Below are 68,640 nucleotides of genomic sequence, written 5' to 3'. Positions count from 1 at the left end.
TTATAATTCAAGTACTCCATGTTAGTAAAAAAAAGCATCTGTCATATTGTCGGATTAACATATCTTGTGTTTCCACATTAGATGTTTCTTTGTTATTTCTCTGAAAATAATATCTCATATTTATACGGTGAGATGTGAAATTGAGGTCTCCACTACAGGACCCATGATGAGCAACACTTTGGGCTGAAAGGAGTGGAGAGAAGAGACAAATTTGTATACTCACATGGGGGCAAGTTAATAAATAGTATTTTTTATAATTCTAATTACTTAGTGCATAACAGTACACTGTTTTCTTAGGTTTGTGTTATGAAAAATCAGTGTAACCAAACTATGGACAGGAGTTAAAGTACGAGGAAGGCCTGAAGTTATACCAAGTGTTTTCAATAAGGGTTAGTAAAATTTATCTGTAGGTGGTCTTAATGATTAGATAACTTTGTTGCCGATTTACCCTTTTCTTTTAATACCATGTTCCAGCTTCCTCCCTCGCTTTTAAGTTCAAATGTGTTTGTGTCTTCATCACCGGAAATGTGGTTTATCTTACTCAAGTCTACTTTGTGCGCATGTTTTAACATATATTATTTTTATGCTTCTAAGAAATGCAACATGGAAGAAATGGTGTGCTTCTCATTCGAGAAGATTCAAAATTACTAGGAGAAAAAAGGAGACATGGAACGTGCGCACTTGATTTCCTAAAACAATGAAACCAAGTGTTGATAGCATGGACTAAACAAGAACTAGGACTACACCTGGGGGATGGTTATCCGGGTTGTGGTAGATATGTCGAGTACACCAATCGTTGTGTTCCAGCAATTATTCAATATTTTCTTTGAACATTAATATTCAATATTACAAACAGACGGGCGCAGCAACGCGCGCCTTCCATGATCTAGTGTATCTAACAAGTGGGCGGATGCATAGTTCTAGGTTTAGATTCTTAAGCCAATTTATATGTTTCTACAAGTGGGCGGAGCCAAGTATAGATATATGGATACATGCACCATTGCCGTATCACATACGCCACCACCATTCCTCCTCACTCTAGTTTAGAATGGTGATTATGGGTTTCCCCATGGATGCAGCCAAAGGCTGCCACCGTTAATTCCCTACTGTAATGATCAAGGAAGGAAGGAGATAAGTGCCATCACTATGAACCTTCGCAAACCCACGTTCACACCAATAGTAATGAGCTTTCGTCCAAAAGAGGCATATGTTGGATGGACGACTTCACCCAACATTGAGAAGATCATTAACTTAAACATCCAAAGAGGATGTGAAATCCTATCATCGTTCAATGCATATATTTCTTGAGGTCAACTTTTTATATGGGTTAATTAGATATTTGTGGATCGATGTTGGACTTACCCATGCCTACTAAGCGAGGATTTGTTATAGATTTTTATAGAGTGACATCAGACTTGCCTACAGACCGATGATGAAAACATGATAACCAATAGTGCTATATCTTTCTCTTTTCCATTTGTACAACATAGATGGGCAGTTCTGAGTCAATTTTCTAAAAGATGTGCAAGGCTATTATCTCAAGTACCCACATTCAATATGATCTCCCGGTTCACTTGAAGAGGCTCTGAAGGTTTTAGATGAATCATCAGTGGCTCCTTCTTCTAAATATGAAGAACATGGAGTTGTTCATGTTTAGAAGAATCACGAGTCTCTCGTGAGTCTTAGGGATTTTTGAGGTTTTTTTTATGTTTGCAGGTAGAGTATGTCGAATACTGGCGTTAATATGAAAGTCTTACCGAAAGTTTACCGAATGGATTCAGAGTTGCTCATCTATGTTGTGCTTGAAGCTTGGCAATATATATCACTGTTGCATACCTTTTTGACCTACTAAAGGTGTTGTATCTTTCAATTCAAATTTGTTGATAAATAAGTTCAAACACTTAATTATGTGTGGAAAGGTGTATACGCGTTTTAGGTATAACATAGGTCCTCTATATTTCCTGAGTTCAATGTTTAAACTTTCAATTTTATAGATCTGTATATCATGAAAGCATGAAACTAGAGTGTGCAACTTTAATTGAGAGACAAGTTTCTGTTTGACATGTGTGTGCATGAAGTTCATTGACATCTGAACAGGTTTATGGTGTGAATATGGACCATGAACCCCGATGAGCACTTATGTACATCTCCTAATTCTTATTTCAACTGATTATAACTACCTTTTGTACGGACATCTTTACAATGGAAGACGCTGCAATTTACGGGGGCAAGGTTTGATTCATCTGTTATAAAGTACATATTGTGCAATTGCATAAAATTGCTAATAACATGAACTTCATGTATGTAGGTCCATGTAACAGGGTCTCAACCCACTCTTCTACTATTCGCTGATATATAAGGACTCGAATAAAGTAGTTTATGACATACACATTTAAGCATGAAGGAGGGCATAATATGGGTATTCATCTTCTTCAGGAATGTCAACTACCCAATTGTCCTTCACCTGGAATGGTACACCATCTATCGTGATGGCTTTTCAGTGTCAAATATTTGTACCTTGCTACTTGTATTGGTAGACAGATGTGATCAATGATCATTCTATAAATACACACAATGCTATATTACATTGACTTATATGAATTGTGTTGTGTGCCTACGTTCAAATACATATTCCGACCTTTGATATGAAATGCATGTATTAAATATTAAATTGTGGTAAAAAACTGATGCGTTGATCATTGAGCTTTGGTCATGGTTTGAGAAAACAAACCATATGCAATGGATGTGGACACTACAAACGACTGAAGAAAAGAAATTGCCTACGATGGTATGATTACCGCACACGATTTTCAAAAGATACGCCAGAGATAATGTAACAATCTCACACGTTACGAAAGAAAGAACTTGTGTGCGCCGACAACAAAAGCATCACACATGATTTTCTATCAAATAGCTGCCAGAGATATCCTAACAATCGCACACGTTTCCAGAAAGTCATCATGAGTGACCACAGAGACTATCACACACGACAGCGGTAGAAAGTATGTGCGGGTTTGGATGCCCCACCGCACATGATTACTCCTTCGTAAGCGATGGACCCCCCCCCCACACACACACACACACGCACAATCGCCAACCCACTCAAGCACACGGTTCAGAATACTTTGTGCGATTGGGGGTCCGAACTATCTCCTTAGCCCCATCGGGTACTATTGATAGGCAATGGCGAGGAATGGCTAGGATTCGAGATTTTTGGGTGGCGTAATGAACCTTAGACATAGTTGAGGGGGCTAATCTTGTGTATTATGCCTAATTTAGGCCAAGTAATAAATAGTAATTCGAGAGAAAAGGCCCTTTTATTGAATATATTTTAAAGGGGTATTTTTTATGAAAAAACATACAGTTTATTCATTGGAGATAACAGTTACATCATTTATTATAAGGGGTACAATTTCACTCAAAAGGCTCCTCAAACCAACCAAATTTCAATGAAATTCTAGCGAACGTATCAAATTCAAGAGCAATCTTATTAGCCTCTCTATTACAATGTTCCAAACAATTCATAGGAAAATCATAAGCAATAGAATAACATCCATAAAAAACTAATGCATGTGACCATTAAGTACATCAGATTTAAGTCTATGTGACCAAATAGTGAGATCCCCAACAATAATAGAGAATACCACGCGAGTGCTGGGGAATCGATTGCAATATATTGCAGTTATTTGATTGTCTGTAACATTCATAGTTGAATTAATACAATATGCACTAAAATTTAAAATAAATATTATATATTGTATTTGATTATTGTTTAGTCGGAAGATATTTTGAATATAAGTGGCATAATATAATTGAAAAATAATTCATGCATGTTGAGTGGACCTTTGATGAGGTGGCATGTGTGGTGAGGTGGGATGTGTGCATGTGATCAAGTAATAATGAAAAACTTTTTCTTATGCATGTTGTTGTGGCCTTTGATGAGGTGACATGGTGCGTGTTCAGATAATAGAGATAGTCGGGATGAACTATTTAGGTATAAAAGATATAAGATTCCGGTGGCGGTTTGAATGTCAATCTTGATACCTTGAAAATATTTTTTGTTAGGTATTATTTATGACACAAAATTTTAATATCATTCTATACTTTTATTTGTTTAATTTGCTATGTTTTGGGCTTGTTACCACATAGTTTTCAAGAAAAATATCCAAATGCCATGTACATAACCTGCCTACAAGGTGCACGTCTATATCTTGCAGGAGCTTCTATATCTCGCCTCACGCAAGAGAAGCTTGCGACTCTCTGAAGCACCTTTTTAGCCATCTCTCTAAAGCACCTAGTAGTCGCGCTACCGTATGGGCCGGCCCCGTACGCGGGAGGACAATGCCTCAGTTGTTCTTTCTTTTTCACATTTTTATTTCGTTTTTTGACTCCTTTTTTTAACTTTTGTTTACGCTTTCAAATATTCTAAACACATATATTACAAAAATATACTTCAGATAGTGTTGAAAAAATGTCAATCATGCAATTGTAAACAAATGTTAAATGTGTATAGAAAGATATTGACTACATATAGGAAAAATGTATACACAAGATATACAATGCGTGTGACAAAAGTTGATCATTTATTTAAAAAATGTTATCAAGATTTATAAAAGTTTAAACAAGTATTAGAAAAATGTTAATCCAGCAATCGAAAAATGTTAAATCTGTATAGAAAAAATGTTAAACTTGCATTAAAAATGTTAAATATTTATAGAAAAATGTTGACCATATATTAAAAAAGATTAAACTTGCATTGAAAATAGTTAAATGTGTATAGAAAAAATATTGACCATCTATTAGAAAATGTCAAACTTGTATTTGTAAAATGTTGACCAAGTATTAATTTTTTAAACTTGTATTCAAAAAATGTTATTCAAGAATTTGAAAAAAATTGTTGAATGTATATAGAAAAAATGTTCATGACATATTAAAAAATTGTTAATCTAGAATTTGAAACATGTTAATCAAGCATTTGAATTTTTCTAAATATGTATCAAAAAATGTATTAGATATATACCAAATATGTGAATAGAAAAACAATGAAACCCAAGAGAAAACAAAGAAAACCTATTTAAAATGAGAAACAAAACAAACAAAACCGAAGAAAACAGAATAAAAAAGAAGTACAAGAAAAGCCCAGTGAAACCCGAGAAAGTAACGAAGAAAAACGAGGAAAAAAATAAAAAATAAAGAAAAGAATCCCCAGAGGAAATAGAGAAAACCTAGTGAAAAAACAAAAAAAAACCTACGAAAAACAGAGAAAACCCGGCTCATTCAGCCTGAAGTGTGTCGCACCCTTAGACTGGATTGCCAGCCTGACACTGTCCGACTGGCTAGCAGCGCTACAAGATTCGAACCAACGACCGCCTATTCTATAGGAAGAGGTGAAACCACTGCACCACCGAGCCAGATCTGGTTTACTCGAACCTTTCCACTCTTTTATTCTTTCTTTTCCGTTTTCTCCTTTTTTTTCTTTTTCTTTTACTTCTTTTCTTATCTATATTTTTTCTTTTTCTTCTTCCTGGGTTAACGAATTGTCTTGCAAATACGTGAACTTTTTCTTCAAATCGATGAACTTATATTGAAATTCGATGAACTTTTTCAAATTCAATGAATTTTTTTCAACTTTTTGTGTAATGTTTTAAAAAATTCATGAACTTTTTTAAAGTTTTCTGATGAACTATTTTCAAAATTGATGAACTTTTTTTTTCGAATCCGCTGAACTCTTTTCAAAATCAATGAACTTTTTTCTAATTATGATGAACTTTTTTCACATTCGATGAACTTTTCTCAAATTCGATGAACTTTTTTTCAGATTCGATGAACTTTCTTCAAATTTTGATGAACTTTTAAAAAACCAATGAACTGTTTTCAAATTTGAAGTTTTTTTAAGTTTTAATATTTTTTAAGAAAAGTGCAAGCATTTAGCAAAAAAAAAGGGAAGAAAAAAGGCAAACAAAACCGTTACAGAATAAAAAAGACGGTTTTGGAAGCTTCTAGACCGGGGTCTTTGCGAGGTGGAGGAAGAATAAAATAGAACAAACGACTGTACAGAGCACAAGTTGGTCAATGGTGTAGTGGTTCGTGCACAAGTTGGTCAATGGCGTAGCTGTAGGTTCAGGTACCGAGTTCAAATCTTGCTCTTCGCGCATTTTTTGCTCTTTACACAGAAAGAGGACAAATGGGCCGGCCCGCTACACGCCCTGCGAGCGCCAGAATCATTAATCGGCACCGTGAGCGCGGACTAGGAGCTCCCATCCCCGCGAGCACCAGGTTTCTTCCACTACTTCCTACTGTCTCGCTGTAATTGAGATATTCGCGGCCAACCCTCTTTGACGCTTGCCGGCCCACTTTAAGCGTTAAAGCAGTGCCTGGCAAATATTTTTGTTATTTTATTTCACTGGTTTTACTGGTTTTCCGGTTTTTCCTTTTTTTTGGTTCTATTTTTTCTTTTTTTTCTACTCCTTTTATTTTAACTTTTCTTTCCTTTTATCCTTTTTCGTTTTCATTTTTATCCTTTGTTTTAGAGAATGTTTGAAATTCCAAATTTTGTGCATGATTTAAAAAAATGTTCATGGTTTATAGAAAAAGAGTTCTTTTAGAAAAATTTACAATTCAAAAATTGTTGAGAGAATATTACAAAAAAGGTTCAATGTATATTTAAAAATTGTTCATCATATCACAAAAATGTTCGATGTGTATTTCAATATTGTTCATCTTATATCACAAGAACATTCTATGTGTAGTTCAAAATGTTCGTCCTGTTATTACAGAAAACAATTAATGTATATGTAATGAAATGTTCAGCGTATACCACAAAATATTCAATGTGTATTAGAAAATTATTAAGCATATATCAAAAAAATGTTCAATGTGTATTTCAAAATTGTTCGTTGTATATTTATAAAAAAAATCAGTGGTCGAAATATTTTGATTTTTTCTGGATCTACCAACACATTGAGTTCATAAATATTTGGGGCCACCTACTATTCACGAACACCTAGCAGCTCAACTGATGAAGAACGCTGACAGCCAGGTTATGAGTTCGAATCCTCGTTAGAGATTTGTTTTTCTTTTATTTTTAGTAGCGGCTTCGCGATGACGCCCATTCAGAACGCCCTGCACGAAAGCTCGCCCTTTTGACGCTAGTTTGCGTCAGCTAGGGACTCTGTGTTTCACGTGAGATCGGTCGTAGCCTCGTGTCAACCTATGCCCAAGTGGGTCGGCCCAAACGCATGCTCCTTCGTTCCATAGTTAGTTATGTTCTTTTTTCTTTTTTGTTGCTTTCATATATATTTATTTAGATTTAAAAATAATCAAAATGTACATATTACAAACACTATGATTAAAATGTTCACTATGAAAATGCAGTGTAAAATTGTGTATATGCAATTTTTAAAGAATTGTTTTACTATTCAAAAGGACGTGCATCCATTAAAACAATGTTCGCACATTTTCAATTTTATTATTCTTTTAAACAAATGTTCAACACACATTTAAAAATCCAGTGTCAAAGGTTGTTTATGTATTTTTTTAAGTCACACCATTAAGGAATATTCATGACCTTAAAAAATGTCACATTTTAAAAATTATTTCGTACATATTTTAAATAAAATTCTTTAAAATTTAAAATTTATTAACTTGTGTAAAAATGGGCATATGTTTTTTTCATGTCATTAAAAAATGTTGCCGTATTTAGAAATATGTTTTGTCGCATTTTAAAAATATTTTCATGATAATGTAAAAACAAATCCATACAAATTTAAAAAGGTATTCAATATGATAATGCAAAAACTCTAATTTAAAATGTTTGACGTACAACAAGTATTCTGTTAAATATTTAAGATTTATTTAGAAAATGTTCAGCTTATATCTAAAGAATATTCGACCTATCTATAAGAAAAATGTTCAATGTTTATAAACGAAGTTAACTTGTATTTGAAAAACGAAAAAAAGGAAGAAAGAAATCCGGTTATAAAAAGCAAAAGAAAAACCAATAAAAATATATAATTCAAGTTAGTTTTCTATATTATATTATATTCAACATGATTATTATTCAACATGATTATATATAATTAAATTTAGTTTTTATATTATATTCAACATGATTATTATTTAGTTTTTTAAATATTATATTCAACTCGTGAGAGCAAAAGGAGAAAAGAAAAGAAATCAACGGCACTTTTGGGGACAAGTGTTCTCCAACAAGTTGTCATGAAACAACACTAAGAAAAGGTTTTTATTTATTTATGCAACTAGTTGTGTCCCACTACTCAGTTTTGCCATTAGAAATTACAACTTCTCAAAAATGCCATCATTCCATGAGATGTTTGCTAAAAAATGCCATTAGATATCTAAAAATGCCATCGTTCCATTAGATGTATGCTAAAAATGCCATTAGAATCATTATTGTTAGGTCAAACCCGTTGACCATGTTATATGACAAAAATATCACAACACCCACATGTCAGCTCTCTCTATACCACAATTATAAGTGTGGGCCCTACTTGTCAGAGTAAGCAAGAAAATTTTTTTAGAGAAAAATAAGGGTGTTGTTGGGATCAAGTGGGACCTGCACTTTATTGTAGTGAGATAGAGGAAGAGCTGAGATGTTGATCCATAGGTATTTTAGACATTATAACATGGAAAATGAGAATTGAGATGACAGTAATGGTGTCCAATGGCATTTTTGAGCATGCGTCTAACGAAGCAATGCCATTTTTGAGTAGTTGAAATTTCTAGTGACAAAACTGAGTAGTGGGACATAACCAGTGGCAAAAATGATAAAACCCAAAGAAAAGATGCAATTGTACCTTTTGACAACTTAAAGCAGGCAATTTCATTTCGCCGGGAAGGCAAATGTACGAAGCATGCAGCACACGCAAAGCTTCTATCACACCAAACATGAAACACAACATGATCGTCACCAACTCGAGACACACGAACAATCACGCGTACGCAGCCGGCACGAGCCGCGGCGTGACGACGGCCTTGAGCAGGACGGCCTTGGGCAGTGCCAGCCCGAAGGTCTCGGCCATATCCACCTTTTCCTCGCCGTCCGGCAACCGCCACTCGAACGCGTGCACCAGCGTTCCCAGGAAGTACTGCACAAACACCATTCCGGCCAGCTTCCCAGCGCATATCCTCCTGCCGGCGCCGAACGGGATCAGCTCGAAGTTGTTCCCCATCGGGTCAATCTTGGCCGCCGGCCCGGACAGGGACCGCTCTGGCCGGAACTCCAGGGGGTCCTCCCACGCCGCCGGGTCGCGGCCGATGGCCCAGATGTTGATGAGGAGCCGCGTGTTGGCGGGGACGTGGTGGCCGTCCACCTCGCACTCCTTGAAGGAGAAGTGCGGCAGGCTGAGCGGTGTGGAGGGGTGCAGGCGCATCGCCTCCTTGCATATGGCCTGCAGGTAGGGGAGGTTGGCGATCTCGGATTCCTCGAGGCGGCGGTGAAGGCCGATGACACGGTCCATCTCCTCCTGGGCGCGCCCCATGATAGACGGGTTGTTGATCATCTCCGCCATTGCCCACTCCACGATGATCGATGATGTGTCCGTGCCGGCCGTGAACATGTCCTGCATGCATGCATACACGGGTTTACAATTCCAAGTTCTACTATGTTTTTGCTGCATTTTTCTACAATCTACGTGTGCATGCTTATATGCGTTCGAGAGTGGATTATCCATCATACCCAATGTATGCGTCCACCTTTTCTTTCAATTGTTGAGATTCGTGCCTCAAAATACATGCACATTATTTTCTCTTTCTGTATTATGTATAACCACCTCACATATCGTGCCTCCTTTTCCATGCCTAGTGGGAGGTGACTATGTCATGTAGCAGTTACGAAATGCTTGAGAACACTGTCCTACCCACTGCCTGCCACCACTAGCCCACCACTCTCAGACTCACTTCATCTCTGTCTCACAAATGTCATCACTCTTCTTTTTAGGAAACGATATAAATGGCTAATAATGTTTTGAAGCAGTGGTTGTGTTGTGTGCATCACAATGATTCAGGGGCTGGGAGTTATCCTCGGTCCCTAAACAAAAATATGTTTTGAAGCATAAGTTTGATTGATATTCTGTTTGAACAGTTGTGTTTATTCTAGAGGAGATATTTAGAAAAAGATTAATATTGAATATATTATTGGAATGATTTTTCTTACAACAAAAATACAATTCGTCTTTTGACTATTATTTTATTTAATGCTCTCAAGGTTCACTCTCTTCGGGGGTTTACCACAATGTTTCACTGTTTTTAAATGCACTTTGAACTTGCATCATGCAAATTAGTTTGAGTGTACCATAATATTTCCTTTTGTGTCAGTATGTGCTACCAAACCAACTCAATGTGAATACGCTAGTGAGGGTACAAATCTCCAACTCAATGAATTGCTGATGCAAGCACGAGATATCCTGTGTACGGTACTCCTATGTGTGCATTTCTCCTATGTGTTCTGGGATGAATCACTAGAATGGCAAAGTAGTAATTACTTACGAAAAAGCATGCACTAGAATGGCAAAGTTTTTTTTTCTGGAATACGCACGAGTGTGCGTATCATTCATTAATAGAAGGAAGGGAGGAGAATCCCAATGTCCACAAAGTTACATTTGCGGTGCGTCCACATGTCGGATGAACCGCCGACGACGTCTAATGCATATAAGTGACTACTCCCTAATAGCCCACCTCGACAAGTCTGCAAAGAATCCATCAAGATCGCCTTTGAGCAGCCCTGCATCTCGCCATACTCGTCCTCGGTGTTGATCCGCTCGATGACTGTTGTTGTTGATGGTGCGGCCCCTTCGAAAACGATGCTATTGCGATGTTTCCACAGCTCCCAGAGCGCCAGCAAGGTAATGGCGCGGGTGGTCCTCTTGTGAACTTGCACTTGCTCCTGTCACATGCACCAGTCCTGCAGGGACTCATTGGCCGTGGCCACCACGCCCTGTCTGCCGGTCGCGGATACAACCCACAGCCATATCTGACGAGCAAAAGCGCAAGTTACCAGGAGGTGGTCGATGGTCTCTTCATGTTGGTCGCAAAACGGGCATGCTGCCTGGTGTGGTAGGCCACGCCGGGCAAGTCTATCTGACGTCCAGCAACGGTTCTGGATCGCTAGCCAGTTGAAGAATCGGCACTGCAAAGGGGCTCTTGACTTCCACGTGAAGGCTGCAGTTGGAGAAACCTCCAGACCTGCAAATTTGGCCGCATACGCCGAGCGGACCGAGAAGGTGCCATCTTTCTCCCATGACCAGAGGATGGTGTCGTCCAAGGCAGGGACAAGCTGAACTTCTGCCACAGTTGGCCATAGGGCCATGAACTGATGTATCTCGTTGGCAGTGAGGTTCGGGCCAACGTCGAGCGCCCATGAGTCATGCAGCAGCGCTTCTGCAACCGTCCGTGTTTTCTTGACCCGCGTCGCCACCTTGTCATATATGAGGGGTGCAAGCTCGCAGGCTCGGAACCCATGGATCCATCTATCCTCCCAAAATAGAGTAGTCTGACCGTTCCCTACTTGAGCTCTTGCTGCCGCATTGTAGATTGCCCGGGAGTCAGCCGGGACTGAAATTTTGAACTCGGCCCAAGATTTGGACCTGTCAGTTCTTTGCAGCCATGGCCATCGCGCTTGTAATGCCAAGTTCAGCCATCGAAGGTCCGGAATGCCTAAGCCGCCTGCCCACTTCGGTCTGCATACCTTGTTCCAGGCGACCGCACAATTTCCACTGTTTGCCTCCGAGGTGCTACACCATAGAAATCCACGACAAATTTTGATTAGGGCCTTGACGGTTTTCGCCGGGATATCCATAGCCAACATTGCATGGATGGGTATTGCACATAGAACCGACATGACGAGAATGAGTCGACCACTCTTTGGCAGCAAGGCCGCTCTCCAGTTGGGTAGGCACCCAGCAAGTTGGTCCACCAGCCCCTGTAATTGCGCGGCTGTTTGTTTTCGCAGTGTCAACGGCAGTCCGAGGTACTTGCACGGGAAGGATGAGCTCGCGCATCTGAGAGAGGAGCAAACCAGTTCAACGTCCTCTTGGCAGCACCTGATTGGGACTGCAGCGCTCTTCAACATGTTTACAAAGAGTCCCGAGGAATGGCCAAAAGCTTGTAGGATTGTGTTGCACACGCTGATCTCCGTTGCATTGGGTCGGAAGAAAACCATAACATCATCCGCGAACATGGACACCCTTTGGTGCATGCCGGTGCGAGCAAGGGGCGCGAGCAGTCCCCTTTGTGTGGCCAGGTTGAAAAGCTTTTGCTACGGCTCCATGCACAAGATGAAGATCATTGGGGATAGCGGGCATCCTTGCCGCATGCCTTGGTAGTTGAGAATAGGCTTTCCAGGTATGCCGTTGACCATGATTCTTGTCGAGGAGGTGGCAAATAGACCACATATCCATGATATCCACCGCGGGCCGAACCCCATCTGCCTGAGCACCTCGAGAAGGAAAGGCCATTTTACCGAATCGAAGGCCTTCGAAATGTCGAGCTTAAGCATTATCATGGGCTCTTTTAGTGCGTGTAGACGTCGCGCAGTGTGTTGCACCAACATGAAGTTGTCGTGTAGTGATCGCCCACGAATGAAAGCGCTCTGGTGATGGCCCACTAGCATGGGCAGGTCGCCCGTCAGTCGTGTTGCAAGCAATTTGCCAAAGATCTTGATTGCCCCGTGGATTAGGCTCAACGGCCGAAAATCCTTGATGTCCACAGCGCCATCTTTCTTAGGGAGCAGCGACACAATCGCTTTGTTAATCACTGCAAGGCCCCGCATGTCTCCTTGGAAGAACTGGTCCAGCGCGCGCATGAAATCCCGCTTGATGATCGACCAACAGGAAACGAAGAATCTGCCAGTGAATCCATCAGGCCTTGGAGCTTTGTCCAGCGGCATTGATTTGATTGTCTTTTCCACTTCCTCGGCCGAGAAGGGCGTCTCCAGGTGTGAAAGGTCATGTGAGGGCAGCTCAAGAATATCCAGGTTCAGAGAATGCTGCCTTCAGATGGGGTTGCAAGTAGCGCTGTGTAGTAGTTGTCGACAGCTTCGGCAATGCTCTCGTGTCCAGTGAAAATTTCTTCGTCCTTCTGAATGATGTTGATCATGTTTTTTCTTTGCCGGCGCCTTGCATGCCTATGGAAGAATTCAGTGTTTGCATCGCCTTCCCGCAAGTGGAGAAGTCTGGACCGTTGTCGAGCGATCGTCCGCTCGAGAGAGCTCAGGCCTAGAAGCTTTTTCTTGAGAAGTTTCCGCAGGCCAAATTCCGGATCTGAGAGAGTTCGTGACTCCGCTGCCATATCTAGTCTGAGGATGACCTCCATTGCAAGTGCAATCTGAATCCGCACATTGCCGATCCAGCGGTCGCCCCAGCTTTGCAATGCTTTGGCAGTGGCCCTCAGTTTCGCGTCTAAAGCCACAAATGGGTTTCCCTCTGACGGTATGGAAAGCCACGCCGTTTCCGCTGTTTCATGAAAGCCCTCCGCTTTAGGCCAGAAGGCCTCGAACTTGAATCTACGGCCCATCACAAAATCCGCGTCCAAATCAAGTAGCAGTGGGCAGTGATCGGATACCGCCGATCCGAGCGCCGTAAGAAGGCAAGCCGGGTAAAGGTCCTCCCAGGAGTTTGTGATGAACACGTGATCGATCTTCTCCATGGTTGGGCGCTGATGCTCATTTGTCCACGTGTAGCGCCTGTTGGGGAACGTAGCAGAAATTTAAAATTTTCCTACGTGTCACCAAGATCAATCTAAGAGATGCTAGCAACGAGAGGGGAGGAGTGCATCTACATACCCTTGTAGATCGCGAGCGAAAGCGTTTAAGAGAACGGGGTTGATGGAGTCGTACTCGTCGTGATCCAAATCACCGATGATCCTAGCGCCGAACGGACGGCACCTCCGCGTTCAACACACGTACGGAGCGGGGACGTCTCCTCCTTCTTGATCCAGCAAGAGGGGAGGAGAAATTGATGGAGATCCAGCAGCACGACGGCGTGGTGGTGGAAGTAGTAGGATCCCGGCAGGGCTTCGCCAAGCGCAAGCGGGGAGGAAGAGGTGTCACGGGAGGGAGGGAGGCGCCAGGGCTTGGGGTGCTGCTCCCATGCGCCTCCCCACTATATATAGGGGTGGAGGGGGCTGGTTTCTTGCCCTCCAAGTCCATTGGGGCGTTGGCAAAGGTGGGGGAAAGAAATCCCATCATTTCCCTTCCCCACCGATTGTTATCCCCCTTTTTTAGGGATCTTGATCTTATCCCTTCGGGATATGATCTTATTCCTTCTAAGGTGGGATCTTGGTGCGCCTTGACCAGGGGTGTGGGGCCTTGACCCCACTACCCACGTTCATGTGGGCCCCCCATGCAGGTGGGCCCCACTTCAGAACCTTCTAGAACCTTCCCGGTACAATACCGAAAAATCCCGAACATTTTCCGGTGGCCAAAATAGGACTTCCCATATATAAATCTTTACCTCCGGACCATTCCGGAACTCCTCGTGACGTCCGGGATCTCATCCGGGACTCCGAACGACTTTCGGATTTCCGCATACTAATATCTCTACAACCCTAGCGTCACCGAACCTTAAGTGTGTAGACCCTACGGGTTCGGGAGACATGCAGACATGACTGAGACGACTCTCCGGTCAATAACCAACAGCGGGATCTGGATACCCATGTTGGCTCCCACATGTTCCATGATGATCTCATCGGATGAACCACGAGTCGAGGATTCAATCAATCCCGTATACAATTCCCTTTGTCAATCGGTACGTTACTTGCCCGAGATTCGATCGTCGGTATCCCAATACCTTGTTCAATCTCATTACCGGCAAGTCACTTTACTCGTACCGTAACGCATGATCCCGTGGCTAACTCCTTAGTCACATTGAGCTCATTATGATGATGCATTACCGAGTGGGCCCAGAGATACCTCTCCGTCATACGGAGTGACAAATCCCAGTCTCGATTCGTGCCAACCCAACAGACACTTTCGGAGATACCCTGTAGTGCACCTTTATAGCCACCCAGTTACGTTGTGACGTTTGGTACACCCAAAGCATTCCTACGGTATCCGGGAGTTGCACAATCTCATGGTCTAAGGAAATGATACTTGACATTAGAAAAGCTCTAGCAAACGAACTACACGATCTTGTGCTATGCTTAGGATTGGGTCTTGTCCATCACATCATTCTCCTAATGATGTGATCCCGTTATCAATGACATCCAATGTCCATGGTCAGGAAACCATAACCATCTATTGATCAACGAGCTAGTCAACTAGAGGCTTACTAGGGACATGTTGTGGTCTATGTATTCACACATGTATTACGGTTTCCAGTTAATACAGTTATAGCATGAACAACAGACAATTATCATGAACAAGGAAATACAATAATAACCATTTTATTATTGCCTCTAGGGCATATTTCCAAGAGTCTCCCACTTGCACTAGAGTCAATAATCTAGTTCACGTCATCATGTGATTAACACTCAAAGTTCACATCGCCATGTGACTAATACCCAAGAGTTTACTAGAGTCAATAATCTAGTTCACATCACCATGTGATTAACACTCAATGAGTTCTAGGGTTTGATCATGTTATGCTTACGAGAGAGGTTTTAGTCAACAGGTCTGCAACATTCAGATCCGTGTGTGATTTACAAATCTCTATGTCATCTTGTAGATGCAGCTACCACGCGCTACTTGGAGCTATTCGAAATAACTGCTCTACTATACGAATCCGGTTCACTACTCAGAGTCATCCGGATTAGTGTCAAAGTTTGCATCGACGTAACCCTTTACGATGAACCCCCTTTCCACCTCCATAATCGAGAAAATTCCTTAGTCCACTAGATACTAAGGATAAGTTCGACCGCTGTCATGTGATCCGTTCCTGGATCACTATTGTACCCCTTGACTAACTCATGGCAAGGCACACTTTAGGTGCGGTACACAGCATAGCATATTGTAGAGCCTACGTCTAAAGCATAGGGGACGACCTTCGTCCTTTCTCTTTCTTCTGCCGTGGTCAGGTCTTGAGTCTTACTCAATACTCACACCTTGTAACACAGCCAAGAACTCCTTCTTTGCTGATCTATTTTGAACTCCTTCAAAATCTTGTCACGGTATGTATTCATTTGAAAGTACTATCACTACAGGAATCAGCTATTTTGCCGTCTGCCACGGCGGACAGCAAAGGCACGAACGGCGGACGGCAAAGACCTTTGCCGTCAGCCGCAGACGGCAAAAGGCTCCGGCAAAGTAGGCTACGGTAAAGAGCTACTTTGCCGTGTGCTTCCTGGCGGCTGACGGCAAAGGCCCTTTGCCGTCCGCCGTGGACGGCAAAGAGAGCGGACGGCAATAATTGCGCTGTCAGTCCGTTAAGTGGCTAACGGCGGGCCTTTGCCGTCCGCCGCTGACGGCAAACTATCTAATGTCTTTGTCGTCCACCGTATGATGTCATCTACACGTCACTACACGGCAGGCCTTTGCCGTCCGCCGCTGACGGCAAAGAGCCTGAAGCCTTTGCCGTCTGCCACTGTAGGCAAATTGACCAAATGGGTCAGCTCCCAGGAAGCACAGCTGGATGCCACGTGGCTTCTTTGCCGTCCGCGGCAGACGGCAAAGAGCCCGTTGCCGTCGGTGGCAGACGGCAAAGAGCCTTTATATTGGCTGTTTTTTCTGTTTTTTATTAAATCCAACAATTTTCATCACAAATATATATGACAATATAGATATATTTCACAAGGCCATTACAGAGCAAACATATAAGATATCCAACACATAACTTCATAGTTCAACGATACATGCATAGTTCCATCCAACTACCAAGTTCCATCATACATAGCAAGTTCAACATAGAGGCATCCAACCATATATATTACAATAGTTTCATCCAACGATACATGCATAGTTCAACGATACAAAAGAAACAGAGAAAGGGATAAGGAGCACTCCATCTATGCAAGCTTTCGTCAAGTGAATGAAATCTGCAAAATGAAAAATAAGAAAGTTAGAAATAGGTGACTAGAATAAGAAGACTAGAACAAGAAGAGTAGAACAAGAAGAAGACTAGAACAAGAAGAATAGAACAAGAAGACTAGAACAAGAAGAGTAGAACAAGCTTCGTTTATGAGCTAACTTACGTGAAATGGATCATATATGAGCTAACTAAGTTGAAATGGGTCGTTTATGAGCTAGCTAAGGTGAAATGGATCATTTATGAGCTAACTTAGTTGAAATGGGTCGTTTATGAGCTAACTAAGGTCAAATGGATCGTTTTTGAGGTAACTAAGGTGAAATGGATCGTTTTTTAGCTCACTTAGGTGAAATGGATCATTTATGAGCTAACTTAGTTGAAATGGATCGTTTTTGAGCTAACTTAGGTGAAATGGATCATTTATGAGCTAATTTAGTTGAAATGGATCTTTTTGAGCTAACTTAGGTGAAATGGATCATTTAAGAGCTAATTTAGGTGAAATGGATCGTTTATGAGCTAAATTAGTTGAAATGGATCGTTTATGAGATAACCTAGGTAAGATGTGTCCTTTTGGAGTTAACCTAGGTGAAATGGGTCATTTTAAAGCTAACGTAGGTAAAATGGATCATTTAGGAGCTAATCTAGGTAAAATGGGTCATTTTTTGAGCTAACTTGGATGAACTGGATCATTTATAAGCTAACCTAGGTAAAATGGGTCATTTTAGAGCTAACTTAGGTAAAATGGATCGTTTATGAGCTAACTAAGCTAATTATGCAATTTTTGACATAAGTAAGCTAAGTACAGATCGTTTTAGAGCTAACTTAGGTAAAATGGATGGTTTTGGAGGTCAGTAAGCTTATTAAGTCATTTTGGAGGAGAAGAAGCTAAGTCTAGGTCATTATGGTAAGCATTGGAGGAAATAAAGCTAAGTCTAGGTCTTTATGCATGTGTTAAGCAAAACACTAGATAAACTTACCAAGATCCAGGAGGTGTAGGAGCGGGCTGGCTCGTGTCGGTAGCTGGAGAAGGATCGTGCGATGCTTATCTGGAGTTACGCTGCACCAAAGATCATTTCCAATGTCTTGTTAGCATGATGCCACTCAAATGTTAAGACTAGCAAGTAATGTCCATTCAAATTAAACTCACCGTGGTCCCAGGAGCAATCACTAGCATCGGCGGAGCGGTCTGACCGGTCTTCTCGCACACAGACTGCACATTTGGTTTTGACGACTCAGTCATACTAGTTAGTAATGAGACAAACACTACATCAATGTTTTGGCTAATCTGCAGAACAAACTTACCACAAGGAGCTCGTACATGGCCCTTGCCTGCATGTCATTCTGTGCCCTCTCCTCCTCCATCATCTTTGTCGGCCTCTCCTCCAACTCCCGCTGCCTCTCCGCCGCCTCCGCCAGAAGTTTCTCCGTTCTATCTCTCTCACTCTGTATAGCAGCCTGCAACACCACTCACATGACCATTTGTAATCATTGATGGAAGTGCACACAATGTAATGGAGAAAGAAAACTGAGTACGTATCACTAACCTTGATGGCGAGTTGCACTGGCCGTTCACGAGGCCTTATCTCAGGAGCGGAGCTCGACTGGCGCGCCTTGATCTCCGGGAGAGTGCTAGGACAACGGATAAGTCCATCTCCAATGGCTATGGAGCCATGGGACCTCCCGCCACCAGATATCATCACCAGCTCTGGATCAATGGGACCCTGGCTCGGGTTAAAGTCCTCCCCTTTCCTCGCCTTCCCCTCATCTCTATATCTCACGAGCTTGTTGTGGGAGGAGATGTTGGTGAAGTTGTTTGCATCATCAAGGTCAGACTGAGAGAAAGCCTTGACTTTCTTCAAAGAGGCAGTGTGGGCCATGGCATACAGGTCGTACACCTCTGGCACCTTATCCACCTTATTGTGGCGTGCCTGAAAGAGAGAAACAATGTAAATTAGTAATTAAAGGGCTCAAGCTAGCATGATGAATGAATTGCATGAATCATGAAGCAAACCACATACCCAGTTGCTCCTCGGGCTGATCCGGCCAGGTACCCCATCCGGACGTGTGCTCCTCCGAGGTCTCATGGGCCGAACTCTTGTGGGCCGAAGGCCAGTCGACCCGAGCCTCGTGGGCCCAAGACCCGTGGACCGGAGGCTCGTGGACCGGAGTCCGTGTAGCCTCCTCCTCGGACGAGTCCACCCTAGCAGTCACGTGCTCGGGTGAAACAGCTGGGGGTGGCGGCGAGGAAGGCGCCGTAGCAGTCACCCTACCTCCTCTCCCGCGACCACGTGCCCCACCTCCTCTCTTCCTACCTCGTCCCCTGCTGGGCACCGCGGTCGACGAAGAAGGGCCCGGCGGTGTGGCCATACTGTCCAGCAACGCTCGGCGGAGAGGTGCGTCTGGAATGGAAGACCTCAGACCACGCGCCGACGAAGAAGGGGCCTTGGCGCGCTCCCGACCAGCGCCCACCATCTTTCAACACCTGCCATGACAAACAGTAAACGAAATTAGTACAACATAAAAAAAAGACCGACATGAATAATAATATGTGTATCACTTAAGTGTATCATCATCAAGTACAACATAAAAAAATTTAATACCTGACACTACTAATAATCTCGATCAGTATCATCAATAAATGCATAATCATCATCATCACTATAATCAATGACGGGCTCATAGGGTTCAGTGGCATCAACATGTGGAAGGCCACCTTGACGTAATCGGTCAAGCAATGACAGGTCATCCGCAGCAGTAACCTCTTCTTGTTCCGTCTCTTCTTGTTCCTCCTCTGGGGTGATGTCGGATTCACTGTCGCTGTCTACTTCAATGTTTTGGGGTGAAGTATAGCGGTTCTTGAAACGCTTTTTGGAAAGACGTGTCTCTTGGAAGAATTCTCCTTCATATGTGTCTGGGTTAATGTGAGGTTCATAATCCTCTTCCTTTGGGGGAGATAGTCTAGCACGTGGCGGCACTTCATAAACGACATCCCAACCTTTCAGATTTGGATTAGTTTGGCAGGCCCACGGTAGATAGAATACTTGGGTCGCCTGTTGAGCCGTAATATAGACATCAGGAACATCTAAATGGGTGCTTTGGTTGATTTCAACTAGCCCTATATGTTCATGAGTCATTCTAGTCTCCTTCAGCTGAAACACATAACATTTGAAGACTACGACATTCGGTCGGCCATAGATACTTTTTGCCATAGGTACGAAAGCGATACCCGTTGATATCGTATTTGTCAAATGAACGGACCTTATAGTCAAAACCATTAGCGACTTGTCTCAATTCGGCATCCATAGACTCTGAATTAGCCTACAAGTTTAATATGAAAGGATTGTTGCATACGCACAAATTAGCGAATGAAACCGGGATAGCCGCCTACAAATTAGCCTACAAGTCTAATAGAAATTACCGTTTGTTTGAACCAAGAGATGAAACCGGGATAGCCGCCTCCTTGCTTTGCGAGAAGCTCATACTCTTCGACAGAATCCTTTTGGATCACCGCTCCATACGAGAATAAGGCGACGTATCGACTGTATGAAATATCCAGGAATAAGAGCAGTTCAAAGGAAATAGAAGTTGCGAAACTATGTACCGAGAACTTACTCGATGTACGGCCGCACTTCTATCAGGTTGTTGAAGATATACAACGAAATGGTCCGCCATTGTTCGTTATCCAAAGATACTGGATTTGAAACACTGGCTGGTGCGAGATTCCCTTTGAATAGGCTGAGGTTGGATCCACCCTTTTTAGGGTCGTCAGCATTGTACCGAGGCTTCGGATTATGCAAATGACGATTTTTGGCTTCGTAGTGTGCTGTCACGAAGTTTGCCGCCTCCTCAGTGATGAATGCCTCAGCCATCGATGCTTCAATTCTACGTTTATTTTTACATTTTTGTCGAAGCGTCTTCTGCATCCTCTCAGTTGGGTAGCACCAACAATTTTGCACGGGCCCCCCCAATCTTGCCTCGGTCGGGAGATGCAAAATCAAATGTTGCATTGGATTAAAGAAGCCCGGTGGAAAGATCTTCTCTAACTTGCAGATCAACTCTGGCGCCAACTCTTCCATTTCTTCTAGCACGCCAGGCGATAGTTCTTTCGCACAAAGAACACGGAAGAAATAGCTGAGTTCTGCCAGTACTAGCCATTCATCCTCAGGGATGAAGCCACGCAACACCACCGGCATTACCCGCTCAATCCATATGTGCCAATCATGACTCTTGAGACCAAATATCTTCAATTTATCAAGACTGGCTCCCCTCTGTAGATTCGCTGCATACCCATCGGGGAACATCAACTGCATTTTCACCCACAAGATAATTTCCCTCATAGCTGGCCTTCCAAGATTGAACCATGCCTTTGGCTTCGTCCAGTTTTGCTTTCCTTTCGGTTCTTTCATGTTTTGTAACGGCCTATCACATAGCGCCTCCAGATCGACTCTAGCCTTAGTATTATCCTTTGACTTCCCATCTATGCCGAACAATGTACCAAAAAGTGCCTCGGCGATATTCTTCTCAGTGTGCATCACGTCGATGTTGTGTGGGCAAAGGAGGTCTTTGAAGTAAGGCAGATCCCATAAGCATGTTTTGTGAGTCCAGGCGTGCTTAGAATTATACCCCTTGAAGTACCCTGGACGCTCTGGATCTGGCTCGAGAGCGTTTAACTGATCCAGGGTCTGTTGGCCTGTCAATGCAGGTGGTGCAGAGTTTTTGACAACTCTACCTCTGATGAAGTTCTTCTTGTCTTTCCTGAACTTATGGCGAGGATTCAGGAACTGTCTATGCATGTCGAAGCAAGAAAACTTGTGACCGGCCTGAAGCCAACGAAACTCAAGAGCTCCCTTGCATGTGGGGCACGGGAACCTTCCATGCACACACCAGCCAACGAATAGCGCATACGCCGGCAAGTCATGCGTCGAGTACATGTACCAGACACGCATTATGAAGTTCCGTTTGCTATAGGCGTCGTATGTCTTGAACCCATTATCCCAGGCTTCTTGCAATTCGTCCTTAAGCGGTTGCATGTACACATTCATATTTTTCCCCGGATAGTTGGGCCCTGGAATTATCAACGTCAGGAAAATGTTCTTTCTTTGCATAATCTGTCCGGGGGGGAGATTGAGTGGAAAGACAAATACGGGCCAACAACTGTATTGGGCTGCCGTCATACCAAACACACTGAACCCATCCGTGCTGATGCCGACTCGAGGATGCCTCGGATCTGCCGCTTTGTCACCATGTAATTCATCAAACTTTTTCCACGCAACACCATCCGATGTGTGTACAATCATCAGATTCCCATCTGCATCTAGTTCGGTTCTTTTGCCCGTTTTGTGCCATGTCATCTGTCTGGCCGTCTCTTCGACCATGAAAAGACGTTGAAGTCTTGGTACGATTGGCATATACCGAAGAACACTAACGGGGATTTTGGTCTGTGTCTTCTCACCCATACCGTTGTCTACCACAACATACCTGGAAGACTTGCAAATGGGACAATAGTTCAAGTCCGCATAGTCAAGCCTAAACAAGACACATCCTTTCTCACAGGCATGTATCTTATCATAGGGCATCTTCAGTGCACGGAGGATTTTGTCCGACTGGTACAGGTTTGCAGGCATTACATGGCCTTTGGGTAGAAAGCGTCCAAATACTGTCATCATTGCATCGTAGCATTCTCTGCCCAAGTTGAACTGAGCCTTCAGAGCCATTACTTGTGAGATGGCATCCAACTGACAAAGCTCAGTGTGCTCATGGAGCGGACGTTTTGAAGACTCCAACATTTCATTGAAGGCCTTTGCAGATTCCTCCATCTCCTCGTCCGAATCCCGAGCATCATCAAAGTCTTGCACCATGTTTTCCATCCCGGTACCATGCTCGTCGGTGCGACGACGATCCACCTCAGCTCGGTCACGTTGGGCAGACTCACCATGAAATGTCCACACCGTATAATCGGGCGTAAAACCACTCTTCTGCAGGTGTTTGCCCATTTCAGCCTCTGTCCTCTTTTCCCAATTGCCGCACCGTAAACAGGGGCACCAGGTTTTCCTCTGGCCATTTGCAAATGCGGCTCGCACAAACCCCTTGGTTTTTGTGAACCATTCAGTGCTCCATTTGTTCTGACCAGTGTGACCGGTGTACATCCACGCACGATCACTCATCTTGACTTTCAGAGCTACTAGACACACAACAAATATATATATATATAATTCACCATGTATATATTCATCAGTTGATCTACTTTGTCAATTTTATTACGTCCATGCAACCTACACTCTAATAGGTAATGATAGGTCCTAATCCCACCCGAGTATGTTTAGATTGGGTTCATTTTCCCATGCTATGCTCCGGATCCTACGCAAAATTTCGGCAGCACCTCCCCGCTGTTCTCCTGATACACGTCTCTGCAATAAACAGAGAGGATGTGTATCCGGAGAACAATAGGGGAGGCACTGATGAAATTTATGCGTCGGATCCGGAGCAAAGCATATGGGAAAACGAACCCAATCTAAACATACTCGGGCTGTCCATGGATAGCGTTGGACAATTCGAAAGAATCAAGGTTATAAATATGCAAATGCATGCATATTTATAACTATGACGCTTTCGAACGGGAGACACATATTGGTTACGCATACTGATGATTCAAGACACATATATAGCTAGCTATCAAGTTTCATCGGAATAGATCAAATAATTAATGGGGGAGGAGGACATGTCATTTGTGCTCACCCACGAACGAAGGGGCAGAGCTCGTCAAACGCACGGCGAGGTCGTCGAACACCAAACCTCGCAGCGATGAAACAACTGCACATTTAAAACTACCTGATCAACACAATTATATATGATGTTTTCATAACAAAATCGAAAAATATATGACCTAACTAATAATTCACAAATATATGACCCCGTCGGCTTCTGGAAGGCCAAAGAACACCTTTTCGGGAGGTGTCGGGGGTCGGGGTGTCGTGTCGGTGTCGGGGTGCCGTGTCGGGGTCGGGGTCGGGGTGTCGGGGTCGGGGTGTCGGGTCGGGGTGCCGGGTCGGGGTGCCGTGTCGGTGTCGGGGTCGGGGTGTCGGGTCAGGCTCGGGGTCGGGGTGTCGGGGTCGAGGTCGGGGTCGGGGTCGGGGTCGGGGTCTCGGGGTCGGGGCGTCGGGTCGGGGTGCCGGGGTGCCGTGTCGGGGTCGGGGTGTCGGGTCAGGCTCGGGGTCGGGGTCTCGGGGTCGGGTGTTGGGTCGGGGTGCCGGGTCGGGGTCGGGGTGCCGTGTCGGTGTCGGGGTAAGGGTGGGTGTGGTGTCAGGGTGTCGGTGTCGGGGTGTCGTGTCGGTGTCGGGGTCGGGGTCTCGGGGTCGGGGTGTCGGGTCGGGGTCGGGGTGCCGTGTCGGTGTCGGGGTCGGGGTGTCGGGTCAGGCTCGGGGTCAGGGTGTCGGGGTCGGGGTCGGGGTCGGGGTCTAGGGGTCGGGGTGTCGTGTCGGGGTGCCGGGTCGGGGTCGGGGTGCCGTGTCGGGTCGGGGTGCCGTGTCGGGTCGGGGTTTTTTCCTCTTTTTTCCTTTTCTTCTTCCTATTCTTCCTTTTCTTCCTTTTTTTCCTTCTTCTTCTTCTTCTTCTTCTTCTTCTTCCTCCTTTCCTTTTTCCTCTTCTTCTTCTCCTCCTCTCCTCTTTTTTCTTCTTCTTCTTCTTCCTCTTCTTCTTTTTTCTGCTCCTCCTCCTCCTCTTCTTCTTCCTTTCCTTTTTCCTCTTCTTCTTCTCCTCCTCTCCTCTTTTTCTCTTCTTCTTCTTCTTTCCTCAAATTAAACTAAACCTAAAACTAAACGTAAATCTAAAACTAAAACTAAATCTAAACTAAACATAAACCTAAAACTAAAACTAATAAAACAGAAAAAAAGGAAAAAACTAAATCTAAACCTAAAACTAAACTAAAACTAAACCTAAAACTAAAACTAAAACTAAATCTAAACTAAAACTAAAAAGAAAAAAAAACAGAAAAAACAGAAAAAAGGAGGGGGGCTCACCTGGGGCAGGGCCGGTGGAGGAGGTGGCCGGTGGAGGAGGTGGCCGGGGCGCGGGGGCGGCCTGGGGCGGCGGGGGGCCGGGCCCGGGGCGGTGGGGCGCGGGGCGGCGGGGGGCCGGGGCGCGGGAGGGCCGGGGCGCCGGGGCGGCGGGGGGCCGGGGCGGGGGGGGGGCGACGGGGCGGTGGGGTGGCGGGGCCCCGGGGCAGCGGGGGGCCGGGGCGGTGGGGCGGCGGGGGCGACGGGACGGCGGGGGCGACGGGTGGTGGGGCGACGGCGGCGGCTGCGGTGGGGTGGGAAGTGGTGGCGGGGCGGTGAGGAGAGAACAGAGTAACGGGCGGGGGGGGTGGTACGGCCGTTAGGTAGGAGCCTCTTTGCCGTCCGCCTCTCTTTGCCGTCCGCCCTTTTGCCTCTTTGTCGTCTGCTGGCAGACGGCAAAGAGGTGGGGCGTTAGGTTTTTCCCAAACGGGCGGGGGGTGGGGGCCACCTCTCTCTTTGTCGTCTGCCAGCGGACGGCAAAGATTCTTTGCCGTCTGCTGGCAGACGGCAAAGAGCAGGCGGATGGCAAAGAGCTTCTTTGCCGTCTGCCATTTCTTTGCCGTCTGCTTTTGGGTAGCTGATGGCAAAGAGCTTCTTTGCCGTCAGCTAGCAGACGACAAAGAGCTGGCAGATGGCAAATTAGCTGATTCCAGTAGTGTATTAAGCGTTTTTGATCCATCCTTATAGATCTTGATGCTCAATATTCAAGTAGCTTAATCCAGGTTTTCCATTAAAAACACTTTTCAAATAACCCTGGATGCTTTCCAGAAATTCTACATCATTTCTGATCAACAATATGTTAACAACATATACTCATCAAAAATTCAATAGTGCTCCCACTCACTTCTTTGGAAATACAAGTTTCTCATGAACTTTGTATAAACCCAAAATCTTTGATCATCTCATCAAAGCGTTCATTCCAACTCCGAGATGCTTACTCCAATCCTTAGAAGGATTGCTGGAGCTTTGCACACTTGTTAGCATCTTTCAGGATTGACAAAACCTTCTGGTTGTATCACATACAACCTTTCCTCAAGAAAATCGTCGAGGAAACAATGTTTTGACATCCTATATGCAAGATTTCATAAATAATGCAGTAACTGCTAATATAATTCTAACATACTCTTAGCATCGCTACGAGTGAGAAAGTCTCATCGCAGTCAACTCCTTGAACTTGCCGGAAAACATCTTAACGACAAGTCGAGCTTTCTTAATGGTGACACTTACCATCATTGTCTGTCTTCCCTTTAAAATCCATCTGTACCCAACCTCCTTACGACCATCAAGTAGTTCTTTCAAAGTCTATACTTTGTTTTCATACATGGATCCTCTCGGATTTTATGGCCTCAAGCCATTCGTCGGAATCCGGGCCCACCATCGCTTCTCCATAGCTCGTAAGTTCATTGTTGTCTAGCAACATGACTTTCAAGACAGGATTACGTACCACTCTGAAGTAGTACGCATCCTTGTCATCCTATGAGGTTTGGTAGTGACTTGATCTGAAGTTTCATGATCACTGTCATAAGCTTCCACTTCAATTGGTGTAGGTGCCACAGGAACAACTTCTCGTGCCCTGCTACACATTAGTTGAAGTGACGGTTCAATGACCTCATCAAGTCTCCACCATCCTCCCACTCAATTCTTTCGAGAGAAACTTTTCCTCGAGAAAGGACCCGTTTCTAGAAACAATCACTTTTGCTTCCAGATCTGAAATAGGAGGTATACCCAACTGTTTTGGGTATTCTATGAAGATGCATTTATCCGCTTTGGGTTCGAGCTTATCAGCCTGAAACTTTTTCACATAAGCGTCGCAGCCCCAAACTTTTAAGAAACGACAGCTTAGGTTTCTCTAAACCATAGTTCATATGGTGTCATCTCAACGGAATTGCGTGGTGCCCTATTTAAAGTGAATGCGGTTGTCTCTAATGCCTAACCCATAAACGATAGTTGTAATTCGATAAGAGACATCATGGTATGCACCATATCCAATAGGGTGCAGTTATGATGTTTGGACACACCATCACAATATGGTGTTCCAGGCGGTATTAGTCGTGAAACAATTTCCACAATTTCTTAATTGTGTGCCAAACTCGTAACTCAGATATTCATCTCTATGATCATATCACAGACATTTTATCCTCTTATCACGACGATCTTCAACTTCACTCTGAAATTACTTGAACCTTTCAATAATTCAAACTTGTGTTTCATCAAGTAAATATTCTCAGCATCTACTCAAATCATCTGTGAAGTAAGAACATAACGATATCCACTGCGTGCCTCAGCACTCATTGGCCTGCACACATCAAATGTATTACTTCCAACAAGTTGCTCTCTAGTTCCATCTTACTGAAAATGAGGCCTTTCAGTCATCTTGCCCATGTGGTATGATTTGCATGTCTCAAGTGATTCAAAATCAAGTGAGTCCAAATGATCCATTTGTATGGACTTTCTTCATGCATATATACTAATAGACATGGTTCGCATGTCTCAATCTTTTCAAAAACGAGTGAGTCCAAAGATCCATCAACATGGAGCTTCTTCATGCGTTTTATACCAATATGACTCAAGTGGCAGTGCCACAAGTATGTGGTACTATCATTACTATCTTATATCTTTTGGCCTGAACATGTGTATCACTACGATCGAGATTCAATAAACCATTCATTTTAGGTGCAAGACCATTGAAGGTATTATTCAAATAGACAGAGTAACCATTATTCTCCTTTAATGAATAACCGTATTGCGATAAACATAATCCAATCATGTCTATGCTCAACGCAAACACCAAATAATAATTATTCAGGTTTAACCCCAATCTCGATGGTAGAGGGAGCATGCGATGCTTGATCACATCAACCTTGGAAACACTTCCAACACATATCGTCATCTCACCTTTAGCTAGTCTCCGTTTATTCCGCAGCTTTTATTTCGAGTTACTAACACTTAGCAACCGAACCGGTATCTAATACCCTGGTGCTACTAGGAGTACTAGTAAAGTACACATTAATATAATGTATATCCAATATACTTCTGTCGACCTTGCCAGCCTTCTCATCTACGAAGTATCTAGGGTAGTTCTGCTTCAGTGACCATTCCCCTCATTTCAGAAGCACTTAGTCTCGGGTTTGGGTTCAACCTTGGGTTTCTTCACTAGAGCAGCAACTGATTTGTCGTTTCATGAAGTATCCCTTCTTGCCCTTGCCCTTCTAGAAACTAGTGGTTTTACTAACCATCAACAATTGATGCTCCTTCTTGATTTCTACTTTCGCGGTGTCAAACATCGCGAGTTGCTCAAGGATCATCATGTCTATCCCTGATATGTTATAGTTCATCACGAAGCTCTAATAGCTTGGTGGCAGTGACTATGGAGAACCATCACTATCTCATCTGGAAGATTAACTCCCACTCGATTCAAGTGATTGTAGTACTCAGACAATCTGAGCACATGCTCAACGATTGAGCTTTTCTCCCTTAGTTTGCAGGCTTAAGAAACTTGTCAGAGGTCTCATACCTCTTGACGTGGGCATTAGTCTGAAATCCCAATTTCAGTCTTTGGAACATCTCATATGTTCTGCGACGTTCCAAAACCGTCTTTGGTGCCACAATTTTAAACCGTTAGCATCACACACTGAACTATCACGTAGTCATCAAAACGTGTATGTCAGATGTTTCGTAACATCTACAGACGACGCTCGAGGTTCAGCACACCGAGCGGTGCATTAAGGACATAAGCCTTCTGTGCAGCAATGAGGACAATCCTCAGTTTACGGACCCAGTCCGCATAATTGCTACTATCAACTTTCAACTAAATTTTCTCTAGGAACATATCTTAGTAAAACTAAAGCGTAAGCTACGACATTATTTGCAAAGACCTTTTGACTATGTTCATGATAATTAAGTTCATCTGATTATTTAATGAACTCCCACTTAGATAGACATCCCTCTAGTCATCTAAGTGATACATGATCCGAATCGACTAGGCCGTGTCCGATCATCACGTGAGACGGACTAGTCATCATCGGTGAACATCTGCATGTTGATCGTATCTACTATACGACTCATGTTCGACCTTTCGGTCTCTTGTTTTCCGAGGCCATGTCTGTACATGCTAGGCTCGTCAAGTCAGCCTAAGTGTTTTGCTTGTGTTCCGAGGCCATGTCTGTACATGCTAGGCTCGTCAAGTCAACCTAAGTGTTTTGCTTGTGTTCCGAGGCCATGTCTGTACATGCTAGGCTCGTCAACACCCGTTGTATGCGAACGTTAGAATCTATCACACCCGATCATCACGTGGTGCTTCGAAACAACGAACCTTCGCAACGGTGCACAGTTAGGGGGAACACATCTCTTGAAATTTTAGTGAGGGATCATCTTATTTATGCTACCGTCGTTCTAAGCAAATAAGATGTAAACATGACAAACATCACATGCAAATCATAAAGTGACATGATATGGCCAATATCATCTTGCGCCTTTGATCTCCATCTTCGAGGCGCGGCATGATCACCTTCGTCACCGGCATGACACCATGATCTCCATCATCATGATCTCCATCATCGTGTCTTCATGAATTTTTCTCGCCAAATATTACTTCTACTACTATGGCTAACGGTTAGCAATAAAGTAAAGTAATGACATGGCGTTTTCATTGACACGCAGGTCATACAATAAATTAAGACAACTCCTATGGCTCCTGCCGGTTGTCATACTCATCGACATGCAAGTCGTGATTCCTATTACAAGAACATGGTCAATCTCATACATCACATATATAATTCATCACATCCTTTTGGCCATATCACATCAAATAGCATACCCTGCAAAAACAAGTTAGACGTCTTCTAATTGTTGTTGCATGTTTTACGTGGCTGCTATGGGTTTCTAGCAAGAACGTTTCTTACCTACGCAAAAGCCACAACGGTGATATGCCAATTGCTATTTACCCTTCATAAGGACCCTTTTCATCGAATCTGATCCAACTAAAGTGGGAGAGACAGACACCCGCTAGCCACCTTATGCATCAAGTGCATGTCAGTCGGTGGAACCTGTCTCACGTAAGAGTACGTGTAAGGTCGGTCCGGGCCGCTTCATCCCACAATGCCGCCGAATCAAGATAAGACTAGTAACGGCAAGAAAATTGAACAAATCATCGCCCACAACTACTTTGTGTTCTACTCGTGCATACACTAGTAGGAAAAGGGGCTTTTACCCCGGTTTGTAAGGGCCTTTTGTCCCGGTTTTCGAACCGGGACTAAAGGGTCGTTACTAAAGCCCTAACCCTTTAGTCCCGGTTCTTACACGAACCGGGACAGAAGGTCCTCCACGTGGCCGCTGCTGCCAGCCCAGGCAGGGGGGGCCTTTGGTCCCGGTTGGTGCCAACAACCGGGACTAATAGGCAGGGCCTTTTGTCCCGGTTGGTGTCACCAACCGGGACCAATAGGCAGGGCCTTTTGTCCCGGTTGGTGTCACCAACCGGGACCAATAGGCTTCAGGGGCTGGGGTTTTTGTTTTTTTTTTTTGAAGGGGGGGGGGGGGTTTGGGGGTTAATTTAGGTGTTTCATATATTGTGTTAGCTAGCTAATTAATAGAGAGAAGTGTCCTCTCTTATCTCCGTGCTTGGTCGACGCTATGTACTATATATGTATGGAGAGGACTAGACACGCTAGCTAGTAATCAAATGAAGGAAACAGAAGATCGTCATGAACATATGCATACAGAGAGAAGTGATATCGACCACCTCTCCTTCTCCGAGAGATTGGTCGAACAACAAGTTCTCGTATATCTATCCGACACTACCGGCTACATATATACAATAATTATCTCTTACAATACAATCTCCTAATTAAATTGTAAGAACACAGGGTCCACATAGTATTCTCCGTTTTCAGCGATCACGTGGTCAAGGAAGAATGCCGCCAATTCCTCTTGAATTCCTCGCATACGATCTGGTGCTAGGAGTTCATCCCGCTTTCAAAACATCTAATTTGAAGAAGGGGGTCAATATATATATATATGAATAAATGAAACTCAACACAAATGATGGTAATAAAATAAAATTGTGAATATTATTGCTTACGCACTTCATATTGTTCTTCAGTGTAGCCCCGCTCACAGATCGTGTAGCGGATGGACTCACAAACGTAGTATCCACAGTAATTATTCCCGGGTTCCTGCCACAACCACTTTACAAGAAATAGAGGTCAATCAAACTGATAAGCAAGCATGCTAAATGGTATTGATGAAACTAGAGCTTGAATCACTAGGAGATGCGCGGAACATGCTACTATAGTACTTACTTTCGGGTGTTTAAATTGCAGCTTCTTCGGCAGTCCCGGAGCTTTTGTGGTGAATTTTCTCCAAACCCTGCCAGACAAAGAAAACAATTACTTGATATCAGGAAATGAACAAAGTTGTTGATATGGTGGATAATGATCGATTTAACTTACTTCTCGAGCATTTGAGTCATGTTCGCATAGTCCTGGGGATCTTTTCGTCTCGAGTCTAAGACGGTTACTACTTCCTGCTCAAGCTTAATCTCTAGGAGAATATAGTGGAAGCTGCGCATGCATGCATAAGTCATCAATTACATTACCATAACCTGGACTAATAAGGGAAGCCGAATATGCACAAGACAGTAACACTCACTTGAAGTTGTAAGGAAAGAGTATTATATCTTTGTTTTGATTTAATACCAACGATTGTAGCAAGTTGGCCTCGGCTTCTTTGGGATGTTTTTCAACCGTATATGCATCTATGAGATTTGTGTTAATGAACCCAATATCACCGATTTGTCTTTTCTTCAATTCGGCGATCTTCAATCTGCATAATATAGTGAGGATAATTATAAATACATGCAATGAAAGAGTTGACCTATATAGAGAGACTTAATGACAGAAGTAGTACTACTTACAGATAGTAGCAAGTGATCGTTTTTTTATCGAGGGCCTTTTGATTGTAAAACTGGGAGAAATCCTCAAATGGAACATTCAGCAGTTCAATTCCAACGAGGTCATGCTCCGGTTTAACTCTCAGCGTCAAAGTACTCGTCCCATCAGACTCTCTGCAGGTTTTCATGTACCAATCATGTAATCTTCACATCATCGTTGTTAGAGATCTTTCATCTTTGACGAGAGGCTTCCCGTAATGGTATTTGTGTTCGTCCACCTCCATGATTTCATAATGTACATCGTCGGGCAGGTAATCTCCAAGATTGCTATAACCGGGTACCATCCTCGGATCATTAGCGACGATGTCTTTTGACACCTTGAGCGGGGGGCACGATTGGTTCGCTTGTTCGCCGAGCTGGGCAATTTTTTTCCCAGCTCGTCGTTCTTTTAACCTTTGATCACTGACAGTACTTCCCGACCGCTCCGCTTCGGCATATGTCTTTGCAAGAATGCGCTCATAGTTGCCTCTCGGCGGAGACTTTGGTGGTTTTGTCAGGGCAGCCAGAGTGCGCTTTGCTTTCACTGGATCTACCTTCTCCTCCGGAGGTGGATGTTTCTTTGCTTTCACCCCTTCAAAGAAGTTTGTCACTTCGGCTCGCACGATCTTCCTGGTTTCCTCCTCGGTCCTCTCGTATGGTAACTTCTCTGGAGTCTTCAGAGAAGGACCGAATCTGTATTGCCTCCCGCCTCTGGCAGCTGTACTGCTAGACACCGGCAGAGCAGACGGAGCGGCTGCGGCTGTCTTCTTTCCTTGCTTACGAGGCGGAGGAGAAGGACTACGACGCGCCGGAGCAGCCGCAGCGGCGGCAGGTCTCTTCCGCCCTTGCTGACGAGGCGGAGAAGGAGGAGGCTGGCTGCTCTGGCGCGCCGGCGCAGGCGGAGAAGGAGGCGGAGTGCCGCCACGCGCCGGAGAAGGAGGCTGAGTGCCCTGATCACTCGCCGGAGGAGGAGGCGGAGTGCCGCCACGCGCCGGAGAAGGAGGCTGAGTGCCCTGATCACTCGCCGGAGGAGGAGGCGGAGTGCCGCCATGCGCCGGAGAAGGAGGCTGAGTGCCCTGATCACTCGCTGGAGGAGGAGGCGGAGGAGGAGGCGGAGTGCCCTTACTCGCCAGAGCCGTCCAGTTCGGAAGCTTGATGAGCTCCTTCTGCCATAGGCATGGAGTCTTCAGAGCAGAACCCAGCCGAGTCTCCCCTTCACCGGTAGGGTGGTCAAGCTGGAGCTCCTCAAATCCCTTCGTTATTTCATCCACCATCACCCTAGCATATCCTTCTGGAATCGGCCGGCAGTGGTAGGTTGCGCCGGGTTCAGGAGGTAAAACAGAGCCAACAGCCGCCTTAACTTTGAAGTTCTGCCATTCCGCCATAAGGTGGCAATGTTGAGACTCCGTGATAGCATCCACGGGGTAGCTAGCAGGAGCCGCATGCTCCAGCTGAAGCAGCTCGGTGGAAGCCACGCTGCTTCTCCGCTGAGATGGCGGTGTAGCTTCGGGGGCAGTTTTGGCATGTCGATTGCCGTCTCGTTCCTCTAGAGCTTGAACCCTTTCGTGTAGCTTCTGAATTTGGATCTGCTCCACTTTTTTCCTCCTCACCTGGCTTTTGTAACCGCCCGCGTCCGGAAAACCAGCCTTCCACGGAACGGAGCCTGGCGTGCCTCGTGTCCGTCCAGGGTGCTCAGGATTCCCGAGGGCCATTGTGAGCTCGTCGTTCTCTCTGTCTGGAACGAACGTCCCTTCCTGCGCTGCATCGATATATTGCTGAATCTTCTTGACTGGTATTCTCAAAAGCTTGTTCGTCCAAACGCACCTCCCTGATACAGGGTCCAAGGTTCCGCCAGCCCCGAAGAACCAAGTCCGGCAACGGTCTGTCCAGTTCATTGTCTGTGGTTCGATCCCTTTTTCAAGCAGATCATTCTCAGCCTTGGCCCACTTAGGTTGGGCTTTGAGGTAGCCACCTGACCCCGTGCGATGGTGAAGCTTCTTCTTCGCAGCATTCTTCTTGTTTGTCGCTGACATCTTCTTACTCTTTTCCGATGTCTTGTGGGTCACAAATGCGGGCCAGTGATCTCCGATCTTCTCATACCGGCTCATGATGCCACTGTTGGGGAACGTAGCAGAAATTTAAAATTTTCCTACGTGTCACCAAGATCAATCTAGGAGATGCTAGCAACGAGAGGGGAGGAGTGCATCTACATACCCTTGTAGATCGCGAGCGGAAGCGTTCAAGAGAACGGGGTTGATGGAGTCGTACTCGTCGTGATCCAAATCACCGATGATCCTAGCGCCGAACGGACGGCACCTCCGCATTCAACACACGTACGGAGCGGGGACGTCTCCTCCTTCTTGATCCAGCAAGGGGGGAGGAGAAGTTGATGGAGATCCAGCAGCACGACGGCGTGGTGGTGGAAGTAGCGGGATCCCGACAGGGCTTCGCCAAGCGCAAGCGGGGACGAAGAGGTGTCACGGGAGGGAGGGCGGCGCCAGGGCTTGGGGTGCTGCTCCCATGCGCCTCCCACTATATATAGGGGTGGAGGGGGCTGGTTTCTTGCCCTCCAAGTCCATTGGGGCGTTGGCAAAGGTGGGGGAAAGAAATCCCATCATTTCCCTTCCTCACCGATTGTTATCCCCCTTTTTTAGGGATCTTGATCTTATCCCTTCGGGATATGATCTTATTCCTTCTAAGGTGGGATCTTGGTGCGCCTTGACCAGGGGTGTGGGGCCTTGCCCCCACTACCCACGTTCATGTGGGTCCCCCCATGCAGGTGGGCCCCACTTCGGAACCTTCTAGAACCTTTCCGGTACAATACCGAAAAATCCCGAACATTTTCCGGTGGCCAAAATAGGACTTCCCATATATAAATCTTTACCTCCAGACCATTTCGGAACTCCTCGTGACGTCCGGGATCTCATCCGGGACTCCGAACAACTTTCGGATTTCCGCATACTAATATCTCTACAACCCTAGCGTCACCGAACCTTAAGTGTGTAGACCCTACGGGTTCGGGAGACATGCAGACATGACCGAGACGACTCTCCGGTCAATAACCAACAGCGGGATCTGGATACCCATGTTGGCTCCCACATGTTCCACGACGATCTCATCGGATGAACCACGATGTCGAGGATTCAATCAATCCCGTATACAATTCCCTTTGTCAATCGCGGTACGTTACTTGCCTGAGATTCGATCGTCGGTATCCCAATACCTTGTTCAATCTCGTTACCGGCAAGTCACTTTACTCGTACCGTAACGCATGATCCCGTGGCTAACTCCTTAGTCACATTGAGCTCATTATGATGATGCATTACCGAGTGGGCCCAGAGATACCTCTCCGTCATACGGAGTGACAAATCCCAGTCTCGATTCGTGACAACCCAACAGACACTTTCGGAGATACCTGTAGTGCACCTTTATAGCCACCCAGTTACGTTGTGACGTTTGGTACACCCAAAGCATTCCTACGGTATCCGGGAGTTGCACAATCTCATGGTCTAAGGAAATGATACTTGACATTAGAAAAGCTCTAGCAAACGAACTACACGATCTTGTGCTATGCTTAGGATTGGGTCTTGTCCATCACATCATTCTCCTAATGATGTGATCCCGTTATCAATGACATCCAATGTCCATGGTCAGGAAACCATAACCATCTATTGATCAACGAGATAGTCAACTAGAGGCTTACTAGGGACATGTTGTGGTCTATGTATTCACACATGTATTACGGTTTCCAGTTAATACAATTATAGCATGAACAACAGACAATTATCATGAACAAGGAAATACAATAATAACCATTTTATTATTGCCTCTAGGGCATATTTCCAACAGCGCCGGCCATTTAGATACAGCTCCTTGAGCTCCAATCTGTTGAGCGTTGTTCGAAATCGAGCCATCATACGTCTATTAATCTGTGCGTTGTTCTTGTCTTCGGGGTTAACGATTAGGTTGAAGTCTCCAACCAATGCCCAAGGGCCGGCATGAAGGTCACGTACGTCCGCGATTTCTTGAAGAAACTGTACCTTTTCTGCGTTTCCTTGGGGTCCATAGACCCCAGTTAACCACCACATGGGGGAACCCGACGGGGCCTCAACCGCGGTGACCAACGCCGTTAGCGTGTTGGCCGTCGTATGGGGGTTAGACATGGAAACCTCCGGCGGTGGGTGCATCCGCGGGGGAGCAGCCAGAGGAGGGGGCGGCGGTGGCGGCGAAGGGGCCCGGGGAGGATGCGCGTCCAGCGCCGGGCGCGAGCGAAGGGCCGGAGGCGGACGGGGGCGTCGATCCAGCGGGGACGTGCTGCGTGGGCGAGTGCACCCGCGCGAGATGTGGCCGTCGCCACCGCAGCGCACGCAGAGTAGTAACTACTTGCGCACATGTAATCATCAACTCGGATTATCACTTGACCAGAGGGCACTACTAACGCATCATATTAAACTATATCATATACTATATATGTGTTTAGATACTACTACAACTTTTACAATGTGTTGTATCTTAATGTTGTACTCCATCCAAAGGTACTCTTATTTAATGTGTTTTGCTTATTTAATGTGTTTTGCGTGTCTAGATTAACATGCAATAGAACTCACTTTCCTCATTCAATAAGCCGCCAGAACATATTTTACCTAGATGGCAAGTTTTTGATATAGCACACCCTGACACATTGGGACTGCCATGAGTGCACTTTGCTTGGCAATCTGATCAGTTTGGTGTACTCAATTATACAATTACCACTAATCCGTTGAGAATGACTTGTGCCTATATCATTTCAAGGGGAACCAAATCAAAAGCAAAAGTACTAGAGAAATCGGTATCACCTTCACTCTTCTCTTCCCAACCCAAGTGACTAAAATCAGTTTTGTTTACATGTGTGAGTGATTGCTATCAAGGGGAAGGGTGAGTCATTGCTACCGACCGATCAAGTGTGGACTCGAGACCGAGAGTGACAGATATGTAACCGTGTTTTTTTTTCTTTTTTATTGAAAAAGGAGGTGTCCCGACCCCTGCGTTTGTTGATACACATAGCACACGGTTATAAAAAGAGGAAACCTTCATTTAGAAAGAAAGAAAAACTTTTGAGACTTGCTACAGAGCCAGTTCTCAAATTTGCTCCATATTTCAAGCACCGCTTTTAGCTCTTGTCTAACTATATGGCACGTAGTGGTTTGGTTGCTTAAGTCATTTCTACGATAGCCTAATTCTTATATAATTGCCGTCGCATTCCACCACCAACAAAAGAAATGTGAAATGTGTGACGGCAATTTTCCAACACCATCTAGCTAGGCTTAAAGTTCACATATCATTGTCTTGATCTAGCTGAAATTGTTGCATCATAGACATAGTAGTACGGATGCTCACACTCTGGACCATCGGCTGTGTATAGCTTGACTGGTTTTGAACGTACTACGATAGCTACTGCTAGCACTCATCATGGTAACGAAACCACTACCCCGACGGCAAATCGTGGTGGTGCATCATTTTTTGAGGGACTGTAGGAATCGTCTCCATCTCTTTCCAACCACTCCACTAGCTATGCTCCGACCCCACAATTATATTGCACCACCACAGCAGCTTCACTCGATTGCATGCATTGGGTGGTTCGATTAGATGATGCGGCCGGTAATTAATCAGAAATGGCAGAGCGAATAAAGTGTGGGAGCTTACGAAGATGAGGCCCTTGATGTTGACCTCGGTGATGGTCTCGCCGTCGGCGTCCTTGTCGCCGTCCTTGCTGCTGGCGCGGAGCCTGTCCACGAAGTCGAGCCGGCCCTCCCGGGCGCGCTCCTCGGCGGTCGCCGCGTGCTCCGCCAGCAGCTTGGTGATGAGCCCGTCGAACTGGCGGTGCACCCGGCGCAGCCTGGCCTGCACCCCCTGCAGGTCCAGCCACGACAGCGCCGGCACGAAGTCGCTGATGTTGAACATCCCCGTGCCGGTCAGCAGCGACACGATCATCTCCTTGTAGCTGCTGGACTCGTCCCCCTGCGCGTCGAACACCCGCTTGCTCACCGTGATCTGCCCCACGATGTTGGCCAGCGCGCACACCAGCACCTCCGGCACCACCACGGCCCGCCCGGCCTCCGCGGCCTCCGCCATGCCGAGCAGGGAGCGGCCGGCCTCGTCGCGGCGCACGCCCGCCCAGTTAGCGACGGCGCGCGCCCCGAGGAGGTGCACGCTCGACAGCTTCCGCATCAGCTTCCACTTGGGCCCGTAGTCGGCGAACACCCTGTTCTGGCGCCCGTACGTGATGTCCACCGCGCTGGCCACCGCCGGCCGGTTCGCCAACCACGCGTCCAGCGCCTTGAGGAACGTGCGCGCGGCCGACGGCGACGACGCCACCACCACGCCGCAGGTGCCCATCCGCAGATACATGATGGAGCCGTACTTGCGGGCAAGCGCCGCGAGGCCGGTGCACGGGGCCGGGCCGACGAACGACAGAGTAAATTGCATAAAACCACCATTTTCTGGGTTAGGTTCGTGAAAAACACTAGGATACAGTTTTTCTGCAGAAAACATCACATCTTGCGCAATTTTTTGTAAAAATCACTAATTGACGAATTTGGCTCGGTTAAGCGCGTTTATGACCGATGAGGCCCTTTTTTGCCTATGTGGCGTAATATTTCGTGCCAGGTCAATTTTAATATAATTTTACAAACTAGTCCATAGATTTTACATAGACACTCCTAAAATCAAAATGAAAAAATGCAATCAGCCCCGTGCATCCTCGCCACTGGTTGGGGCGGTCAACGCAGCCGGCGTCGGGCGCCTCCTCGCGCAGGAGGCGAAATCGTGGGGAGGGGGCGGCACCCCTTGTCGGATGCGGCAGCCGGCATTGGGCGGCCCCTCATGCTGGAGCCAAATCGGGGCCGCGACGCGACATCTCTCGCCGGATCCGGTAGCCCGAGTGGGGCGTCTCCTCGCGGGGGAGGCGAAATCAGGGCGGCGGCACGGCATCCCTCGCCGGATCCGGACGAGGTGGTGGCCCTGGGGTCAAATCGGGTCGACAGCGCGTCATCCCTCGTCGGAGGTGGCAGCGCCTGGAGCACGTGCGCGCACCGACGTCGGCGGCTCACGTGGTGGTGCGCGGCCGCATGTGGTGCATCGAGGGCACCACCACCGTGCTGGAGTGGAGCGGGGAGCGATGGGGCTGGCTCGAGGTGGGCCCTTACCCGCCTAGTCTTGAGGCCGGCACAACGTGCACAGTCGAGCGGCGGCAGCGGCTGCGTGTGGTGGTGACGGGCGCCATCGAGTTCGAGGAACGCTAAGGAGGGCATGCGTTGTGGGTGTTCGACTTCAAGTCCAAGAACTGGACCGTGGTGCACCCTCCTCCGCAGTTCGCCGGCTTCGTCTGCTCCGGCGAATTACTAGTTGCGGCAGTGTGCTGGATCCTCTCCTCGGGCGGCTGCGGGAGCGAGGCTGACAAAGTCCAGGGAGATGGGGGAAGGGCCTGGGCGGTACGAGGAAAGAATGTTGGGGATGTTTCTGCTTTTTGACCCTTCTAGCGCCTCTTTTTGGCAAAACGCTATGCCATGTCAGCGAAAAATGGACCCCATCTGTCATAAATGGACTTAACCGAGTCAAATCCACCGATCAGTGATTTTTGCAAAACAATTACACAAGATGTGGTATTTTCTGCAGAGAAACTATATTCTAGTGTTTTTCGTAAACCTAACCCTTAAAGTGGTGGTTTTATGCAATTTACTCCTAATGGCATCGTGCCGAGAATAGAGACGCCAGGAGGCCCCGGCGGTAGCCGGGAGCTGCGGTGGTTCAGGGAGCGGCGTAGCGCTAGGTGGAGCAGGAGGGTGCAGGAGAGCACGAAGGGGTCGGTGCACAGAGCGGCAAGCTACATGGCGGCGGCGCGCGCTGCAGCTGTGCAAACTGAGATGAAGTCGCTGTTGGAAATTCGACCACAGGATCGATCACATCAAATCATGACAGACACGCGCGCACGATAACGTTTGCCAAAGGCACGTTCGTGCCTCTCTTTTTCCTCTTTTTATTTTTTTCTTTCACCACGTTACAATCTTCACTCAGGGTTGTGCATATATATACGGAAAAACTAACGCCCACACGTGTGGGCGTTTGCACATCGCCCACACGCCTCCATCACCATTTATTTTGCCACGTATAAACAGATGACATCAGCAGAATTTTTTTTGGTTTTCGGCTTAAAAATGTTTTATCTCCTAATTAAAAAGGCGAATTAAAAATCCGTTTTCACCATTAAATCCGTCTCGACGAGATCTTCAAAATTAGACCCCATGTTGATATGTTTCGACGAATTTTTTTTGCCCAAAAGTTGCCATGATGTTTACACTGTAGTTGCCCTAGTGCTTAAACTAAAGTTGTCATGCGGCAATTTTAGTTTGTAGATCATTGCAATTTTAGTTTTTTGGTGATGGCAATTCCAGTACTTTGACCATGAAAATATTTTTTTGTATGAACCATGGCGATTTTAAGTGCATGTATCATGTCAATTTTTAGTTTCGGTGCATGGCAAGTCTAGTTTCTTAATTCTCCGTATAATATGTCAAAATTTAATTTTAAACATAGAGGAAAATAGCTGAAACATATCATGGCAACTTCAGTGTAAACATCATGGCAATTCATGTGCAATAGACACGGCAACTTTTAACCAATTTTTTTTTCGAAATATATTGATATGAGATCTAGTTTCGAAGATCTCGTCGCGAGAGATTTAATGATGAAAACGGATCTTCAATCGGATTTTTCATTTAAGAGATAAAACATTTTAAAAACAGAAAGTCTAAAAAGATTTCTATATGCATGCATGCAAGCGGTGACATGGCATAGTCTGTGTGTTATAAAGCGTGTGGGCGGGTTTAGCTCCCACCACACGTGTGGGCGTTAGCGTTATCCTATATATATGCAACTACCAACCGATTAGACAAAGTCCTTTTCCTATACGTAGACAGCTAACACGGTTACCACATCCTAGCAATACACAGACTACTAATTTGACTACTACTAACTCAGCCGAAGCTAACTACTACTAGGACTCTACACCCAGGACATGTACTGCTACAACGCAAAACTTAGACAAGATTATCTAATATTCTCTCCCTAATCTTGATTCTTTGTCTTCGTGCTTCTCCGGTCTTGGCTCGTTGATGATTCACCCTTTGTCGACTCATCCGCTCATACCACGACAAGTTAAATTGCTAGGCTTCATCGATCGCAACAGTCGCGGTCTCCTCAATGGCAGCAGTCTTAGGCCGCACTAGCTATAGGAAAGCAAGGTGATAAGCTCCATCGGGTAAAGCTTTTGGCATGGCGTTATTGTTATGGTAGACGATCGACGATGCGTTGTGGTTTTGGTGTGGGGCGGGCAGTACATGTTGACTGCTGAGGAGAATGCTATCACCACCTTGCCTTGCACTGCATTGGTAGTGCCGTGTGCACCTTGATCCAGGGGAGTAGGTGAAGGAGAGTGACGGAGAATCCTCGAGCAGTCCACATTGCAGGGAAGGACTACGGCAGATCAATGATGCATCCATGGAGACGGTGTCCTTGTCACGGACTGAGCTTCAGTGACTTAACTGCAGGTGCAGTTCGGTCACTGACATGTGGGCCTTACGTAACTGCAGGTGCAGTTAGGTCACTCACAAGTGGGCCTACAGTTGGGTCACTGACATGTGGGCCTGTTGGGCTCACATGTCAGTGACCCAACTGCACCTGTAGTTACGTCACTGAAGCAGCGTCCCCTTGTCACGGTTCGGTATTGCTCATTGGGAAAAGTTGTGACATTCTTGGGTCTAGAGCCAGTCCAGTCTGACCATTCGCGTCCAGTCTGACCATTCGCGCCCGACAGAATGTACGGTTCATCCACCGTCCGACTCGGACAAGCATATATACATGAGGCGGTGTCTGTTCACTTGTCTCAGCATGCAATTTTTCTGAGGGAAGACCATCATAACTAGAGTTATGGAAAGGACGCCAATATATGTGTGCCGTCCATTGGGGGTTAGCCCCTCCCAGCAAATGATTCTGGTTCATTCTTTTGACCATAGGCATTTTTCATTGCCCAATCACCAATGGGACCAAACTGTATATGACAAAAAATGCATATTAAGTTTGTTAGAAAATGATATCAACAGATTTGTGCATAGTTTAATCCATACGAGTTAAATACTTGGAAAAAAAATCATTGATTAGCCATGGATAATGCGATAGACCAATACACAATGCAATTTGACATGGTAAACTAACACAAGTCCAAAATCATTACATATCATAAAAATAAAAAAATAGTTTAAACACAAAATGGACATTATCTAAATAAATGAAATGGCCATGTTCGGAAGAACAAAAAATGCCATGCTACAAAAAATAAAAGTTCCACGCTCTGCCTACTAAAAATGCCATGGTCTAAGTACTAAAAAAATGGGATATTCTAGAGAAATAAAATGCCATGCTACCTAAATTGGATATGCAATGTATACTTAAACTAAAAATGCTATGGTAGCTACAAAATTACCATATTCTAATTAATAATATTGTGATGCTCTAAAGAATATAAATGCCGTGCTACCTAAAATTGAAATTGTCATGGTCTAATTACTAATTGTTTTGACGTCCGAAAGACATAAAATGCCATGCTACCTAAATTGAATATGTGATGGTATACTTAAACTAAAAATGCCATGGTAGCTAAACCATTACCATAGTCCAATTAATAATATTTCCATGCTCTAAAGAATATGAATGCCATGCTACCTAAAACTGATACTGCCATGGTCTGCTTAATAAATATGTCATGGTTTATTTACTAAAAATATGTGATGTTCTAAAGAAATAAAATGCCGTGCTACCTAAATTGAATATTCCATGGTATACCTGAACCAAAAATGACACGGTAGCGAACAAATTACCATGTTCTTAATTAATAATATTGCCATGCTCCAAAGCATATAAAATGCCTAAAATTGAAACTGCCATGGTCTACTTAACGAAAGTGCCATGATCGAATTACTAAAGTTGCCAAGGTCCCAATAGAAGAAATTGCACGTGGCAAGATTAGGAAAAAATACCCTAAAAGTTCCATGCTCTAAAGAAATTAAATGTCATGCTACCTAAATTGAACATGCCATGGTGTACTTCAACTAAAAATGCCATGGTAGCTAAAATATTACCATAGTCTAATTAATAAATATTGCCATGCTCTAAAGAATATAGATGCCATGCTACCTAAATTTGAAACTTGCCATGGTCTACTTAATGAAAATGCCATGATCTAATTACTAATGTTGACAAGGTCTCTTTAATAAAAATTGCACATGGCAAGTAGGGGTGGGCATAGAAACCGCCGAACCAAAAACCGAACCGATGCCAAAACCAAATAAACCAAATTTTTGGTTTTTCCAGCTGGCACTGAAAAATTCGGTTTTCTAGTCAACTAACCGAACAAAATTTGGTTGGTTTGGTTTTCATCTCGGTTAACCGAATAAAAACCAGAAAACGAGACTCCGCGTTAAATAACCAAAGGTCTCCGGGAGTCACGCGCCCACGTACGCCCACCAAAGCGCATCGTGCACATTCACTCCCTCTCACGTAATGTGGGTCTTAAATGACCAAAGTGCATGCAAGCATGGCAGGCCCAACTCACGTTGGAATGTTTGTGAAGGGTGTGCCCGCGCGTGCTACTCGTTTAGTCCCACCTCGCCCAACTGAGGAGTTGAGGCAGATTTTTTGTCTATATAAGAGGGGCCGCAGCTTCATTCCAAGTGCAAATAGTTAAAGCGTGGTGCTTCGATATAAAACCAAAAACTGTACGAATTTTTGGTTAACTGAATTTTCGGTTACCTCTTTTTAGCTACCAATTTCGGTTTCTAGTTTTCCTAACCGAATTTAGAAGAAAACCGATCGTTAGAAACCAAAATTTCAGTCTATACCGAACGCCCACCCCTAATGGCACGATTTGGAAAAAAAATACTCTAAAAATGCCATGCTGAATGATAACAACAACAACAACAACAATAATAATAATAATAATAATAATAATAATAATAATAAAAATTATGAATTTGCATGTCACAAAAATAGGAAGACACATTTTCTTAAAAGCAATAAAATAAACCATGGCGTTTTCTTATTGACAAAATTAAATAAAAATGCCAGCAAAATGTGTTGTATGTTGCATGGCATTTTTATTGGCTAAACATGACATTTTTTTTAAATGCCATGTTAAGCTAAATAAATGTGGCATGCAACATACAATGAAAGTACCGTGGTGTAGTCTTACCAAATTGCCATTGTGTAATATATTGAAAAAAAATAAGATCAGGAAAAACGTTTGATTTCCAGTGCTAATTGGAAAAAATGCCACGTTAAGTTCAATAAATGTGCCATGCAACATATAACGAAAGTGTCGTGGTGTAGTCTTACCAAATTGCCATTGTGCAATATATTAAAAAAAGATCAGGAAACGTTTGATTTGCCCTGCTCATTGGGAAAGAATGCGATGACGAGTTATGAACCTCACAAAGAAAAATTGCCAAGGTCCATGGTATTTTCGTTTATTGATTAAGCCATAGGTAGTTTCAATATAAGGCTCCATTCCCATGGTAGTTTCATTTCTTGGAATTCCATAAATAACCTTGATTTTCATTTTTTTTAGGATATCACAAAATGTACACAAATTTCAAAAACTATTCACATTTTGTCAAAATTTATTAGGAATTGATGAACTTTTCTCCACATTCATGAACTGATTTCCAGATTTGTAAACTTTTCAAATTCGTGAACTTGTTTCAAAATTCTTGTGTCTTCTTCAAATTTATGAACTTTTCCAAACTCAGGAATAAAAATTGAAATTGCTGCACATATTTTGAAAATTCGAGTATCTTTTTAATACATGAACAATTTTTTAAATGTGATAAATATTAATACATGATGAACATTTAAAAAAATGAGGTTTCATAATATAGATGATTTTTTTAATAATAGACCTTACTATATCGAACTTTTTTATAATACATGATGAACATATCAATATACATATTTAACATTTTTATAATAAATGATGAATATTTTGAGAATACATATTCATCATTTTTTTAATATGTGCTAAATATTTTTATAATACATGCTATTTTTTGAAATACATACGGAACATTTTTATAATGTATGATGAATATTTTCATGATACGCGACGAACATTTTATGAGAACATAAAGCATATCCTATAAAAAACTAAAAGAAAAGAAATGAAGATTTTAAAAAATTATTTATTTTTGAAAGAAAAAGGGAATAAAAAATGAAGAATGAAAAAAGTGAAACAGAAACAGTGAAGAAACGAAAAAGGAAAAAATGTCGAACTGGAACAGTTCGCCAGCCCACCAAGAGGGACCATCCGTGAAAGCTCGTTTATTTGTTGCACACGAGCAGTAAATAGGAATAACCACCGCCAACCCCATGATACTATTTGTATTCCAAGCATTGTGAACTTTGAGTAATAAAGTTTTGAGATTCTCAAAAAAACCCGACTAGTTCAAAAAAAAAATTGACCAGGGTATCCATCCTCAATGGTATTCTATTTATTTAATTTTATATTTTGTGCAACTTCTCAAGACATTGTTTAAAAAATATATTTTTATTGTAATTTAAAAGAAAATAAAAGCTCAAGTTGACTAGATATATATCGAAAGAACTTTTTTCTATAAAGAAAAAGTTGCAACCCGATAATGCAATAATGTAACAAGGGATCAAGGAACTCTAGTAATGTATATCGCAAAAGAGTATGTTATGGGCCAACAAAGGTATAATGATGGGTAACATCGGGTTAACGGAACAGAAGTCTTGGGTTGGCCTCATGCAGCCGCCACCTCCTCTCCAAAAAGTCTAGGGTTCCTCTGCCTCCCGCCGGCGACATCGCCGGTCCGCCTCATCTCTGGTGGCCTTAGAGCCATGGTGGAGGCGTGGTGGATCTTGGCCCTTGTCAGTGGAAGGGCTCCGTTTTAGATGTTTTCTTGAGTTTTTTGTTAGGATTTGTGCCTGTTTAGGAAGGCGAGACAACGACGGTTGCCTAAAGATGGAACAAGGTTCTCGCTGCGTAGCACCCGTCCCGGCGGTCCAGTCTTTGTTCATCTACATTCGTGTATTCTTAGGTTGGATCCTTTCTATGTACGCATCTCTTCATCGACGTCGGTTGTTGTTCTGATACACTAGTCCTATGGGGTCTTAGCACGAGGACTTTCTAACTGTCTACTAGAACAAATTTTGCCTAACTCCCGCGAGGAAGGGGCGGTAGCACAGCTTCAGCTTGCTTTAGTATTAGTAGTCGTCGCTAGATGGTCTACGGATCTGGGACTAATTGTTATTATTTCTGGTGTTCGGTGTTCTGCCATGATTGAAAATAAATAGATCGCAAGTTTTCCCGCATAAAAGACGTAAGTTATGTATGTCAGTGTTCTGTGAACTGGGAGGTGAGAAGATCAAGCATATTATTTTGGGTTTTCACATTAAGCTAGTAATCCATCTGGTTGGTTGAACCATACTCCATGACACTGCGTGGCACTCTGCCACACTTTGCGACTTTTCTGCTTATATTACTGTTCTGTCATGGATGAAGGTTTGGTCCTTATGTGAATCATTGGAAACCATTCAGGATTACATGGGCACAATAACATAGAAGCCTCAGACGTTACTGAATTCACTCTTGTCCTAGTTGACTGATGAAATCTACATCATCATTGTATCCCGGATTGAATTGCACCGGCTTGACAACAATGAGCATCTGTATGTCTTCCCGGGAACTAAGAAGAGCCACCATGTGCTCGGCTCTTCCTAGCTTCACCATTTTTTGTGGAATATGCCCATGTACGTGCCCCCAACTTGAATTTCTAACACATCCCATTCCCCGTTGGACTGTGCTACTTCACAATCCATGCTATTTTCCTTGCTCGTCGTTGTTGCTCTCCTACCACGCTTTGCCATTCTCTAGTTCCCCTACTAACTATGTGATCTCACAACATGGTGAATAAGCTATTTATTTATAGGAGGCTGGCTAGTGACCAGCTATGTGTGTGGCAGGAGATGTATAATCATTGCTTCACCAAATATCGCATGCCAACTTTTGTGATCATTTAATTCTACTGCAAGTGGTGTAGTTGTAGACATTTTGTAGCACACATGGCATATCTAAGTATGAGCAATTTTAAGAGGAATGTTGCTAGTACACCATGGCAAAAGAGCCATTCTGACTCAATCTATTATATGATTGAGGTGCTACAACTACCAATTCACGGCAGCAACCAAAAAACTCCATTGTTTTTATGAAAATCCGAGGTGCCAAGTGCATAGCAACATGACCTTCGAAGGTCACAATTTGCTTGACTGCTCCACCACAAGGACAAGACCTTGGCCACGAGTCACAACCGAAATGCCAAAATTTAACAAAATGTGGGATCCGTCGGCGACAAGGATATGCCGTTTGCGTCAGCCAGAGAAGCCATGAGGGTGCCCAAGTAGAACTTGGTGTATTCACCTCCTGATATCGATTTAGGTTAAACAATAGTACATGTAAACCAATCAACATTAGATGAAGGCAAACTGAATGCTCAGATAGGAAGTAGACTGGGTCCTAAGCAAAAAATGTGGCAGAGCACATTATGGACATATGGTTCATGGAGATAGATGTTGTCTGTAAGAAACTAAGCATAGAAACATGCTACTTCCTCCGTTCCAAAATAATCATCCTGATTTTAGTTCTAATTCGAACTAAAACTACGATAAGTATTTTGGAACTGAGGGAGTACCTTGAAGATAAAATAATCTAGATACAAAATAAACCATATCTATTAAGCATGGAAACAAACAACATTAGAAGATAAAACCAAGTGCATATTGATAAGATTTGATTGAATTCATTTGACATGAATAGTCAAATTTTGGATCAACATTTCACAGGTAGACACCGTAGCATGATTTATTTTTCATGTTGTAGGTGTTCCTTTGAGGATGAAACTACAACATATAATATGCTCTTATAACTAAACGTTGATGTGTATATCAATTCAAGTGACATTCAAATTGTAGTCGTAATTGATGACATATTTATAACATCATCATTTGTGGCCTTATGTTTTTTCTTCAAAAAGAGAGGACTAGCAGTGGTTGCTTTGATTAATTATTACCTTCATGCTTTATGTGGGAATAATTGATGACATGTCGTTGGAGATTTCTGGATCCAATTTGATACTCGTGACAGATGCTCAAGTTTTTCTAGCTGTTAGCTAAAAAATCATGGAAAAGTTGTGGTGGAGCTCAAGCTCCATGGCACCTGTTTTACTGTTCATGTTTGCAGCCACCCTGCCACAGTTCGCAATGCTATTGTGTCCTGCCATGCCATCCAGCTGCCCAACATTTATCTCCAAGCCCTCCATTTTCTTCTCCACTCCAAGTTTAATTTTTTTGACAGTTGTGTCTGCCCTAGGCCTTCGGTAGTACTACCTCTGTAAACTAATATAAGACCTTTTAGATCACTACTTATATTAGTTTACAGAGGGAGTAGTTATTTTCCTCTTATGTTTGACCAATAGTTTTTCTGCTTTTTTGCTATCTCCGGTATGAATTAGTTCGGAAAAATATCATGGCAGAAAGATGTACACAGTGAAAGATCTACCATCTTGCACTGATTTTGTGTCGGTGAGTAGTACATTTATGAGCATCGGAGTGACTTTATATCTGTATTGGCTGGAAGGCAAATCATGAACTATAGTAAACAATTAGTATTGTGTATCTCTCGTACATTTGGTTCAGACAAGTGGAATATGTAGTCAATGCCTTCTTCTCGAGATTGCTTTCATTTGCACTAGTGGAAAAATGGCTAGCGATAATTTTCGCTGGTGGCGCGCCATTGTGAACCAACGCCAGCACTACTTTTTTCAAATAGTGGTGGTGTTGGCATATTTGATACTTCAGCGTTATATGGTTAGTGTTGACGTTAATTTTATTAACACGTCACAAATCTGTTGGCCCAGTTGTACTCACGTATTGAAAGATAGTGGTGACGTCGGATTGTTATGGACGCCATAGTTAATTAGTATTGTTGGCATGTTAACTTATGTCACGCCAGAAACTTCTTTTCATTTTATCAAGTGTTTTAAAGATTTTCTTTTTATATTATTTAAAATAATCAAAAATTTATTATTTTACATTTTAAAATAATAAAAAGTTGGTAATATTTAAAAAAACATCACATGTTTAAAATTTTCAAGTCACTTTATAGCAATAATGTAAAAAAGTCAAATAGTTTGTAAAAATAGTTCATACCATTAAAAAATGTCCATGAAATTTAAAAAATATTTACATATTTAACAATAAGTTTTGTGACATTTTATAAAAAGAATAAGGAAAACTTATAAAAATCCAATGTGTGTTTAATGTTCACTCTGCATTTTGTATACATAATATGTATTTGGACAATGTTCAAAGTGTATCTAAAAATGTCCAACCTATATACTATAAATGTTCAACATGTATTAAACAAACAAATGTGTGTTTTAAAAAACAATAAAAACAATAAAAATAAAATAAAAACCCATAAATAAAATCAAATAATGGAAAAAAGAAAGAAAAACACATAGAACCTTTCCAAACTAGGATGGAACGGGCCCTTGGAAGCTTGCCAAAACTGCCCATGTCGCTGATCGTTGAGGCGAAGCTTGCTACAGTCTCATAGTAAGCGGGACCTAGCATTTGCACTATAGCAATGCCCGGCATCTTGGAAAACTTTATGTTACATACATTATTTATGACATTAACTTGCCATATCATTCTACTTTGTTTAGTACCCTAGCAACCATTTACACTCATTTGCACATAGGGTCTGCATTATCAAAAAAAATATCTAGATGTCCTTGCTATCTTCCAGAGCAACTAACGAGGGGTCCCCCCCCCCCCCCCCCCCCCCCCACCCTGGCCCCTCGTCTTAGCACTTTACTTGGGCCATGAGAATGAGAGCATGCGAGTGCTGCAAGTGATGCATCCAGCTGTTGCCACGTGTCACCATGTTCAACATGTTAAATGAATTTCAGCATAGAAAACTACATTTTTTATCCCTCAAATTTACCTAAAGTCCGACATCTAGTCTATTAACTTTCTTTGGGCTACATTTTCATTCGTTGTGTCTGAAAACCGGACAATTTCATTCAGAACAAGAGTAGAGGGAAAAAGCAGCCACACGCCAGTAGTTTTATCGCTCACTTGCACACTGCTGTGCATTGCAGCACCCGTACCCATGGAGTTAATATTAGGATTTTGCTACAAATCCAACGTCTGATTTTTTAGCATGGAAAATCAGACTTTTTATGAAAAATTATGTTGTATCGAGGATAGCAATTTTTTTAGGAAGCATGGCAAATCCTGGACATGTTTAGTTTTTTGCCAGGATTTGTCATGCTTCCTAAAGAGAATTGCGATCCTTGGTTCAACACAATTTGTCATAAAAAAGTTCGGTTTGCCATGTTTAAAAATCTGACGTGCCGTAATGTTATTGACTTCAGTACAAAAAGTTTGCAATGAATCGATTGCTGAACATAACATTTCAACTGGCTGTTGCACGAGGCTGCATGCAGAGACACGTGAACGGCCACCGGCTGGCTCATGTGCTTGCTCCAAGTCTCGTCGCGCGCACCCGAGCAGCTAGCGTTTTTTTTTCATTCAATTAATATATCAAGGTGATAAAACCGCATTGAAAAAATGTCCGGCCTCTGCATAGCACGATGCACACATCCAATAAGTTCAACAAACCTAAAAATATATACCTTTCGTCACATAATGTAAGGCGTTTTTGCAACCTAACATAGCTTGGAAAAATGTCTTAGGCCTCATTTGGTTTGGAGGAATTTTGTAGGAATTTCATAGGGTAATATTTTTATAGAAAAAATTCCTATAGAGCTCTTTGGTTTGTACGAATGGAATCCTATTCCTATGAAGGAAATCTTCCTATCCTCCATATTTCATAGGAAAATAAACATTAGCCTAGACTCAATGAAAAAATCTTATGATGTGAAACAAAGGACATCTCCTTTCCTATTCCTACCTATAGGATTTGAGATGCATGTCATTTTATTTGTATGACTTTTCTATTCCTATAATTTTCCTACTCTATGAACCAAAGAAGGCCTTATATTATGGGACGAAGGAAGTATATCGTTTTACAACAAAAGTAAATCAGTCCAGCCTAGGATGGAGCAGCCAGCGATTAGTGTCATAGCTTTCGCAATCAGCTAGTGGAGTAAGTACTCAAGGTACACCGTGACAATGACACCGTCGCCATGGATGCATCATCTGCCGTCCTTCCCTGCAATGTGGACTGCTGGAGGAGGAGGATTGTCCATCACTCTCCTTCACCTACTCCCCTCCCGTTGCTCAAAGTGCACACCGCACTACCAATGCAATGCAATGCAAGGTGGTGATATCATATCATCATTCTCAACAGTCAACACTGCCCGCCCCACTCACCACATCCACAACAAGAACGCCATGCCAAAAGCTTTAGACGATGGAGCTCATCACCTTGCTACCTATAACCTATAGCTAGCGCGGCCTAAGACTGCTGCCATTGAGGAGCCCGCGACTTCATCTCACTTTGCAAGGCTGGAGCGCGCGCGCCGCCGCCGCCATGCAGCTCGCCGCTCTGTGCACCGACCCCTTCGTGCTCTCCTGCACCCTCCTGTGCCTCCTGCTCCACCTAGCGCTACGCCACTCCCTGAACCGCAGCTCCCGGCTCCCGCCGGGACCTCCTGGCGTCCCCATTCTCGGCGCCATGCCGTTCGTCGGCCCGGCCCCGCACACCGGCCTCGCGGCGCTGGCGCGCAAGTACGGCCCCGTGATGTACCTGAGGATGGGCACCTGCGGCGTGGTGGTGGCCTCTTCGCCGTCGGCCGCGCGGACGTTCCTCAAGGCGCTGGACGCGCGGTTCGCGAACCGGCCGGCGGTGGCCAGCGCGGCGGACATCACGTACGGGCGCCAGAACATGGTGTTCGCCAACTACGGGCCCAAGTGGAAGCTGATGCGGAAGCTGGCGAGCGTGCACCTGCTCGGGGCGCGCGCGGTCGCGGACTGGGCGAGCGTGCGCCGCGACGAGGCCGGCCGCGCCCTGCGCGGCATGGCGGAGGCCGCGGAGGCCGGGCGGGCCGTGGTGGTGCCGGAGGTGCTGGTGTGCGCGCTGGCCAACATCGTGGGGCAGATCACGGTGAGCAAGCGGGTGTTCGACGCGCAGGGCGACGAGTCCAGCAGCTACAAGGAGATGATCGTGTCGCTGCTGACCGGCACGGGGCTGTTCAACATCAGCGACTTCGTGCCGGCGCTGTCGCGGCTGGACCTGCAGGGGGTGCAGGCCAGGCTGCGCCGGGTGCACCGCCAGTTCGACGGGCTCATCACCAAGCTGCTGGCGGAGCACGCCGCGACGGCCGAGCAGCGCGCCCGGGAGGGCCGCCTCGACTTCGTGGACAGGCTCCGCGCCAGCAGCAAGGACGGCGACGGCGACGGTGAGACCATCACCGAGGTCAACATCAAGGGCCTCATCTTCGTAAGCTCCCACACTTCATCCCCACAGTCATTTCTGATAAATCACCGGCCGCATGCATCATCTAATCGAACGACCACTAGTTTAAACATAGTAGATTCTGGTTCTCCGTCAACTTGTACTGATCGATGCGCATCATCATCTGTACGTGTGCACGACACGGGAACCACCCACCCAATGCATGCCATGCAATCGAGTGAGGCAGCTGTGGTGGTGGTCGGAGCATAGCTAGTGGAGTGGTGGAAAGAGATGGAGACGATTCCTACAGTCCCTCAAAAAATGATGCACCACCACGATTTGCCGTCGGGGTAGTGGTTTCGTTACCATGATGAGTACTAGCAGTAGCTATCGTAGTACGTTCAAAACCAGTCAAGGCATACACAGCTGATGGTCCAGAGTGTGAGCATCCGTACTAGCATGATGCAACAATTTCAGCTATATCAAGACAATGATATGTGAACTTTAAGCCTAGCTAGCTGGCGTGGGAAAATTGCCGTCACACATTTCTTTTGTTGGTGGTGGAATGCGACGGCAATTATATAAGAATTAAGTGATCGTAGAAATGACTTAAGCAACCAAACCACTACGTGCCATATAGTTAGACAAGAGCTAAAAGCAGTGCTTGAAATATGGAGCAAATTTGAGAACTGGCTCTGTAGCAAGTCTCAAGAGTTTCTTTTCTTTCTAAATGGAGGTATTTTTTTCTTTTTATAACCGTGTGCTATGTGCATCAACAAATGCAGAGGCCGGGATACATCCTTTTTCAATAAAAAAGGAAAAAAGAACACGGTTACGTATCTGTCACTCTCGGTCTCAAGTCCACACTTGATCGGTCGGTGGCAATCACTCACCCTTCCCCTTGATAGCAATCACTCACACTTGTAAACAAAACTGATTTTAGTCACTTGGGTTGGGAAAAGAAGCGTGAAGGTGATACCGATTTCTCTAGTACTCGGTTGGTGTAGCGTAGCTTTAATTTGCTTTTGATTTGGTTCCCCTTGAAATGATTACCGATTTCTCAACTGATTAGTGGTAATAGTATAATTGAGTACACCAAACTGATCAGATTGCCAAGCAAAGCACACTCACGGAGTATTAAAAACTTGATATCTAGGTAAAATCTGATGTGGCAGCTTATTTAATGAGGAAAGAGAGTTTTATTGGATCTTAATCTATACTCCCAATACACATTAAATAAGAGTACCTTTAGATGGAGTACAACATTAAGATACTGACACATTGTAAAAGTTGTAGTAGTATATGATATAGTTTAATATGATGCGTTACTAGTGCCCTCTGGTCAAGTGATTATCAAAGTTGATGATTACATGTGCATTTAAATACTACTCCCTGCCGGATTTTTTGTAAGTAATTACCACTTTGCCATTCTAGTGCTTCATACCAGAACACATAGGAGTACCATACACAGGATATCTCGTGCTTGCATCAGCCATTCATTGAGTTGATGATTTGTACCCTCACTAGCGTATTCACATTGAGTTGGTTTGGTAAAACACACTGACACAAAAGGAAATATTATGGTACACTCTAACACTAATTTGCATGATGCAAGTTCAAAGTGCATTTAAAAACAGTGAAACATTGTGGTAAACCCCCGAAGAGAGTGAACCTTGAGAACATTAAATAAAATAATAGTCAAAAGACGAATTGTATTTTTGTTGTAAGAAAAATCATTCCAATAATATATTCAATATTAATCTTTTTCTAAATATCTCCTCTAGAATAAACACAACTGTTCAAACAGAATATCAATCAAACTTATGCTTCAAAACATATTTTTGTTTAGGGACCGAGGATAACTCCCAGCCCCTGAATCATTGTGATGCACACAACACAACCACTGCTTCAAAACATTATTAGCCATTTATATCGTTTCCTAAAAAGAAGAGTGATGACATTTGTGAGACAGAGATGAAGTGAGTCTGAGAGTGGTGGGCTAGTGGTGGCAGGCAGTGGGTAGGACAGTGTTCTCAAGCATTTCGTAACTGCTACATGACATAGTCACCTCCCACTAGGCATGGAAAAGGAGGCACGATATGGAGGTGGTTATACATAATACAGAAGGAGAAAATAATTTGCATGTATTTTGAGGCACGAACCTGAACAATTGAAAGGAAGGTGGATGCATACATTGGGTATGATGGATAATCCACTCTCGAACACATATAAGCATGCACGCGCAGATTGTAGAAAAATGCAGGAAAAACATAGTGGAACTTGGAATTTTAAACCCGTGTATATATGCATGCATGCAGGACATGTTCACGGCCGGCACGGACACGTCGTCGATCATCGTGGAGTGGGCAATGGCGGAGATGATCAACAACCCGTCTATCATGGCGCGCGCCCAGGAGGAGATGGACCATGTCATCGGCCGTGACCGCCGCATCGAGGAATCCGACATCGCCAACCTCCCCTACCTGCAGGCCATATGCAAAGAGGCCATGCGCCTCCACCCGTCCACGCCGCTCAGCCTGCCGCACTTCTCCTTCGAGGAGTGTGAGGTGGACGGTCACCACGTCCCCGCCAACACGCGGCTCCTCATCAACATCTGGGCAATCGGCCGCGACCCGGCGGCGTGGGAGGACCCCCTGGAGTTCCGGCCGGAGCGGTTCCTGTCCGGGCCGGCGGCCAATATCGATCCAATGGGGAACAACTTCGAGCTGATACCGTTCGGCGCCGGCAGAAGGATATGCGCCGGGAAGCTGGCTGGAATGGTGTTTGTGCAGTACTTCCTGGGAATGCTGGTGCACGCGTTCGAGTGGCGGCTGCCGGACGGCGAGGAAAAGGTGGACATGGCTGAGACCTTTGGGCTGGCGCTCCCCAAGGCCATCCCGCTCAAGGCCATCGTCACCCCGCGGCTCGTGCCGGCCGCCTACACATGATTGTTCGTGTTTCTGAAGTTCAGGACAATCAGTGTAGTGTTTTATGTTGGGTGTGACCCAAGCTTTGTGTGCTGCATGCTTCGAACATTTGCCCTCCTCACAAAATGAAATTACCAGTTTTAAGCTGCCAAAACGTACATTTGCCTCTTTTTTTAGTGTTGTTTCATGACAACTGCTTGGAGAATACTAGTTCCTGAAAATGCTGTTGATTTTATTTTTCTTTCTGCTCTCACAAACAGTTGGGATCTCTACTCCTCGAAAGGGAAGTCTCCTTTACTTGCGATTACATAAAATTCAAACTAGGTCATATTTTCAGTTGATGTTTGCCGTACACATTGATGAATTCAGATCGATGTATAGGCTGAGCACTCCAATCGAACTGTATCAAAACATACCTCAAAATTCCATGCTCTAGATAAGAGTTGCCGCAATTGATTCGAATCAAAGGCATTTAGTGGCAAACGAAGAAAGTCTACAAGTAGGAGAATCATTCAGTATATGCCAAAAATATTGCATTTTTGTTGGAACATTTTCATGACCCGTGAATTAGAGCCCAAATCAAAATATATGTGTCCTCGTCATAGCCGTCCCCGTCAGTTTAGGCGAGGACACTCGACTGCTCATTCTGAACTTATATAAAAAAAATTGGATACCCCTTGCCACACTTGGCCCCTCTTAACCTATAGAAATATTGTTTCATCATTTCAGATTTAGTTGGATTATTACGTAGATAAAGTCAATAAGAAACAAATGAAAAATCAACAATACTCAAGTTGAATTTCATAAAAAAATTATCTGGCTTCAAATAAAACTAATGGGCCCACATTATAGGGTGTGATCTCATCGTTCACCTCTATACCGTGCACCCATCTCGCACCTCCACGCCCCCATCCTTGATTTTGTTGTTACTACCTCTCACATCGAAGCAGTCATCATGGAAGCCAAGTCCAGAAGATGGAGTAGGCGCGGTTGCCGAAACTAGACACGGTAGTAACTGGGACGATGGCCTCTGTTGAATATATGGTTTGTGCATGTATATTGTATAGTCCGGTTCACCTTCTAGTCATTGTATAGTTAAGGTTGTGGTCCACCTTGTACTCTATATATACGTGCGCTATGCATCGATCAATACATCGTGTAGCATTGCCAAAATATTCGTTTCCAACATGATATCATACCTGCGATTCTAACCCTAACTCCTGCCGCCGCCGCCGTGTTCCTTCGCCGCCGCGCCGCCGCCCCCGTGTGCCGCCGCCGCCCGCGCTTCCGCCCGCACCCCCCGCGCCGCCACAAGCCGCGCCGCCACCCCCTTGCCACGCTGTCTCCCACGTGCCGCCGCACCCCCTCTCTCGGACTCATGGCCTCCCCCGGTTCCACCGGTACCACCCACAGCCGCCGCACCATCCCGTTCGAAGGCCCCGATCCCGTCGTCATCCGCGATCTCAATATCCTCGCTCGGGTTCCCGTCGTCTTCGATCACCTCACCTCCACCTACTATGCCTGGAAGACGTACTTCTCCTTTATGTTTCGTGAGTACAATCTCCGGGATCACATTGATGGCTCCGTGGACTCCCCCTTCATGGAGGACGATGAGGAGTGGACGTCCATCGACGCCACTCTCATCCGCTGGTACTACACCACCATCTCGAAGGACCTCTTCCACACGGTGGTCTCCGCCGACGATGACGCTCACGCCGTTTGGACTAAGCTCAACGGCCTCTTCACCGACAACGCGCTCCAACGCAAGGTTTTCTTGGACGGCGAGTTTTTTGGGTGCCAGTAGCTTGACTCGTCTGTTGACGATTATTGCATGCGCCTCAAGAAGCTTGTTGACGAGCTCCGTGACCTCGGCGAGAAGGTCTCCGACGAGCTTCTCCTCGGCACCCTCATCGCCGGCCTAAACGAAGACTTCAGGAACGCCGCCTCCAACATCCCTCTCATCACTAACCCGACCTTCCCCAAGATCGTCGCGTACCTGAAGCTGGAGGAGAGGAGGATGTGGATGTCGCGCACCCGGGCCACCCACACGGCCCTCACCGCCGGTACCCGCGGCGGTGCGCCTCCCACCGCCCGGTCCCCCCGCCGCGGCCCGCCCCGTGCCCCTTCCAGGCGCCGCCGCACCCCAGGTTCCCCTACCCGGCGCCGCCGCAGGCCCCCCCGCCGCCCCCCGCCGAGCAGCAGCAGCATCGCCGGGGCGGGCGCCGCGGCCGAGGCGGCCGCAAACAGCAGCAACAGCAGCCGGCTGCCACGTCGGGGCACCGCGCCAGCCGCAGCAGCCGCTCCCGCCGGCGCCCTGGCAGGCCGGCCAGAACCCTTGGACGGGGGTCGTTCACGCGTACACCATGCCTGTACCACGCGCCCCCGTCCCCCGGCTTCTTTGGCGCCCGCCCGGCATCTCATCTGGCGCTCTACGCGGCCCCTCAGCCGTATCCGCCGGCGCCGCTCTACGGCCCCTCTGTGGCCTATGGGCTGCATTCGGCCGGTGGATTCGCGGCGCCGCCGCCACAGCCGCTGCCGTCGGCCCCGGCCCTCCCGCCGGCACCTTGGGACCGCGCGCTTCTAGCGGCCCTCCACACCGCCCCCACGCCACAGCAGTACACTGGCGGTGGCGACTGGTATAGGGACACCGGAGCCACGGCTCATATGGCCGCCAACCCCGGTAACCTTCTTACCGCTCACCCCGTTCACACCGCTGCTCGCATTACCGTTGGCGACGGTTCCTGCATGCCTATTACTCATGTCGGCCATGCTGCTTTTCCTTCTAACTCCATGCCAGTATATCTTTCTAACGTACTTGTCTCTCCTGACATCATTAAAAATCTTGTTTGCGTTCGTTCTCTTACATGTGAAAATCTTGTTACCGTTGAATTTGACATGTTTGGCTTTTATGTTAAGGATGCCCTTACCCGGATGGTGCTCCACCGATGTGACAGCCCTGACGAGCTCTACCCGGTCCACTCATCCACCTCCTCCGTCGCTGCACCCATGGTGCTTTCCGCCGGAGTGGACCTTTGGCATGCTCGTCTCGGTCATCCCAACACCGCCACACTTCGCCATATTCTTCGGAGTTTTTCATTCACGTGTAATAAGATCGACGATCACACTTGTCATGCTTGTCGTCTCGGCAAACATGTTCGTCTTCCCTTTAGCACTTCCTTGCATGTTGCATCATACCCGTTTGAGTTAATTCATAGTGATGTTTGGACCTCTCCTGTTGCAAGTAACACAGGCTATCTTTATTATCTTGTTATCCTTGATGATTTTTCGCACTATGTGTGGACCTTCCCGTTGCGGCGAAAGTCGGATTCTGTTTCCACTCTCACCGCATTCTACTCCTATGTCTCCACGCAGTTTGGTCGACCCATTCATGCGTTGCAAACAGACAACAGGAAGGAGTTTGATAATCTTGCGATCCGCAACCTTCTCGCCACACACGGCACGATTTTTTTGTCTCACTTGCCCGTACACTTCGCAACAAAATGGCCGCGCTGTGCGCGTGCTTCGCACTCTAATGAATGCGTCCGCACCCTCCTCTTTCACGCCAACGTGCCACCACATTTTTGGCCCGACGCGCTTGCCACCGCATCACTACTCCTCAACATTCGTCCCTGTCGCACTCACGGGAATTTTGCACCTCATCACCTTTTGTTCGGCACGCCACCTTCCTACGCTGAGCTCCGCATCTTCGGTTGCTTGTGCTACCCTAGCATCGCTTCCACTACTCCTCATAAGCTCGCACCAAGGTCCGTGGCGTGTATTTTTCTCGGCTATCCCCCCAACACCAAAGGCTACCGCTGTTACGACCCTATCTCACATTGGGTGATCACTTCCCGACACGTTTACTTTGATGAGATGGTTTTTCCGTTTCAGCAGGTACCTTCGGATGACGCGGCTTTGCCCGCTCCCGTTGACGGCCGCTCGCGATCTTCTCTCGGGCCGCCTCCCGGCTTTGAGGGTGCCCCCCGCGCCCCGGGTCGAGTTTCTCCCCGGCTGGCTGCCTTAGGGACTGCACCCCTCCCGGCGCCCGCGACGCCCACCGCGCCTTCGCCCCCTCAACGGCCGCAACGCCGTCGGCCTCCCCGGCGGCCGTGACGGCCTCCTCGGCGTCCCCCGTGTCCTCGCGCGCCGCCTCGCCCGCGGCATCGGCGGTGGCGGGCTCTTCTTCGTCTTCGCCCGTCGCCGGCCCGGACTCGCTGCCCCGCCCGATGACTCGCTCTCGGGCTGGCACTTTCCGCCCGAGTACGCGGTACACTCGCGATGAGTACCTTCTCGCTGCTTCCGTCTCCGAGCCGTCCCCTCTCCCATCGTCAGCTCGAGCCGCCTTTCGGGATCCTCATTGGCTTGCTGCGATGCAGGAAGAGTTTGACGCGCTCCAACGGAACCGCACCTGGCAGCTTGTCCCTCGGCCGCCTCGTGCCAACATCATCACGGGCAAGTGGGTCTTTCGGCACAAGACTCGTCCGGATGGCACTCTCGAGCGCTACAAAGCTCGCTGGGTAGTTCGAGGCTTTCGGCAACGCGCGGGCGTGGACTTCACCGACACTTTTGCCCCGGTTGTTAAACCGGGCACGATCCGCACGGTGCTTCAGCTCGCCGTCTCCCGAGCTTGGCCTGTGCATCAGTTCGATGTCTCCAACGCCTTCTTGCACGACCACCTCGCTGAGCAGGTGTTCTGTGAGCAGCCCACTGGCTTCGTCGACGCCACACATCCAGACTACCTGTGCCTGCTCTCCCGCTCTCTTTACGGGTTGAAGCAGGCGCCTCGAGCCTGGTACCAGCGCATCGCTGCCTTCCTGCAGACGCTCGGATTTACATCGACTTGCTCCGACGCGTCCCTCTTCATGTACCATCACGGAGTTGACACTGCCTACTTGTTGCTCTACGTCGACGACATCATCCTGACGGCATCCACTGTCGCGCTCCTCCAGCGGCTCACTGCTCGTCTTCGCGACGAGTTTGCCCTGAAGGACTTGGGGCCCCTGCACTACTTCCTTGGCATTGAGGTGGTTCGATGGCCAGATGGGTTCTTCCTGCACCAGCAGCGTTACGCCCATGAGCTTCTCGATCGAGCCGGCATGCTTAACTGCAAGCCCGCTCTCACACCTGTCGACACCAAGGCCAAGGTTTCTGCTCTGGAGGGTTCTCCCGCATCCGATGCGGCCTTCTATCGCTCCATTGTGGGTGCTTTGCAGTATCTGACCCTGACACGCCCCGACTTGCAGTATGCTGTTCAGCAGGTCTGTCTTCACATGCATGCTCCGCGTGACTCTCACTGGACCTTGGTGAAGCGTATCCTCTGCTACATACGCGGCACCCCGTCCATGGGACTTACACTGACGGCCTCCGCCTCCACCGACCTCGTCGCCTACTCTGATGCGGACTGGGCTAGCTGCCCGGATACACGGCGCTCCACTTCGGGGTACTGTGTCTACCTTGGGCCGTCTCTGATCTCTTGGTCCTCCAAGAGACAGCCCACCGTCTCCCACTCGAGTGCCGAGGCAGAGTATCGGGCAGTGGCTAACGCCGTTGCCGAATGCTCTTGGCTTCGTCAGCTGCTCTAGGAGTTGCTTTGTGATGTCCACAAGGCCACGCTCGTCTACTGCGACAACGTCTCCGCCGTGTACCTCTCCGCTAACCCGGTCCACCATCGACGAACGAAGCACATTGAGCTCAACATACACTTTGTTTGTGAGCAGGTGGCTCTTGGGTGCATCCGGGTCCTCCACGTCCCGACAGCGCAACAGTTTGCCGATGTCATGACAAAAGGACTGCCTACTTCTGTTTTCGAGGAGTTTAGGTCCAGTCTTTGCGTCTCCGGCGACGCTTCGACTGCGGGGGGGGGGGGGGGGGGGGGGTTGAATATATGGTTTGTGCATGTATATTGTATAGTCCGACCCACCTCCTAGTCATTGTATAGTTGAGGTTGTGGCCCACCTCCTATGCACCGATCAATACATCGTGTAGCATTGCCAAAATATTCGTTTCCAACAGCCTCATCACGATATCGAATTGGTGTGACGCGTCTGCTCATGAGACGTACATCACACTTTCGACACTAAAGCTCCTGTTAGCTTTTTAAGGGTGGGTGAGGTGGTGGTATGGTGAAAGGACATAGATGTCTCTAAGTGATTTTGTGTGTAAATGATGGTTAGAGGACTGACCATGAATGCTCAGTATATGAGCAGGTGTTAGTCCACAAGGTTAAAGAGGCCACAGGAGCCACGAGAGCAGCCCAAGGGCACAACATAGTTGAGGTCGCACCGTCCAACAACACCGAATAATCCTACACACACGGGCTAACAATGGGAGTCTTACGGGGTGCCTTAACACTGATTAACCTCCCCCCTGATTTTCAGGGGGTGGGGCCCATCCTCTCCCTAACCCCAATCAAACTCCGCCACATGTGCCAGCCTGTAAACACTGTAATATTTTGTCCGTGTAGCATCGCTCAACAGCACCACCCGAAGAGCAACATTAGTGGAGACTACACTGGGAAAGCACAAAAAGAGTGTTCTGAAATCCATACCGGACGACAACACCAATGGCGGCAACTTGTCAGTAAGTATTCTTGCTATTGACTCAATTGTTCAATTTTCGAGAATCCAGTACATGCCAAAAAGATTGCATTTTGTCGACTCAAAGGCATTTAATTTTACACTTATATCAAGCAAAGAAAGTCTAAAGTAGTAGGGCCTACATGTGTTCATATTTCCGAGAATCCAGTACATGCCAAAAAGATTGTGTTTTGTCGGAATAATTTCATGGCTCGAAAATTCGAGACCAAATGGAAATCCAATAATAATAGTGTTCAATTTAATACTAACAATAGTTCGATTCAAATCCGAACAAACAAACATATCAGAAAGGAGTAGTACAAACCCTGACAAAAAAGGAGTAGTACAACACGATAATATTATGCGCATGCAGGTTGTAGCTAGCTACATCCTCACCGGAAGCTGTTGAAACTGGCGAAGAGATTGTCGCAGGATGCCGTTGAAGCGGGAGAGGAGGTCGGGGTGACCGCGGAGGAGCTCGTGCACGTGCACCTGGACGGTGGCGACCGGGATCTCGGTGTCGTCCTTGGCGTAGGCCACGACGAGGCGGCAGAACTCGTCACTGACAGACGGATCGGACATAGCTAAGCGTGCCACGACCTCTCTCGCCAAGGAGGCGGCCGCGTGGATTTCTGGTACCGGATAAACCTGCTTCTTCGCCGGATCAACCATCACGCTCCTCGGCGGCCCAACCATGGCGGGCAGCATGGAGGCTAATTAACTAGTATAGCTAAATGCCGTTGTCAATGATGATAATTAACTAGTACCACTTTTTCTGCGACGACGAATGTGCGCCCAGCCGACCTATGCGTGTAAGCTCGTAGGGCAACTATGCACTCAAACATGAACCCAAAGCGAATAAACACCACACACTCACGCGCTTCCACATCCTGGTGTACTGAACCACATCGAGCTACACTAGACAGCACCGATGAATGCACGAATGGCGGAATGCATGCAAGTATGGTTGAGTTCCTAAGGTCGCCACATGCTAGGACAACTCTCTTTCCCGAAGTCTCCCATTCCCGATCTCATCACACAACTGGTATCTAATTTTCTTCTTTGGGCATGCATCCTATGCTACTTCTTTTTCAGCTTTCCTAAGTCGTGAGCTATTTGATACCGGTAATATAAGTTTGTGCCAATTGGTAGGTCGTCAAGCTTGCTGCAAGTTCAACATTATATATGCGTGCTACATTATTGACAAGTACCATTTTGCAATGATTTCATATCGGTAAGTAGTACAGTTATGAGTATTTGAGCGCCTTTATATGCGTATTGAATGGAAGGCAAATCAAGAACTTTAGTAGACAATTATTGTGTATCTCTCGTGCATTTGGTTCAAACACGTACAATATGTAGTCATTTACTTGTTCTCGAGATGCGATAGTCATAGTGAGGAGTACCTTAGACTATGTTGTTACCTTTATAGTCGGGAGTAACATAAAGGTAGTGTCATAGGTGGTTGGACTTACTGGTTTATAGACTCATTTTGTCTTGAGAAGTATCATGTGATGGTAACACATTAGAGCATGGTTATAAAAAGGTGCCATGTCAGTTAGAGCTAACCTAATAGCCGGCACATACAATAGTACTCCCTCCGTTTCAGAATATCAACTTCTCTATCCAAGTGAGCTAGGCTAACTTCTTAAATTAACATCTGGTTCCAAATATCATTAGATAAGTTCGGAGAAGTTACGAAATCTGACATGTGGCATGTTTATTGTCAAATAGTATTGCACTAATTAAATTGCACGTGATCATCTGATACCAAGTAGTAGAAAAGTCGTGAAGTAGCTTAATATTTACTCTCAACTTAGGGCCTTTTTGATTTATAGGATTGTAAGAACGTAGTAATAGGAAAAACAAACTATTGGAATGTCATGCCCATTAGAATCTTACAAGATTTGTGTTTATTTAAGAGAATTTTTACGGTACATTGGAGCTCTTGTGTTCCCGTGAACTCTCTATGAATAGTAAAATAAATAAAAATATCAGGAAAAAAATTCTTTCCAAACCGCAGTCAATTGAACACTCCCTGGGCTATTCAAGCTCGCGTAATTGAAGGAAATATGCCCTAGAGGCAATAATAAAGTTATTATTTATTTCCTTATATCATGATAAATGTTTATTATTCATGCTAGAATTATATTAACCGGAAACATAATACTTGTGTGAATACATAGACAAACAGAGTGCCACTAGTATGCCTCTACTTGACTAGCTCGTTGATCAAAGATGGTTATGTTTCCTAACCATAGACATGAGTTGTCATTTGATTAACGGGATCACATCATTAAGAGAATGATGTGATTGACTTGACCCATTCCGTTAGCTTAGCACTTGATCGTTTAGTATGTTGCTATTGCTTTCTTCATGACTTATACATGTTCCTATGACTATGAGATTATGCAACTCCCGTTTACCGGAGGAACACTTTGTGTGCTACCAAACGTCACAACGTAACTGGGTGATTATAAAGGTGCTCTACAGGTGTCTCCGAAGGTACTTGTTGAGTTGGCATATTTCGAGATTAGGATTTGTCACTCCGATTGTCGGAGAGGTATCTCTGGGCCCTCTCGGTAATGCACGTCACTATAAGCCTTGCAAGCAATGTGACTAATGAGTTAGTTGCGGGATGATGCATTACGGAACGAGTAAAGAGACTTGCCGGTAACGAGATTAAACTAGGTATTAAGATACCGACGATCGAATCTCGGGCAAGTAACATACCGATGACAAAGGGAACAACGTATGTTGTTATGTGGTTTGACCGATAAAGATCTTCGTAGTATATGTGGGAGCCAATATGAGCATCCAGGTTCCGCTATTGGTTATTGACCGGAGACGTGTCTCGGTCATGTCTACATAGTTCTCGAACCCGTAGGGTCCGCACGCTTAAAGCTCGGTGACGATCGGTGTTATGAGTTTATGTGATTTGATGTACCGAAGGTAGTTCGGAGTCCCGGATGAGATCGGAGATATGACGAGGAGTCTCGAAATGGTCGAGACATAAAGATCGATATATTGGACGACTATATTTGGACACCGGAATGGTTCCGGGTGAGATCAGGATAATACCGGAGCACCGGGAGGTTATCGGAACCCCCCAGGAGGTATATGGGCCTTAATGGGCTTTAGTGGAAAGGAAGGGAAAGGAGCAAGGGAGGGGGCGCGCCACCCCCAAGCCCAATCCAAATTGGGAAGGGGGCCGGCCCCCCTTTCCTTCCTCCCTCCTTCCTCTTCCTTCCCTCTCCCTCTCCAAATAGGAAAAGGAGGAGTCTTCCCTGTCGTGGTTCTAAGTCTGATAGTAGAATGGGGGGTAGGGATGTAGAGGCAAGATCCTAGCTATGGAGAAGCTGTACGCATGAGTTTTACGAGTTCAGGCCCTTCTCGGAGGAAGTAACCGCCCTACGTCTCGGAGCCCGGAGGCGGTCGACTGGATTATATGCGTGTGTGTTACAGGGGGTGCGAACCCTTGTGCATGTGGAGGGGGGTGGCTTATAGAGTGCGCCAGCACCCCGGCCAGCCCACGTTACAAGGGATTTAAGGTACATCAAGAGGGGGGCGTTACTGGTAACGTCCGTAATAAAGTGATATAAATGGCTATTAAGTCTAGAAGTTAATGCTCGACCGTTGCTGTGTAGAGTGACTTTAGGTCTTCTGTCCGTCGAGTGTTTCTTGTTACAGTCGAGTGATCTTGATTCCTCCGAGTGGAAATGTTTCTGGTCGAGTGGGTGATGGTAACCCTCGAATGCTTCTGGCTTTAGAGTGATGTCCTTGGGGAGGGTATTTAGGTCAGGCCTGTGACCCTACCCTAGGTACATGTCCTCATCATTAGCCCCTGAATGGATCAGGGTTTGAGTGGAGAAGGAGTTGAAAATACTTCCGACTCATTTTTCGCGCTTCGGGTGTGTCTTGTTTTGGATCAACGAACCGAGGTGGTGACACCAACTTCTTTTTCAGTCGCCTTGACCCATTCCTGGTTTTGTCGAGTGAACTTTTGCTGGAAGGGGTCCGAGTGCTAATGTGGTGGAGATCTTCCGTCTGACAAGTTGTTCTGCTGCCCGTGGATCTCGCGGGATTCGAATTTCGGGAAGCGAGCGGGGCGGAGGAGGCCGCAGTAATCGGGCTAGATAAGGCAAGGCTGCCTCGATTCCCGTGCCGCCTTTTTTGCCACGTATCACGCATGCGACTGTTGCGGGATTTGATAAGATTGCCCGGGCCTACAGGTCAGTCACTCGGAAGCAACCCCATATAAGGCGCCGGACCGGGGTTTTTGAACAGTGCGTCCTCATTCTTCTTCTCTCTTCTCAATTTTCCCCACTGCGCCTGCTCCTCCTCCAGCGCTGCCGCTCCGCTCGAGCTCCGTCCGCGGCGATGGGGAAAGAAAAGACGGTGGCTCTAGAGCGCGCGAAGAAGGCGACGACGAAGGCGAAGGGGAAAAAGTCCAGCCGGGGCGGATCCTCGTCGCGGTCCGGTTTGCCGCGCGGCTGGATCCAGGGCGACTGGATCTGGTAGACGATCAGTCAGGATGACCTCGACGATCTGGCGGAGGAGGGGCTGATTCCTCACGGATCGGCGCGGCTCCCGGAGGATGAGACCGAACCTCGACCGCGGGAGGGTGAGTGCGTCCTCCTCGCCACTCACGTCGACCGTGGGTTTTCTCTGCCTCCGCATCCTTTTTTCCGGGCTTTCTTGAATTTCTTTGGAGCACAACTTCATCACTTTTCCCCCAACACCATCATATATCTTGCTGCTTTCGTGTCTCTGTGCGAAAACTTCTTGGGTTCTCGACCACACTGGGGTCTCTTCAAGCACATTTTCACGTGTCACTCCCAGTCGGTCAAAAAGGCTAATCCGAGTGACGAGAGGACTCAGGTGATCCAGATGTGTGGGGGTCTTGGGATTCAGATGAGGGGTAAGAGCTCTTTCCCAGCCATAACTCTTCCTGAGTCAGTACGAGGATGGCAGTCGACCTAGTTTTACTACAAAGACCAGCCGACTCCAGGTCAGTCGACTGGACTTCCTCCTTTTTCTATGGCTCGCGTAGAGAAGCCCTCTGCCTTGAAAGTGACTCCAGGGGAGAAAGCGGAGGTGAAAGTGCTGGTTGAGCGAGTGGTCTATCTCATCCGTGAGGGTGTAACTGGAATGGATCTGCTGGAAGTCTTCCTCAGACGACGCATTCTGCCACTTCAAGCCCGCGACCATCCTATGTGGATGTATTCGGGCATTGAAGATTCCACTCGGGTGCACCCAGAAGAAGTCGACGAGGATACAGTGGAGAAGTGGTTGAGGAGTATCACTGGCAACAAGGATAACCCCAGAGGAGCCAGGAGAATCCCTCCACTTGACCAATCCTACGAACCAGACAAGGTCCAATTCTGAATTACCGAGTGTCATCTTGATTTAACATGCAACTGTTTATGCTTCACCGACTGACTTTGTCTTGCTTGTTTTCTTCTAGGCCCTTACTGAAATGTATTCGTTGCCCAACGGAGAGCAGGAGCAGGACCCGGAGGGGGAGGCAAGCGGAGGTGAATGCGGCGAGTGGCATTCCGACGGAGAGGGGGACGAGGAGAGCGACGACCCGAGTGACAAAGAAGAGGTCGACTCTCCTCCCCGCAGGGAAAGGCGATCCAAACTTACTCACGACCTGGCGAGCTCCCGTGACAAGGCGACCGTTCAGACCGGGCAGTCGTCAAAGCGTCCTCGGACGTCCTCTCCGGCACCAACTGAAAAAGCTCCAAAGCAATCCAAGGTTGTAGTGCAGAAGACTCGGAAGGCGCTGCCGAGAATCAAAATTGACGTTCCTGTTGCTTCTGCGTGAGTGTTCTTCTTTCGCTTTTACTCGACGTTCTGTGCTGTTTATTTTTCCCTTGGTTTGATCGAATGAATCTTGAAACTGGCAGTGCCGCTACCTCTGGGACCTCTGCTTATAAGACCGAGGATGAGGAAATGGAAGATGCGGTGACCTCCAATCCGGGTACAATCCTCGTGATTTTGTCTTCGATTTGTCGATTGAACGGGGCTATATACAATCGGGTGATGAAACTTTGGCGACTGATCTTTTTATAGCCCTCAACGTCATTGACCTCCCCGACGACGACGAGGATGAGCCACAGAGGCCCTTGGGGAGAAGAAACAGGAAAACGTCCGCTGGCAAGACGCTTCAATCGACACCGGTGGCGGAACCGGTAAGTCAGGACGCCGACGATGCCAATCGGACTTCCGTCTCCTTCGCCATACCGTTGTCGAGTGCTCGGCCTTCCTCGTCAGCAGCACAGACTCCCACCGATCCACCTTCACTTTTTGCTACACATCACGTCCCAGAGGACCAAGTGGGTGCTGCAAAAGAGGCTATACGCCAGGCGGGCATTATGATGGAGAAGATGAAGATGGTGCGGGAAGCCAGCCAAGCTGCTTATGATGCCAGCTCCGCTCTCCAGAGCAACGTCCAGGTTAGTAGATCGTCGACTGACTCTTCTGGCTTGTTCTTGTTAGGATATGGTACCTGAAAACTTTCTTTCCAAGAATCTTTGCATCTATACACCAACTGGGTGTTTTGATTTGTCGTTGAACAGATTCGCACTTTGAGCTGATAATGTTGTTGTCAATTGAATCTTTTGACCAGTGGGGGCACGCTGAGTGCACCCACT

At 45.9% G+C, this 68,640-nt stretch overlaps 2 protein-coding genes across 2 annotated transcripts; one reads left to right on the top strand and one right to left on the bottom strand.

Moving 5' to 3' along the window:
- Positions 1–8,951: 8,951 nt before the first annotated feature.
- LOC109785679 (flavonoid 3',5'-hydroxylase 1-like) lies at positions 8,952–38,428 on the bottom strand. The gene is made up of 2 exons (XM_045231994.2): positions 37,635–38,428; positions 8,952–9,581 (listed from the first exon to the last, which is right to left on the bottom strand). Exons 1-2 carry the CDS (start codon positions 38,415–38,417, stop codon positions 8,952–8,954), a joined length of 1,413 nt encoding a protein of 470 aa, XP_045087929.1. The 5' UTR covers positions 38,418–38,428.
- Positions 38,429–51,389: 12,961 nt separating this feature from the next.
- LOC109785547 (flavonoid 3',5'-hydroxylase) lies at positions 51,390–55,640 on the top strand. Its single transcript, XM_020344133.3, has 2 exons — positions 51,390–52,524; positions 54,798–55,640. The coding sequence occupies exons 1-2, from the start codon at positions 51,616–51,618 to the stop codon at positions 55,425–55,427; spliced, it is 1,539 nt and encodes a 512-aa protein (XP_020199722.3). The 5' UTR covers positions 51,390–51,615; the 3' UTR covers positions 55,428–55,640.
- The last annotated feature ends 13,000 nt before the right edge of the window (positions 55,641–68,640 follow it).

This window comes from Aegilops tauschii, chromosome 7 (assembly GCF_002575655.3).
Source record: "Aegilops tauschii subsp. strangulata cultivar AL8/78 chromosome 7, Aet v6.0, whole genome shotgun sequence".
NCBI lineage: Eukaryota > Viridiplantae > Streptophyta > Magnoliopsida > Poales > Poaceae > Aegilops > Aegilops tauschii.
Note: the sequence above shows the minus strand (reverse complement) of the source record. Positions and strands in the feature narration are given on the sequence as shown.

Coding starts and splice junctions, on each gene's coding strand:
- LOC109785679 (XM_045231994.2), bottom strand. CDS start 38,417: ATGCAATTTACTCTGTCGTTCGTCGGCCCGGCCCCGTGCACCGGCCTC. Junction 9,582..37,634: donor ACATCAAGGGCCTCATCTTC/GTAAGCTCCCAC, acceptor GCATGCATGCAG/GACATGTTCACGGCCGGCAC.
- LOC109785547 (XM_020344133.3), top strand. CDS start 51,616: ATGCAGCTCGCCGCTCTGTGCACCGACCCCTTCGTGCTCTCCTGCACC. Junction 52,525..54,797: donor ACATCAAGGGCCTCATCTTC/GTAAGCTCCCAC, acceptor GCATGCATGCAG/GACATGTTCACGGCCGGCAC.